Source organism: Nuphar pumila, chromosome 17, assembly GCF_984573655.1.
Source record: "Nuphar pumila chromosome 17, dmNupPumi1.hap1.1, whole genome shotgun sequence".
Classification (NCBI taxonomy): Eukaryota; Viridiplantae; Streptophyta; class Magnoliopsida; order Nymphaeales; family Nymphaeaceae; genus Nuphar; species Nuphar pumila.
In genome coordinates, this window is record NC_143265.1 from 17821047 (window position 1) to 17893135 (window position 72089).

Below are 72089 nucleotides of genomic sequence, written 5' to 3' on the forward strand. Positions count from 1 at the left end.
GTTACATGGGTCGACCCGTTTATTAAACGGGTTGGCTTAAGCCCAACCCGAACCCGCCTAAGAGGCGGGTTGGCGGGTCGTGTCAGAAATTGCCACCCCTAGTGAAAGTTACAGCCCACAATAGAATGAAAAAGTTGACAAAAGAGGCCACACAAACACAATAGAAAAATGAGATCATTGATTTTTTATTTTGTGAATTTCGGTAGAGAGGTCATTTTCTATGCAGTGGCGCTGCATGCTTAGCATTACAGATGACCGTCCATCTCAACATTTCTCAAGATAGACAAGGCACCCATCTCGAGAAATGCCAAGAAGGATGGTTGTCAGGCACATTGCTGCATGCCCACCCTGCATATAATGCGAAGTCAGCTTAAAAAAGTCATTCTTTGCAAGTTAATATTTTGATTCTTAAAATAACTAAATAAGTGGAATCATAATTTCAATCTTTCAAGATTTGAAAGTTATTTAAACAAGAGAGAGATGGGAGTGTTAAATGAAACAGGCTATTAGATATGTTATTGTTATATATATATATATGTGTGTGTGCTTGTTTTTATAGGAATTAGTTTTTGGATGCATGGATAGGTTTTTATAAGATTTCAAAAAATCAAAGGCTTATAATTTTTATAAATTTTTGAGATTTTAAATACCATTTTTATCTAAAATGCATGATCCAAGTATCGATTTCTAGTAAATCAATCATGCTGAACACATCTATGGGGTTGAAATTTTGAAAAAATAACAAAAATCTAATAGCATATTTCATTTAGCACCGGGCTCATTTAGCATGTTCCCATCTCTCTCTCTCTCTCTCTCTCTCTCTATATATATATATATATATATATATATATATATATATATATATATATATATATATATATATATATATATAATGGCATTGACATGTTCATGAGAAATTGAATTTTTATCTCCCTTATTTTTATTGGAAAATATAGGCAAAAATAAATAAATTAAAACATTAAGAACAAAATATGTAAAAAGAAATAGAGAGATAAAAACGTACAAATAATAAAATAAATGGTTCTTAAAAGAAAGCTTGTAAAAATGCAAGTTTCATAATTAAATCATGATATTTAAGTTAAAATGATAACAACTTGATATTTTGAAAACATCTTAATATTTTAGATGTTTGAAATTGTGGCCAATTTTTTTTTGTTATAATGTTTAAAGTACCACCCACGTGTTACTATGGTTGCCGATGGGTCTTAGGTGAGACATAAAATTGGACCCTCGTGATTTTCCTTTATTCATGCTACTGCACCTCAAAGTAGGACCCGCAAGAGCTCGCCCCTTTCCTAGCTAGTCCTAACTGGTTTATGGCACCCTAACATAGGATGACTATAGTTCAAAACCCACAGTGGGAGTCTCTTGCCACAAGGCTGGACTTGGTGTACTCTCCGGTGGGTGAACGTGGCCTGAAGAGTTTTACCAACTAGAGGTCTGCCAATACACGGTTCCTGATTTCACATGGAAGGGGGAGGGAAATCCAATTGGTTCCACTCATCCTCAAAGTCATCCCTATCTTCGTACCCCTCTTTGGGATTTCATTGATGCAAGTTATTTTGATAGAATAGGACTCCCTAGATGTGATCTACATCATTCATTTACTGATTATCAATATTTAAATCACCAACACCCACTTGTGTGCAGTTTTTTTTGGGGGGATCCAAGTATCAATAGACAAAAACAAAATCTTGTGAGTTAAAAAAATTCACATCTTTTTTAATTAAAAATATAGATCCAAGGGTCGACTCTGCCACAAGGGGGGTTGGCGTAGTGGGGTGGGTAGCATAGGCCCCGAGAAAAGAGTCTTAGCCTTGGTGTTTTATGAAAATGGTAGGTATGGCAGGCTGAGCCAGCGCAACCAGGTCTTAATGCCGGGTGCAGTTTCTTCGGGTTATAAATACAAAAAAAAAGTATAATCTTATTAAGTCGACCATGTTCAATCCAACTATAAAGTCAGATGTGATCAAAACAACTTGCATCATAAGATTTAAGAGGGGTATGAAAATAGGGCCCGGGATGACATTAGGCCGGAGATGAGTGGAACCCAACTTTTCTTTTTGAAAAGGGTGGGGAAAACCAAAAAAAAAAAGGTAGGACTAAGTTAAAGAAAAGGGACATACCCACTGTCGCTGAATTGAAGGTGGTGGAGCCATCCACGACGTTAAGGCTGCCTGTGATTATGGTAGCATCAATACCATCACCAACCAGCATTATGTTCTTCTTTGCCTTTGGTATGATCACTTGCTCAGTGTATGTCCCTGCCTTGATGTATATCACAAACCTCGTCGTGCTTTTAGAAGGTGCTGCATTCACAGCATCCGTCACAGTTGTATAATTTCCACTGCCATCCTTTGCCACCACCACATCTGCCTTCACTGCCTCATCCCAAGAACCTGCTAGAAGCTTCCTATCCATGGCCGTCACCCATGCCGGAAACTCCCAGATCTTGCCGGAGATCAGGTGAGTTGTAGGCTTCTGATTGAGCACAGCTAGTGAGGTGCTGAGAAGGGCCATAGAGGCCTTCACCTCAGCTTCCATTGCTGACTTGGCAGCACCATTGAGTCCATCCAAGCAAGTGAAGTAGTTGGTAAGTGCACCACCGAGCCAGGTCTGCACATCAGCACGGGACCGAGACATGGGCTGGACGACCGCGACGAGCGAGTCGAGTAATCGTGTACGTGTCTGGTCCATGAGGTCGAGGCAGTCGGCGATCGCCTGAGCTTCTTGCTTTCCATTGTGTGCCAATCCATGAGTCATGACAGCATGTTCATTTAGGCGTCGAATGGACTCCTTGAGGATGTGTCTAAGGACCGTTCCAGCAGTTGTAGGTGATGTTCCTATGGTGGCAAAGGTGCTAAAACATGAAACTGGGTCAAGTGTGGGTTCACAAATATGGGAAGATATTGGCTCAAGGAAGAGGGTGGTGGTTCTCTCATGGAGTGCAAGGTGAAGAGAAAGCCATAGTATGGCAGCCGAGGAGACACCAAGGAAGAGGATTTTGCATAGAGACTTGATCCTCTTGGGAGAACCAAGGAGGGGTTCATCAAGCCTGCTAGTGCTAGCCATTGTTACCTTGAATGTTTGGGAAAGCATAGTGGTATTTATAGGAATAAGTTGTTGCAATGAATACTGTTAAAAATCAATCTGAATCGAATCTGCCAAGTGCCGAAACTTATAGGTATCGGTTCGGCCCCTTCAACAATTCGGCTGACTTTTTGATTAATTGGTATAATGGACCCGAATCCGGCCCATTCTATACCCTAAATCGATTCACTTAAATGGGTTTTTTTTCTTTTAATATCTATAAAAAAACAAACAATTAATCTTTGAAATGATCTGATTCGAAAACCATCTTATCTGATCCGACACGCACTGAGCTCTTGGTTCTTTTGAGAAACCGATTCAATTAGCCGAACCATTTTAGCAACGTTGATTGCTACAGTAGACACTGAAAGTGAAAGACTTGTCCAGTGGGTAGACAATCTTAGGCATCATGTGGGGCACTCTATTTTTTTAAGATAGTGGAGTGGAAGTGGTTGAGGGCACTGCACTTAGGTCTGTCTTTTTTTTATAATTATATGGAGAAGCAATGCTTCTTAACATCCATTTCATTTCTTTTTCATTTGATGACATTTTGGTGAAGTAGTACATGAAAAAGAAGGGCCAAAGCATTGGATTTTGAGGTGTCTGATCCCTGAGATCATCCTTGCAATCCACCCAACTAAACGCTCTGCCTGATTTGAATCCATCAACTGAGAAATAAACTCAGTTCATGGCATCATGGCAAAATCATTAAAAGAGTTCAACACAAAGACAATCAGCTACGAGGTCTGTCTGCTCATCTGGTAAGGCCGACTCCGGAATCTCTCTGGCTGTAAGGTTGGAGCTGAGTGTACTCCTTGGTAGTTAAGGAGTATGAGAGTTTTTTACACTAATGAACTAGCAAGAGAGTGAGTGAGGTGGTTCCCTGAGGGCAAGGACAGCAGTACAGCAGGCAGAGCCAGCGCGGCTAGATCTCTGATCTTCTGTGCCGTTTCTCCATATCAATATCAAAAAAAGAAAAAAGGAGTGAGGTGGTTTTCCCTGGTTGGTTATAGAAAAAATTAAAACGCACAAAACCCCCCTAATCAATGAATTACCTTGTAGAGTTGGTAGAAATTAATTGTCGGTGGCACCTTGACCATAAGAAGAAGGCCCCACTACCGGACTATCATTTCCGGGGATAATTTTATATTATACATTTTGAATGCAAAATAGATTATCCTGAAGTTGGAAACTTTAATGTGAATGTGAAAATTTTTATTTAAAGTCCAAACTTTTGCTCTTAATTTTTAGAAATGGTCCTCACAAGAATTTCTTGAATATTGCCAAAAAAGACCAGTTAACCTCAACTTGGGAAACTTGATTCTTTTGAGTTTTTTATTTTGCCCTCTGAAAATGCTCAGCTACTCTAATAAAGAAGAGAAGGTTACGTGCTTTAATCATTGGATGGTATTATTGTCATTTGACTCAATTTAAATGCGATTTAACCTAAGTTAGTGGTCAATGGTAAGAGTAGGTAGGGCTGGATAAAGGGCCCGGCCGGGCCAGGCCGATCATGGGTCAGGCTTTGTCAAGCCTGACCTATTGACCAACTGAGTCGGGTCTAGGCTTGGTTTGGGTTGGATTTGAATCTAATACAAAATCCATGGCCCATACGTTAGGCCTATAGGCCTAATTTGGCATTTCTCATTTTGTTTCCTTAAATTCATAGCCTTAGCAAAATTTTAAAAAATGCAAAAACAATATATGGGATCCATGCTGAATCCATTTTTTAAATCACATGCTTGACTCAATTTGAATATCTATCTATCTATCCATCTCTCTCTCTCTCTCTCTTTATATATATATATATATATATATATAAAAGAACTGAACGTTCCATTTTTTCATTTTGTCCCATTTTGCCCAATAGATTTTAAGTATTTTATAATAGATCTGAACCATTAGATGTGTGTTTAGCACGATCAATTTAGTGAGAATCAACTCTTGGATCATGTTTTTTCGACAAAAATACATTTTTATGAGCCAAGAAAAACTGGTACCTTCATAGCTATTGATTTTGGATCACCAGAAAAACCTATATATAGGTTAGATTCCGAAGATCCAAAAGTCAGCTCCCACTAAACAAAACCTATAGATCACACCTACGGTGTTAGACGTGCAAAAAAATACCTAAAACTATGATTTTTGAAGAGGCCTAACGAAAAAGAGAGCCTAAAGTACATTTTACTTTATATGAGAACTGAATATATGTATGAAAGGGGTATCATCAAACCGCTACCCCCTTTCCATCGAACAAACGTTTGATGCTCAGAGAGAATTCAATTTTGCGCAAAAATATGATTTTGGTCTTTGACCACCGCTAAAGACCTGTTTTTTATCTAGGTCTTTAGAGTCAAGACCATCACTAAGTGTGTGTTTTGCGCATAAAAAAAGTGCAATGCTGATCATGCACGTGATCAACAATGCACATTTGTCTCAGTAATAGTTCAAAATCTACAACCAATGATGATCAAACAACTTTCCTTCTCTAATGCTTGAGCATCTTACCGATCGAACCTCATATATTTATTCTTTATAATTTATATAGTAAGAAATATGCTTTACAGGACGACTTTATGACATATATACATGTTCTTTTAAACATGAAAAATCAATGGCTCACAATGCATTTAGAACTTTACAATAAAAATATGGTGGGTCATTGAATTTTAGCGCTTTCAAAAACACATCTAAATGTCAAAAATTCATAATCCAAAACATGTCACACACTAAATGATTTTTTCATGAAATTAACCTTATAAAATGTGATCTACATGTTTTTCTTAGTGAGAATCAACTCTTAGATCAACCGATTACGATGTGTATATAATGTTTTTTCAAAGCTTTAAAAATCAACGGCTTATAATGTTTGGCACTTTTCCAAGTCATAAAATCGTGTTTTTCATCAAGAAAACATGTTTCAAAAGCCGACTCCTACTATTTTGGACATGCTGAATATATCTATAAGGTCTGATTGGATCAAAACAATTTGCACTATGCATATTCAGAGGCCTTTATACCTACAAACGTTTGTAATAAAAATTGTCCTTTAAAGTGTTTATTAAAACTATATATAGGGTTAATTTTTGCTACCCTCGTAGGTAAGAAAACCCTTTATAAAAAAGCTCCAATATTTTTTAGGAGTATATTTGAAGTTATTTAAAAAAGTTAAGAAATAAAAAATTCATGATATTTCTACAAGCGGTAGCATAGAGTTGTTACTTATTTTCAAGCGTGCAACTTAGCAAAGATAGCAATTTTCTTTCTTAGTATCCACAACATTACACATTTTACATGCGCTGGGCCTATATATTTGTTGCTTTTTGAACTTTTAGGTCTCATGTTATCTCTCTCTCTCTCTCTCTCTCTATATATATATATATATATATATATATATATATAAAGAGAGTGGATTGTGCTGCCCCTTTTTTCTGTTAGGACCCTCTAAAAAATCATAATTGTAGGTGTTTTATATTAGATCTGGACTGTTAGATGTGTTTTTCATTGTTTATTTATTGATAAGCATACTTTGTTTCAAATTAATTTGATGTAAAAATGTGAATATTTTATCTTCAAATTTTATTACAATATCAACCATTGATTTCGTTTCCTCTTTAAAATACACATCTGAGCAAAAAAATGCTTAATCGAAGACATGTTTTTTTACTAAATATCGGTTCAAATATATCATAAAACACCTTAAAGTACGGTTTTTAGAAGGTTCTAATGGTGACCTAAGGAAAAAGGATCAGCACAATCTCCATTCTCATATATATATATATATATATATTCTTTTCATATCAACTTATTTTAAACTTGTGCACCTGATTGAGTTGTTGTCTTTGCATATGACTTAGCCAATCAGTTTTTCCATATTAATGCTAGAAGGCTCTTAGAGGACTTTACTGGAAATTCCTCCAAAACTCACTTGTAACCAACTAGGGAGTGCAGCTGAAATTCAATTAACTCAATTTTCAGCACCTATGGGCATTTCAAGGATACCGTATTCTTAGCATCCTATTAATCCTGGCTCAGCTCTTCCATTATGAACTTGAAGTTTGGAAAAATATTTTTTCATGTACCACTTAACAAAGATGTTGGCATTATTGGGAATTATTTTGTTGTTGCACTGGTTTTAAACTCAAACTTGATGTTATTTCTTTTCAATTTAAAAATAAACATGGTGTTGTCATCATAGTAACAAATCCGGGGAGATTTATGAAAATCCTGTGAGAAATTACCCGAAAGTTAAAACAGTAATTTCTCATGAGTTTTTCATCAAAAACATAAATATCACATTTTAAAGGTGATATTTATATTTTTATCAGCTATTTATCATGAAAAAACCATGTGTTTTTTTATTTTTAAATAATTTTTATTTATATTTTCTTATAAAAAATATATTTTATATTTTAATTTATTTTTTATTGCCAAGATTTTGCCAAAAAGTGCAAGATTTTCAAATTCTTGTGAGTCTTTGGACGTCGATATTGGTCATTTTTTACTTTTGTCACCATATTCATGCAGGTTTGGAGCGGATATCTGACCCAAATCATGGAAGTCAGGATCATGTATTATCTGGCTGGGTAGACTTAGGGCTGGCAAACGATCGAGATGAGCTTGACTCACTTGGCACTGATCTTGACTTGGGCCACAAATACAATTTGTGCATAAACAAGGGATGTTCAGCATGGCCCTGCTCGTTAATTAGGACACACACATATGGTGAAAACAATAGGAATCAACTCTTGCATTGTATTTTTTCAATCTAAAAATACAATTTTATGAAGGTTGAAGATTTGGTACATTGTAAATTATTGATTTTTTTTAACTCGTACAAAATATTACATGCACATAATGCCAACAAAATATACAAAAAATATTGTCTTATTTTGGTCCAATTCTCACTATCTTTTATGGAACTAATAAGAGTGAAGGAGATGTACCTAAAAATTTGATGCACCTCTTTACACATAATAAGAAAAATTATGAAATTAACCATTTTCAATATGATATCATGGGCATGCAATAATTTTTTTTCGTATATATAATATGGAAAGAAATCATGAAACCTTTTCATAACATGGTTGCAAAGTTCTTGTCATATGGAAGAGGACATGTGAAAACAAAAATCGAGATGCAGGTAGGGATGGCAGTGGACCGTGGCGGGGGACAAGGTCTCCACCCCCACCCCGTTTCAAAATCTGAACCTTCATCCCCGCCTCCATCCTCGCATGTGAATGGATTTTAACCTCCACCCCCGCCTCCATCCCCGGTCCAAACGGGAGTGAGGCGGGGCGGGGCCCCATTTCCCCTCTACCTATAGTCATTCCTTAAAGGATTGGGGATGGGGTGTGGCAGAAAAAGGCAGGGATTGAGATGGGGACGGGGCAGGGAGGGGGAAAACGTAAGTCCATTCCCTCTCGGGAATAGATTTTAACCTTCATCCCTGCCCCCATCCCCGTTTCATGCCCTTCATCCCCGGTCCAAATGGGGCGAGGCGGGGCAGAGCCCCATTGTCCCCCGGTCCACTGCCATCCCTAGATGCAGGTGGCTCATGGAGGGGGATCAAAACACAAGTTTTTTTCATTCTTTAGTAAACAAGAACATCATGAGAAAGAATATCTCAGCCATTGTCAAGCAAGATGGGGGTAGAAGTAAAGATCCAGGAAGAGATCAAAAGAGAGGTGATCGCATATTTCAAAAATCTATTTAAAGGAGAGCCTCATTCCTCATAAACACTATAAGGACTAGCAGACCCAAAGTTACATAAGGGAAAAACATCACACTCAGAGTTTACAAAAAATAAAATCAAGCAAGCAATTTTTTATCTTGACCCTGTGCTCTGACCTCTGATGGTTTTTCTAGTATCTTCTTTAAAAAATACTAGTACATAGTGGGAGAGGATGTAAGCACAAGAGTTACTAATTTTTTCAAAAATTTAAAACAACTCAAAAGAGTTAATCAAACCAATATAGTTCTGATTTCTAAGGTAGAGGGAGCCAACAAATTCTCCCAATTCAGACCAATAAGCCTATGTAATTTCATCTATAAGGTGATGACAAAGATCATAATGAACAGGTAAGGGACCTTAGAGAAAATAATAAGTTAGAACCATAGGGTTTTTTTGAAAGGGAAGTCTATACATGATAACATCCTTCTTGCTCATGAGATGATAGACTCAATGGCATCAAGGAAACAAAAGAGTGTGCTATTCAAAACCAACCTAGCCAAAGCTTATGACAGAGTAGGGTAATCATTCATAGAAAATACCCTAAAACTTTTTGTGTTTGTAGAAAGCTGGATTGCACTTGTTATGAAGTGTGTTCAAACTCCATCTTTTATAGTTATCATTAATGGGGAGCCAAGCAAAGGGGAACTACGTCAAAGAGATCCCATGTCACCCAATTTATTTCTAATGGTTATGGAAAGATTATCTCATCTCATGAATCAATAGAAAACACAAGGAAGCATAACCCAAGTCTTGGTCAGAGGCTTCAAGTAACATTATAGTTTCTATGTCGATGATGCATTACTCTTCTTGCAGAACCGTAAGAACTCTATAAAGAATTTATTGACAATGATTAAAAAAATTTGAGTGTCAGGACTTCAGATAAGTAAAGAAAAAGTCATCCTTATCCCTTTCAATCTCTCCCACACAAGCACTAATCAAATCCACCAGTGGAGTGGGTGGCAAACCAAAACCCTCTCGGTGACATACTTGAAACTTCCATTATTTAAAGGAGCACTAAAGAAGACAATGTGCGACACACGACTAGCTAAATTCAGGGTCAAACTACAAATGTGAATATCTTGTCAATGGCGGTTAGACTAATCTTAATCAGGTCAATCCTACTTTTCATCCCTTTATACTTGATGTGTTGTTTTAGTCTTCCTAAAAATATCATTCAAGAAATAGACAGAATAATTAGTAAGTTATTATGGTATGAAGATGACACCTTCTAAACTGGAATCAAGTATACAAACCCAAGGTAGAGGGAGGCTTAGGCATTCATAGCACTAAAGAGACTAATATCACAACTCTTACTAAATTAGTATAGACACTATGCCAACAACAAGTTACTGCATGGACCTCATTAAAGGTTAAATATCTATTGAAGGAGTCCATGTAGGTAGCTAGGAAGAGCTAGATCACATGCTATAGATAGAAGGGAGTTCATACTGGAGCCTTGACATTGAAGGAGGGCATAAGATGGGTTGTTGGAGATGGGAGAACTATTAAATTTTGGTTTGATCCATGGATACCCCAAAGCCCTTTGATTTTATAAGTACCTTTCAACTCTTAGTAGGTATTATACCACACTCTAGGTAACTTCTAACTCATTGATGTCACAGACAAGGACTCTCACCCCAACATTCATCTAGTTGATGTGAGGGTAAATTTACCCATATAAACTATGAGAGAAATAGAGAGGCAACAATGGCAACCCCAGAAAAAAGATAAACTTCAATTGATGTTAGCAAAACAATACTCCATCAAATGTGCATGAGAATTCATTAAACAAAAATATCTACAAGATCAAGTATTCAAGAAAGTTTGGAACAACAAAGCCCCTCCAAGAGCAACAATTACTTTAGGATTTGCAATGGAAGGAAAATTGCTCACTCAACTAACTACAAAAGTTGGGTTTCAAAATGCCAAATAGTTGTAAACTATGCAAAAGGAAAGAAAAACCAGATAATCACCTATTCTTAACATGCCCTTGGATGACTTACATCCAACTTGTTTGGGAGGGTTTGAAACCCATGTGTTAATTTAAAGGATGACTTGATCAAGTAGACATGCAAGAAATTCAAGGACAACAAGATTCATGCAAGCTGGGACATAGCCTATCATGTGGTGATTTGGTTGATATGGAAAAAAAGAAATAAATCAATTTTTGAAGGGGTTGCCAAGACCTTGAAACAAGCAATGAAAGATGTGATTCATGGAGTGTGAGAACATGTGATGTGCACTCTCTATGCACTCTCAAGCACTACAAAGACCTGATTGCAGTTCGATGGAGGCACCTACGACATTGAAACCCCCGATCAAGGGGTGGGTAAAGGTTAATATCCAAAGTATCTTATGAGACAAATGGTATATGGGATATATGGTGCACACTCCAGCAGGTTGTATAATGAAAGTAGGGTATTTCTCTCATGATGAGAAATTGGAAGATAAGGAATGGTTAACATGGTCTATAATCTTAAACAATGTGTGAGTGAAAGGGAAAGACATGATAGAAACAAGCCGAATGGATGTTTACCATCGAATATCAAAAGCCTTAAAAGGAAGGGGCTCAACCGAAGAGTTACCTATACAATTGTTACATGCTTTGTACAATTTTGATAGGGTTAACATTAGCTATAGTTACTGTAAAGCACATTTTTTGGTTAAAAACCTAACACAATTAGTGAGAGGAAAAATGACTAAGACTTGGAGAGATCACCCCAGACTGACACCCATTAATAGAAGGGTAAATTTTTGTGTAAAAATCACAAGTATTGGATCAAGGAACAGGTAGGGGTCCGCCTAACACCACCTTGATTATCAAAAAAGGAAAAATCCCAGGTGTTTAGCTCACTTGGCACTATATGAATTTTGTATTTGGAAGGACCAACTACCGAATCAATATTTATGCATGTCCCAAAGTCGCATGTGACACACCTGCAATCAAACAACAAATGTGGCGGATGCATGTTGCATGTTCCACGCATCCCTGGGTACACCAAAATATCGTTACACCCCATGGAATGGTAGGAATAGGGACGATATTCACAATTTAAAAAAAATAAAAAACAATAAAGTTGGGGGGTATTACTCCCGATCCCCCATCATTCATCTCTTTCTTGCTCCTCACCCTTGTGCGGTGATAGTTCGGTGGTGACAGCCCAATGATGACTCTATGCTCTCTCTCTCTTCTTTCTTATCTCATTCTTCTCCCTCTTCTCCTTTCTTTCTCCCTTTCTTCCCCCTCTTCTTGGTCTCTCTCCCTCTCTCCTTCTTTCTTTCTCTCTTTCTTCCCCTTCATTGTTGCTCTAATTCTTTCTTCTTTTATTCTTTTCTCTCTCACGATGGCTTGTTAGGGTTTAATTGATTAGGGATTTTAAATTAGGGTTTGATTGATTAGGTCTTTTAAATTGGGGCTTTTGAATTAATGTTTGATTGATTAGGGTTTTACTCTATGATTTGATTGATTAGGGCTTTTGAATTAGCATTTGATTAATTTGGTTAGGGATTTTGAACTAGGGTTTGATTTGATTAGAACTTTTTTATATTTATTTTTTTTTAAGATTTTGTTGATAAATTATTTATTTTTTATTTCTTCAAAATGTTGCTGATAAAAACCTAAGAAAAATAAAAAAAGTTGAAAATCTTACAAGAAATCATTTTATGTGTTTGAACGTAGAATATGGTTTTTAATACACATTTTTTGAATTTCCATTTTATGTAAAATTACCCAATTTGAAGTTGTTCTGGTATTTGGATTTACTAGAGACCCATATTCGGGGCTAAAATACACAAATTTTTTACATATTTTCATAATTGTATCCAATATGAAATTCATTAAAGAATTTGTTGATAAAATTATGATTTTCTGTTTTGAATCCAATCCGAGATCCATATGTGGGGCTCAAATCCAATCTAAACATGTCCAACACTGAAATGATGGGACAGATAGGGTTGTAAGATCTAAAACGAAGCTATCTGACCTATTTTCTGTATGCGTCCAAACTGTCTGCGCAATGCAATTCAAATGCGAGACACAAAAAACACATGTTCTTGTCCAGTCAAAGTAAACGCTAGGCAAGTATAGTTGTTCCTGTTCTATACAGAGCACGTGTTCTGTTTGTGCTGGATTAGTGTTCTGTCCAAGCAATCAAACATAAGTGATCTTGAACTCTAACTTATATTTTGATCCGTGTTGGATTCTGTAGGGCCAAGGTACGGTAACAAAAGAAGGGTTCCCAATATAGGTTATTAAATGGGCTTGGTATGGTTACTAAGCTCGGATCCAACCTCAGTTTCAATTAAGATTCTCAAATTTTCAATGTAAAAAACTTAAAAATATTATTTTTCTGGGTATGAAACATGGTTTGGCGAATGTAATTTTTATCGGGTCCGAGTATGATTTTTATGAAAGATCCGATAGATCTTTCTCTCTCTCTCTCTCTCTCTCTCTCTCTGTGTGTGTGTGTACAGAGCCAGAGAGATGCCACATCCAGGACAAGGAGTTAGCAAAGGATGGAGAAGGCTACTACTATTTTTCCCTCTTCTCTTTCTGCCACTCCTCTTTTCAGGTACGTTTTCACACCCAACGCACATGTGATTCAAATTCTGCATCTCACGATTCTCTTCCCCATCCCCGCTTACAAATTCTCATGTTTGTTTGCATCTGAAATTACATGTATTTTTCCATCTCATGTGATTCAAAATTATATGATTCCAAATCGCAGGGTGGATAACGTGATTTGGAATCACATTAGAAGTGAGTAAAATGGCTTGAAATGCGATCTCGAATCTCACTGCCCCATTTTCTCACGTATGCTTGCATGTGAGAAATTAGGTAAACGAGAATCGTTCTCTCACCATTGTCAAAGAACAATTTTCATTTGGGCCCAAGCGCACGTGCATAAGATTCCACATTCTCCTGATTTCATTTTGATCGTTCCACACATCTTTCGCGAAATCAGTAATGCATGCAGGTGGAGGAATTCCATGATTCCAAGAACGTGAAAGAGCGCAGCAAGCATCCCATTAAGAAATTTGATCACCTCGTCTTTGGGCCTGCCGCAGGGCAGGGCTTGCCTGGGCGGGTTCAATGCGATGGTAATCCTTTTTCCTGAGATTCCAGTTTCGTTTTCGTTATGGGAGCTTCTTGATATATTCTTTTGTTGCTCTTCCATTTTCTTTTTCGTGTTTGGCCAGAAGGAGCTCAAATTCTGGTTGGGTTTTAACAATTACAGTCATTTCTAGATTGAAAACGTTAGATAATAGTTTTCTGTTGATCTTTCCCACCATTTTTTGTTGGGTATTCATGTTTTTTTTATCTTGTAATAAATGGTGTAGGTGTTAGTTGTTTGATTGTATGGGTGTACTGATGGTGGCAGCTTTGAACGCATTACGCTTTAAGAACCTTACAGTAAAGAACGTGTGATTTTGAAGTTCGATTTGCCATGAAATGTAGTTGTTTATCTGAATTTTACTGAGAAATAGTTATTCATGGCCATGCTTTTCAATTAAATCTTATGTGAATAAATTTCTTAATGGATTTTTTTCGGAAAACATTTAAGCATGTGTTTAAAAAGGAAGTGCAAACAGAATGCAACCACTTTCCTAACGGAGGCAATGACAACAAAGTACCTAGAAGAAGAACACTTCTATGTCTTGCACATAACACATAGAATAACTCCTTCCACCCAACTCCAAAATAAAACCCTTATCATCCAAGGGATACCATAAAAATATATATACTTTGATTCACAAGAGCAAGAGATAATAAAGAAAATAAAGAACACAATAAAAGAGGCACACACCAATTTTAACGTGAAAAACCCTCTCAAAATGAGAGGTAAAAACCACGGGGTTGAGAGCAACCCAACAACTCTACTATATGATATAAAGAATGGCTACAAAAGGGCATACACAATGCCTACCCACAATAAGCCTACAAATCACCACAATAGAGAAGCATCAAAGCAAATAAAGAGGTAAAAGTGGAAGAATATCACCTAATCAATAGTGATGACCTTCCCACAACAAAAGCCCTCTTTCTCTTGCCCTAATCTTTACAAAACAAGAAGGAAATAAAAGAAGATGAAGAACACCAACCAAAACTTTTCTTCTTACTTTCTCCTTCTCTCCCAGTCTCTTTAGTCTCTTTCTCACAATCTTGTGGAAGCCCCACACAAAACAAAAAGAAGAAACCCTCTTTCTTCTCTCTCTTTCTCTCTTTTCTTCAAAGAGCCAAAAAAACTCAAAGAGACTCTCCAAGCCAAAAAGCCATTGTGCCCTCTTTTACCTTTTTCTTTCTTTTTTTTTCACTTTTTCAATTTTAGTCCCTTTTTTCTTACTATTTTCCTCCTTTTTCAAGCCTTTTAAAAAACGTATGGTGAAGTGCCTCTTCACCTTCCTTGGACCGGGTCCTCCACATGGAGGGAACCCAAATCCAACATATCTCCCCCTCACCGACGATAGAGCAACATACTTCAAGCTTACCACGAGGCAACTCCTTAGTCATCATATCTGCACCATTATCATCTGTATGAATCTTCTCAAGTTCAAGTAACTTTGCATCTAACACATCACGTATCCAATGATACCTCACATCAATGTGCTTCGACCTTGCATGAAAAGTAGAATTCTTGCCAAGATGAATCACACTCTGACTGTCACAATACAAAACATACTTCTCTTGAGTAAAACCAAGTTCTTGCATAAATTTCTTCATCCACAGTAACTCTTTACTGGCCTCTGTCACTGCAATGAACTCTGCCTCTGTAGTCGACAGTGCCACACATTTCTGAAGTCTCGACTGCCAAGACACTGCACCACCAACTGAAGTAATCAAATATTCAGATATAGACTTTCTAGAATCAACATTACCTGCCATATCTGAATCTGTATAACCTACTAAAGTAGGTTTCTGCTCACCAAAACAAAGACACAAATTGCTTGTGCCTCGAAGATATGTCAAAATCCATTTTACAACATTCCAATGCTCTCTACCAGGATTTGAGAGAAATCTACTAACAACCCCAACTGCATGAGCTATATCTAGCCTCGTACACACCATTGCATACATTAAACTGCCAACTGCTGAAGCATAGGGAATCTTTTGCATATCCTCTTTCTCTTTATCTGTAGAAGGACTCTGCTTCACACTCAACTTGAACTGTACTCCAAGTGGGGTGTTCATTGCCTTTGCCTTGTCCATGTTGAATCTTTGAAGTACTTTCTCAATATACTTCTCTTGTGATAGCCATAACTTCTTTACCTTTCTATCACGAACAATCTTCATGCCCAAAATCTGACTTGTGGCTCCCAAGTCCTTCATGGCAAATAATTTACCCAACTCTTTCTTTAAGTTAGCAATTCTTGAAATGTTATTGCCCACAATGAGCATGTCATAAACATAGAGCAACAAAATGACAAAATCATCATTTGAAAATTTCTTCACAAAAACATAATGGTTAGTCTTCTTGTAGCCATGCTCCCCCATAAAAGATTCAAACTTTTTATACCACTGTCTAGGAGCTTGTTTCAAACCATACAAGTTCTTTCTCAATCTGCAGACATAGTCTTCCTTTCCTTTCTTTTCAAATCCTTCAGGTTGCACCATGTATATCTCTTCCTCAAGATCACCATGGAGAAAAGTTGTCTTCACATCCATCTGCTCAACTTCCAAATCAAGACTTGCTGCCAAGCTCAAAGCAACTCTGATAGAAGATATTTTAACAACTGGCGAGAAGATCTCTTCAAAGTCAACACCTTTTACAACCAACCTAGCTTTATATTGTGGGTGTGATGAGTTCTCATCTCGCTTCACTCTAAAAACCCAACGATTCTTCAAAGCCTTTTTACCTTTAGGCAATTGTACAAGCTCAAAAGTATGGTTATCATAAAGAGATTGCATCTCATCTTTCATTGCTTCAATCCACTTCTCTTTCTGCACATCTTGCATAGCTCTCAGGTTCTCCACCATCAGTCAACAAGACATACTCATGTACAGGATATCTAGTGGATGGTTGTCTCTCTCTAGTAGATCTACGAAGTGGCTCTACAGCTGAAGAAGAACCTGTCTCATGCTGCTCAACATCATCACCATCAGACATATCTGACCTGTCAATATTCTGTTGTGAATCTTCAACATCCTCATGTGTGTCATTTTCAACTGAATTTGGAAAAGATGACAAAGGAACAAGATCCATATCAATCAAGCTATCACTGCTCTGAGATTTTTCCTTCACCACTTTTTTAATGTCTTCAATGGTTTGGTCTTCAACAAAGACAACATCTCTGCTTCTGACAAACTTCTTTTCAATAGGATCATACAACCTGTATCCAAACTCATCCTGACCATATCCCAAGAATATACATTGTCGTGTCTTTGCTTCCAACTTTGTCCTTTCATTTTTAGGAACATGCACAAAAGCTTTGCACCCAAAAACACGCAAATGGTCATAAGAAACATTTTTTCTAAACCAAACTCTGTCAGGAACATCACCATCTAAAAGAACATAAGGAGACAAGTTAATAACATGAGCCACTGTGCATAATGCTTCACCCCAAAAAGGTCTTGACAACTTTTCCTCTGACAACAAACATCTAACTCTTTCAATAATAGTTCTATTCATTCTCTCAGCTACACCATTCAACTGAGGAGTCTTAGGAGGAGTCTTTTGATGCCTTATACCATGTATCTTACAATACTCATCAAATGGTCCCAAATATTCACCTCCATTGTCAGTTCGAATACACTTCAACTTCTTCTCTGTCTCTCTCTCAACAAGAGCATGAAATTGCTTGAATGCATCAAACACTTGGTCTTTTCTCTTCAAAGCATAAACCCACAACTTTCTTGAATGATCATCAATGAAAGTCACAAAATAAAGTGCACCTCCAAGTGAACTCTTATTCAAAGGACCATATACATCTGAGTGAACCAATTCTAAAATTTCATTCTTTCTTGATGGAGGATGACTCTTGAAAGATACTCTCCTTTGTTTTTTAACCAAACAATGAGTACATCTTTTTAGCTTCTCTTTCTTTACTCCAAGAAGTAGATTCTTCTTTATCAAACATTCAATGCCCTTTTCGCTCATATGACTCAACCTCTTGTGCCACAATTCAACTGACTTCTCATTTTCAGTCACATTCACGACATTCTTTGAAATCAATGCCTGCAAAACATACAAACTGTTGCACTTCTTTCCACAAGCCATAACCAATGAGCCTCTAGTGAGTTTCCATTGTCCATCATTGAATGTACTACAAAAGCCTTCATCATCAAGCTTTCTCGCTGAAATTAAATTCAAGCGAACATCTGGCACATGCCTAACATCTTTAAGCATCAATATAGTTTTATTGGTGGTTTGCAAATTTACATCACCAACACCAACAACTTTAGACAAACCATCATTGTCCATTCTCAACACTCCAAAGTCACATGGAGTATAAGTAGCAAAGAACTCTCTATTTGAAGTAACATGGAGAGATGCACCATTGTCTATCACCCAGCTAGTATCATGACTAGTCAAGTTCACCACATCATCATCATAGAAAACAACTAACTCAGTCGAAGTAGTCGCGGTGACACGATCACCATTCTCATTATTCTTCTTTTCTTGCTTTTCACAATTCTTGTTCTCTCTCTTCAACTGAAAACAATATTTCTTAATGTACCCTTTTTTTCCGCAATGATGACACTCTATATTCTTGTATCTTGATCTTGATTTGCTTCGGCTTTTATCTCTACCCTTCTCACCCTTAAATTTACTTCTCTCCCTATTCTCAGTGACAAATGCCTCTGACTGTGGTGAATATCCTTGAGATTTCCTTCTCATCTCTTCATTGAGGACACCGGCTTTAACAAGCTCCATAGAAACAACACCATTAAGAGCGGAGTTGGTGAGTGAGACCCTAAATGTCTCCCAAGAATCCGGTAGAGTAGCAAGCATCCAAAGCCCTACAACTTCATCTTCAAATTTAATACCCATGCCAGACAACTGATTAATAAGTCCTTGAAACTCATTCAAGTGGTCGGCTATAGAGCTCCCTTCTTTATGCTTGAGTTGCATCATCCGTCTAAGCAAATACAATTTGTTGTTGCCGGTCTTCGAAGCATACAAATTTTCAAGCTTAGTCCACAATGTCCTTACATGATTCTCATGTTGAATATGATTGTAGACATTCTCATCAACGAATTGCCGAATAAAACCACACACTTGCTCATGCTCAAATTCCCATTCTTCATCACTTTTAGATTCGGGTTTTTGAGTAGCAAACACAGGAAGATGCATAGCCTTAACAAACAAAAGATCTTTCATCTTGTTCTTCCACAAATTATAATTTGTGCCATTCAAATTAATCATCCGACTTGTGCTTATATCCATTCTTGAACCTGAGGCTCTGATACCACTGATGTTGAAAAAGGAAGCGCAAACCGAATGCAACCACTTTCCAAACGGAGGCAATGACAACAAAGTACCTAGAAGAAGAACACTTCTATGTCTTGCACATAACACATAGAATAACTCCTTCCACCCAACTCCAAAATAAAACCCTTATCATCCAAGGGATACCACAAAAATATATATATATATACTTTGATTCACAAGAGCAAGAGATAATAAAGAAAATAAAGAACACAATAAGAGAGACACACACACCAATTTTAACGTGGAAAACCCTCTCAAAATGAGAGGTAAAAACCACGGGGTTGAGAGCAACCCAACAACAACTCTACTATATGATATAAAGAATGGCTACAAAAGGGCATACACAATGTCTACCCACAATAAGCCCACAAATCACCACAATAGAGAAGCATCAAAGCAAATAAAGAAGTAAAAGTGGAAGAATATCACCTAATCAATAGTGATGACCTTCCCACAACAAAAGCCCTCTTTCTCTTGCCTTAATCTTTATAAAACAAGAAGGGAATAAAAGAAGATGAAGAACACCAACCAAAACTTTTCTTCTTACTTTCTCCTTCTCTCCCAGTCTCTTTCTCACAATCTTGTGGAAGCCCCACAAAAAACAAAAAGAAGAAACCCTCTTTCTTCTCTCTCTTTCTCTCTTTTCTTCAAAGAGCCAAAAAAACTCAAAGAGACTCTCCAAGCCAAGCCATCGTGCCCTCTTTTACCTTTTTCTTTCTTTCTTTTCACTTTTTTAATTTTAGTCCCTCTTTTCTTACTATTTTCCTCCTTTTTCAAGCCTTTTAAAAAATGTATGGTGAAGTGCCTCTTCACCTTCCTTGGACCGGGTCCTCCACATGGAGGGAACCCAAATCCAACAAATGGTTTGTGATTTATTTTTCAGATCGTGAACAATGGTGAAACATTTGAACATGATATTGTGATGCTGGAATTAAGTTGGTGAGTTGTAATTCTGTGACGGTGATGTTTTGCTTCTAATATTTGTTTGTGGTACAAATTTGGATGATGAGCTGTATTCTAGAATGACATAATCAGCCATTGCTAATTATGATTGAATGGGAAGTTCCAGTCACCATCCTCAATGGCATTATATTGCATGTGCCATAACAAAGCCGACAAGTCACTGATAGGAACGTGGTTAGCTATTATATACCTTCATAGACTGTCCTTGCTGAGGATAGCATGCATAGTTAAGTCGTAGGTGCAACTCCATCTTCCTGATTGTACCATCTTCATTCTGTTAAAGGTTATATGAATATGAAAAAAGTGTGGAAAAGGGATTCTTGTCAATCCACATGTCAAACATCCTCTATTGGTTAGGTTGAGTCAATCTCATGTTGTTGAATGTGGCAGCAAGGCTCTCGCACTAATTGAAGATCATAAATGGAGACTTTAACTAATGTCAAACATTAATGGAGACTTTAACTAAGTTGATCATAAATTTAGAGTAGTGTATTTTTAACTCATGGCTGTCGCACTAATTGTAGGAAGATCCTGATGGAACACGATGGCCAAAAAACATGATATTGAAAAATCGAGATCCCAAACCTAAAGGCACGCTCATAAGATCGCTATCTTTAGAACATCAATCGCCCCATTCGAGATTTCGGAAGATGTGAACTAGGATGTGTGATTGAGTCTCCAACCCAGGATACAACTAGGCTTGGACGTCAAGAGTGCCACTGCTTCTCAAGACTAGGTGACCTCTCCCACACACAAACTTGCAAGCCAAAAGGATAGAAAATAAGAAAAGTTTGAGAATAAGAAAAATCTGATGATAAACAAGTGGAGAATATAGTTTTTATAGGCTTAGGGTGACAAAACTATTTTGGGTGATAAATGAATTTAAATGATCATAAATCCAACATTTTAAAATTTAGATGAAAATGATCCTGAACTCGCCTTTGAATAACGACAAAGGACCTCCAAAATCAGCCAACAATCAAAAAGGCTCATAAAGACCTTTAAATGCTCTCAAACGGGTCAAAGAATGTGTAGAAACCAAAAGTCAAATGTTGGCTTGGTCAAAGATGGGCTTAGATCGGTTAAAACAAATCAAGGTGCCTTTGAGTGTTCCTTGCACTGTAGCAAGAGTGCGAAGTGCAAAGTGTGCATGGTCAGTGTGTTCATTCCTCCGCGTTGTGCAACAATGTCTACAAGACACCATTAGACACAAGGGTTTTTCAAACTATAAGTAAATAGAAAAAGTCTCTATTTAAACCCCCAAAATATTGTCTCCCTCTTAGATATGAGACTAAACTATTATTAAAGGAATTTGGAGGGATCAAAAGAAATAAATCATTAACTTATAACATGTGATTATGTGCTTTTCCAGCCTAGAAAATAGTCTATTTTTTAACCTTTTCCAACAATCCCTCACTAGTTTCAAAATATTGTTTGACTTTTCTAGAAAACCTATGCATAAGTGAGTGTTTTCCAGACTTAAACACCCACTTAGTGAAAGAAAATATAAATTAACCAATGTACTAAATAGACTCACCTTGAACTTAGCTGCTTATATTGTTAACTGAAGTTTCTATCATACATAGGTTTTCAAAGTTTGATTGTGTGGATTTCAAGTTGATATATTTAGAGCCTTGTGATTTCTTTGATTCATGAGTGGTTTAGAGAATTGCAATGCGACTCACACTTTTACACTTACATAGGTGAGTTTGTCTAGGTGTTTTATAACATACGGTTGCCTTAAGGCCTACAAATTCATTCAAAGTTATTAGCTCAACCCCCACACCTGTTACAACTCATGCGCACATATCAGGAATTGGTTCCCAAAAATGTGATCAGAGTACTTATCATTCATCAATTTGTTTCTCATTGAATCTACGCATGTGGGATCTCTAATGCTCTAGGTTGGATATCTTTGAATGATGACTTAATTGGCTTAATTCCATTGCCCTCGATATTTTGATAATGACATTTCTCAAAAACTTTATGTTAATTGGTTTGCCAAATTTTGACATAACCTCACAAATTTCAAAAATATAATATTGTCATCAATCATTTGTATGATAATACTGTCTCAAACTAATGTGTCTCACTACAAGAAAAATGTTAATTAGCGCCGAAAATTTATAACAGAAATAATCCGTCATAAATTTGTGACGGATTAGCTAGAGAAAACTAGTCGTTCCTAAAACTGGAATTAGTTGCGGAATTAGCGATGAAAAAATTCTGTCTCAAAATCCGTCGCTAATTCACGATGCATTAGAGACAGAAATGTTTCATCTCAAAATCCATCTCAACTTCACGACAGATGAGCGACAAATTTTTTTTGTCACTAATTTGCGATGGTGTTTGAGACAAAATATTTCTATCGCTAATCCGTCGCTAATCCTAATGCATTTCTTTCTTAAACACGTCATCAATCCGTGAAATTAATCCCTGTGCATATAAAATGCCATGCTCTGAGCCATCGATAACGGAAAGATCCGACAGTCAATAACCCATCGTTTCCTTTTCAAAAAATTTCAAAGCCCGCCATTCTCCCACCTTCAAATACCACCTCTTTGCGCCTTGTTCTACCACCTCTATGCTTTTTCACCCACCTCACTGCCTCTCCCTCTCTCTCTTTACAAAAATGGCTCGCACCAAGCAGACCGCCCAAAAGTCGACCGGAGAGAAGGCGCCGAGGAAGCAACTGGTGACGAAGGCTGCCCAAAAGTCAACCCCAGCAATTGGAGGCATCAAGAAGCCACACAGGTTTCGATCAGGAATGGTGGCACTGAGGGAGATCCACAAGTACCAGAAGAGCACGGAGCTGCTCATCCGCAAGCTTCCGTTCCAGCGCCTCATCCGCAAGATTGCCCAAGACTTCATGACCGATCTTAGGTTCCAGAGCACTACCATCGCCGCCCTCCAGAAGGCTGTAGAGGCCTACCTAGTTGGCCTCTTCGAGGACACCAACCTCTGCGCCATCCATGCCAAGAGGGTCACCATCATGCCCAAGGACATCTAGCTTGCCAAGAGGATCAGAGGCGAGCATGCTAAATCCTTTGGTAAAACCTAACCTCTAGTTGTATTCGACTTTGTTAATTTTAGCAGTGAAAGACCCTTGAATCATGTTTTTTGTTTATTATTAAAACATGCAAAAGCTTACTATCTTGCTTGTTTCCTCTTTAAGTACATCCAATGTTTTTTGGCACATTGGGGCAAATTGTTGTTTTACATGCAATTTCACATCTCCATTGTCATCTTCACGGAAAAACCCTCGACGGATATTTATCTGTCTTAAAAACCAAATCAACCGATGTTTTGCGATGGAATGTAATTTGTCGCTAATCCGTCGCTAAATTGGCGATAAAATTTAGAGACGGATAAGTATTCATCGTTAAATTTTTGTGATGGATTAGCGACAGATATGTATCTATCGCAAAAGCAAATCAATGCTTATTTAGTGTTGAACTCGCGATGGATCATGGCATTAGCTAGTCCGCCATGAATTAGCGACAAAAGTAGTGACAGATTAGTTCTGTTGCTAATTAGCGACCAAGGAATTGTGACGGATGCTATCCATCGCTAAGCCGTCGCCAATCCATCGCTAAACAGTTCAGTGATGAATTTGTGATAGATTAGCATCAGATAGCGTCCGTCGCTAATCTGCTGAATTCTTATAGTGTCTAGACTTCATATTTTAGATTACCTGCTTTATATATAGCTGATTAACTATCACAAAACATTGAAATAGCAGGTTTAGGCTTCTCACCTAGTGAGGATGTCCACTAGCACATTTTTAAGTCAGTTTGTCTACAAGGAGTTGCTAAAGCAATAAATTCATATTCCATTGTAGGATGAGTTATATAGGTTTGTTTCTTAGATCCCCACGCAACTGCATTTCCACCAAAGGTGAAAACCCAACAATTAGTTAATTTATAATATTCAAATTCAGTGTTCTAACTCACATCACTATATCCTTTAATTATAATAAAAAACTTGATATAGTGGATGTAAAACCCATGAAAAAAAAGTTCAGACCTGGGTCAGATCCGGATCTGACCTGGATCCGATAACCCATTAGGGTTATAACACTCGATGCAGGGGGCGAGGGTTTTTAAAACCCTCTTCCTTCCCCGCATCGCTCTCCCCTTCCCCCTTGACTGAAAAAGGAAACCCCTTTGGGGTTTCCCGAATCGCACCCCCCTTGTTTTAAAAACACAAGAGGGAAGAAGGGGGAGCCCTCACCGTGCGACCTCTCCTCTTCCCTCCCTACGCACTCCCCCTTCTCCTCTCCTCGTCTCTCACTTTCGACGTGCGACTGAAGCTCGGTGCCTCCTCCCTCTTGTCTCGATCAACATCGTCGTTGCCAACTTCGACGACCTCGAAGGTACGCCCTCCCTCTCTTTTCCTCTTCTTATTTTCTTTTACTTCTTCTTCTTCGTCTTCCTCTTTTTCGGGCTACTGGAGGGCCAACAACCCCCTACCTTGCCTTCCCCTTCTCCCCTTTCTCTGCATACGCCGGGAGGCTGACATGAGGATGACAACCCCCTACTGTGTCTCCCGGCTCTCTTTGCGTTCGACGGGAGGCCGATGCCCCCCCTGTTATACCTTTCACCTCCCGCTCCCTTTGTACCTACCGGTAGGTCGATAGGGGACCGATGCCCTTCTGTCGCACCTTCCCCCTCTTTTTGGTCTTGTCAAAAGGTTGGCAGGAGGCTGGCGGCTCCCTGCTGCACCTTCCCCTCCTCTTTTTCTCTACACTGTCGGAAGGTTGGCAGGAGGCCGACGACCCTTTGCCATGCTCTTCCTCTCTCTATCTTTTTCGTCTTCTTCAATTCCTCCCATTCGGCAGGGGCCTGGACCCCTGTCGATTGAGATTCTTGTGTGACAGGGGGTCTTGCCCTTGCCACTCAAATTCACCGTAGGCAGAGCGAGGCCCTGCCTCTGTCTGTCTGCCACCTGAGCCTTCCGGCAGGGAAGGCGAAACCCTGCCTCCCTCTCCCTCAGTGCTCTCCGTATGCAATGATAGGACCGAACCCCCTCCCTGCACCCCCTGTTCGCAGGGGAGGGCCCGAGCCCCCTCCCTGCGCCCCACTCTCTCTCAGTTACCTGTCAGAGGGCCAATAGGGGGTCGTCGGCCCCCTGCTGCACCCTCCCTCCCTCTGAGATTCCAGCAGAGGCTTGGCCTCTGCCTTGTCTCTCTTTTGTTTGTCAGGCAAGGGCCAAGCCCCTACCACAATGGCCTATTGACAGATAGGGGAAGAGCCCTTGCCTGCGCTGGACCTTCGGAAGGCAGGGGCGCAGTCCCCTACCTCTATTTTTTTTTTTCAGAAAGCAGGGGCGCAACCTCTGCCTCTGTTTGACCTATCAACGAACAGGGTTTCAACCCCCTGCCACCTTCCTTTTTAGCTGGTGGGGCAGGACCGTTACCCCCTCCCCTTTTGATGACTGTAGGTCGGCAGGGGCACGCTGCCCCTGCCCTTGCCCCTACTTCTGCTATCGATAGGACAGCGAGCAGGGGCAGTGTCTTTGCTCCCTTTCTTTTTGGGTTACCATCAGAGTAGCGAGCAGGGGTTGCGTCCCTGCCTCTTTGCCATGCGGATAGGCATGCAGGGGTTGCGTCCCTGCCTCTTTGCCATGAGGATAGGCATGCAGGGGTTGAACACTTGCCCCTTTTCGATCATTATTATGGCTATGACATTCTAAGTATTCTTACCTTATGTAGTTCATGCGATGAATCTTGCTCGTGCCCCGTGGCCCGACGCCTACAACACCTACACGCGTAGGCGTACGCAGCGATGCAACCTTTCGATGTAGGGGAAAGTCGCACAAGGACTTTGGATGGATCAAGTAATGTAGTTGAACCCTGAGATAAAAATAATTGATATTTTCATGCATGCGTTCATATAGATGAATATGACTTATGATTGCTTGTTCTTTACTTGCCTTTATTTCTCTGAAATTACATGTTTTCTTATAGTTGCCAGGTTTTAAATGCATAGTTTAGTTTTGCAGTTAGTCTTCTGCCATTATTTTCCTTTACTTGCTTCTTGTTGTCGTCATACTGCACATGCTTAGATTTGCTAGTATTAGTTCTAGCTTGTGTTCCATCTGTGCGTTGCTAGATGCATCTAATTATACTCTGAGTTGATTACTCAGAAGGAATGATTGAATCCATGACGGTCCCAAAACTTGTTTGAGATTTCCTATTTCGTAGTGATTGAGCATGTCAAGTATATTACTGCTTTTAAGTCATACGAAACATTGTGTGAGGTTATCCTTCAAGAAACCCATGACCTACTATCATAGTTGAACCTTTTTGATAGGCACGGTATGTTCACTACAATGAGTAGTATGAGAGGTCATTGAGCACCTCGAGCTGTGTAATAAGCACTCTATTGAAATAAATAAAAATAATGTTGTTTGTCTCTACTAGAAAAATGCTCAAAGAGCAATGCATGCCAAGTTTGAATTAAATGAATTGCAACATATTAAATGTTACCCTTTTATCGTAGTCATACCTTTGGATAGGTACGATTGTACCTTTGAACAAGTATATCTGATTTGTGTTACGATGATTGGATGATGAGGTTGTGACAACCTCAAAACGTGCAAATAACATAATATTGAGATCACATAAATGGTGGTGATTCACCTTTACAAGCAAGATGCTTGAGTTGGTTGAAAGACCAGAGCATGCAGAATGGGTCTTCACTTAACTAACACCTGACGTACCCATTCGAACCGCTAACTCTCGTCAAAAGAAAGGATGTGAATGTACAAAAACTCTGATGGATAGGCCATTAATGACAGTTACGGGCCAAAGACTCAGCTTTTCCAGTCATCAGAGTTAAGGGAAAGAGGCTACAAAAGTTAGATAAACACTTCTGCAGAAGTTGGATGCATCCTTTGGAACAAGTGGCCTTTGGAAAATTCTCTCTCGGACACTGACTGTTCCCTTAGGAGCAAACTCAACTAGCTATTCGGGGTACTGAAAATACATGGCATAATAGACCCCCAAACTAGTCTCAGTTGTTTTTATAATTCGTGCCTTGTGCGTACCCACAAGGCCAGCTAATATCGAAACATAAAGTAACCTATTCTCATTGCTAGTTGAATTATTCATGTCTTTTGTGGCATTACACTTGTTAGTTAAACTACTTATGTAGTTCTTTACTTGTAATAATTAGCTACCCGTGCTAGTTAACTGCACATAATGTTGTTTACATCTTGTGGTGTCTCTTTGCTTCAGTTTAGATGTTCTTTGCATATGTTGCTCAGATTTAATTTCTCGCAATTACAAATGCTATTACTGCTTTTAATAAAATAAACTGCTTATCTTGTGATGACCTACTTTATTTATTCTGCATTGTCTATTTGTGCACATAACAGTTTGTTATGAAACTGCCCTATTTCATGGGCAGGTGGCAAGTAGAACTTTACAGACAACCAATGGCGCAATGCAACATGGCTCAAGATCACCCTCTTTCTGCTGGCGTCCTGGATATTTTTTGTGAATTGTCAACTTGTTTTCCTTTCTAAAAAGAAATTGTTTTCGCTGACGTCTTTAAAACAAACCCTAAAATTTGAAAGGTTTTCTCTAAATGTTTTCAAAATTTAAAAGTTAAAATTTTTGGGGCGTTACAGTAGATCTCATACTCTAAAGTATGCTTAAGATATCTAAGAATCATGTGCACAACATTCTAATGTTGATGTTCAGAATTATTAGTATATCTACACACCTTGCTTATTTTATAGACTATTTTAGACCTTGTGCAACTCATTGCATACATAAGACTACCTACCACACTAACATATTTTAATTGTTGGACACTTACACCATTACACCATCATTATGAGTCAGTTTTGTGTTTGTATCATATGGAGTGCATGCAGTTGAACAATCACAATATGTAACGACCCCAACTGACCCTCGTAAAAATAATAGATTTTTTTTTTAAAAACAATTGCGGAAACACACCCAAGGATTTGGGGCATCACAGATTTAATATACCAAACCATAACCACACCATGCATTGAATCAACAAAAGAATGAAAACAAACTTTATTAATTTAATAAAAATGTCAAATAGCCTAAAACATGAAAATCACCTATATCAACTCGAGCCACCCTATCAGAAACCAGAAACCAGTCACACAGCTCATAGTCTCCAACTAGCTAGTCAGGACATCACTGGGCATCCGTGCCTTTAATACATTTTTAAGAAAATTGGTAAGAACTAAAGTCCTTTATTTGAATTCATCTAAAAATCCAAACAGTAAGAAAATATCATAATCAAATTCATGCATAAATTTTAGAGAAATATCACAATTAAAAACTTACCACCGTCAACTTACCATTCAAGCATTTAAACAAAATATCATGCAGAATCAAATATTATGCAAAGCTAAATATGCATAAATGCATGAACTAATGTTGAACAGTAAATATGTATGATTCAATACACATGCATGAATAATTTATTAAGTTATTTATCAGAGTTGCTTTTGCATGCATGTCCCCAGTAACTGCACACAAATTTAATTTTCACTTTTCTTTTAAACCAGAAATACTCAAAACGAGTACAAATTTCTTAAGTTCAAGTTAGGTTTTCAGTTGTAGCTTAACACACAATTTGTATTTTATTATTGGGTTTCACACTTGTTCCTCGATTGATATCTGAAATCAACACAATCTATCAGAATATTAGAAATCAACATTTCATGCCAGAACACCAGGAAAATCAACATCCACCGACGCCACTTTCTTGATATACTAATAACTACAACTGAGTCAACAATACCACTCCCAGGTAAAGTGGATGAATCTCTCTAAAATCGTGGCCGGGAGGTGAACCACCATATCTGGTTGAGGGGCACAATCGCACACGGAGTTTTAGTATCTTCACAGTCTCCCAAGACCACCATCCAAGATTTTCACAATATGGAAGAGACATAAAAGAAAAGATTAATTACATTGTTTGGTCTCTTTTACCATTTCAACTAAATTTCAAGTTCTTTATACAAGATCCGTTTTGCAAATCAACATGCAAAACTAATTTAAGGCCCTGTCCCTCATAGTTTAACAATGCAATTAATTTTGAAAAATCATTAAATTTACAGAAATAAATTTTGAAATGCGTAAATAAAGTCAACAACAATTGGAGCAACACATGCTCCTGGCTTACACGGCCTGTTGGGGTTCAAATCTGACAACCCACATCTCAAAAGTAATTTATACATCTTTGCAAAATTTTAGTAAACATGTAACACACATTATTTCTAAACATGTTCATAATGTACATTCAAACACAAAAAATGAATGCACATGAAGCCAATGCATACGCATGTGAATAGATGCTTGCAGAACACATTATCATAATTAACTCCATGCATAAAGAACCAAACATGCATATGATCACAATTTTGCAAACATCAAATAAATTTTAGATTCATGCATATGATATGCATAATAACAAGTTGATCAAATCAAAATTAGGTTTATATATCATCTAAAAAAATACATATATCAACCTTACACATGTACATAACCCATTTCATCTATTCAAACAACTATGCAGACATTTTTATAAATCCAACAAATAGGGCTGAACCATGTACAAAATATATGTTTTCAACATGCTGGCTTAACCGTGCACATGATTAAAATCATTTACATAGGTGGACCAAACCCAAAACTATGCTCATAACAGCCTGTACCATGTGCCAGCTGATCCATATACATGATTAAGTTCATATACATGGGTCAGCCAGACCATCAAGCTTACATATATTAACCTGCACAACATGCTGGCTGCATATATACATCAATAATACTAAAACCTATGATAATATGCAGATCCATGAGCATGTAGTTCAAAACATTGCATTCTGATGCATGAGCATGTGGTTTAGCTAATAAAAATTAAAACATTACATTCATATGCATGAGCATATAATCAACTAAATTTGAATCAAGACAAAAAATATTCAGATGTATAGACATGTAGCTGGACAGGTCTGAAAAAAACTGAAAAGAGATGTACTCGACAGATTTGGATCCAAACAAAAGAAAATGTGCATGGCATATCTGAATTAGATTTGTATGTACATATGCTCAGCAGATCTAATCCAGCCAAAAGAGCAAGTACACGATAGATTTGGACCAGATCTGCCTCTACAATTACTTAGCAGATCTAAATTTATAATATCGTGTATTTTTTCATGATTTTTAAATTATTTTTTTTAATTATAAATTAAAGTGATAAAATCATGGGAAAATAGTTTATTTTATAGGTGACATCAACTGGGTTTGGGCATGGCCTAGATCCCACTGACAAAATCGAGTTGAGCTAACTATGATTTGAGAATTTTTTTCATTTTTTCACCTTTAAATTCATGCAAAAATCGAGTGAAATTCAGGTTAAATTCATAAGAAAATTGGGTATGTACACCGTTAAATGCTCATCAGAATACTGATTGCCTTGACGACTTGTTTTTCTGAATTCGGATTACGGTTGGCCCGAAAATCATGTTTTTAAAAAATAAGCCACCTCTATTTTTGACTTTTTCTAGATCGAATAAGACTGGATCCACTTTGTTTGATCCAAGTTAATATAGATCTGGACCTAGTTCAAGATTCATATTGATTAGTATCTGATCCAAGTAGGATTCATATGGATTTAGATATTGGATCCAAATCTAGATTTAAGATCCATCCATGGCCAATTTAAAACTTTAAAATAAAGTTAAAATTTAAATTTGATGAGGTAGAGTTCTGCCTGGGGTAGAACTCTACCTTATAGAGACTTCCAGATGGGGGTGACACTTTCTGGAATATTATTAGGATATTAAATTAAATACAATAATTAATTAATTAATTAATTAAGAGGATAATCTAGGAGGTAATGTAGAGTTCTATATGGTGTAGAACTCTACTTAATTAAGAGCTCTAGAGGGGATGTCACCCCTTCTAGATAAAGATAAGTCAAGTTAAATAAAAAGAAGAAGAAATAATATAAAAGAGGTAGATCTCTCCCTCTCTCTAGAACTCGTGTTCTAGAGAGAGAGAGTTAGAGAGTGAGTAAGAAAAAAAAGGAAAACCCCAAAATCGTGTGGGGAGAGAGAGAAAGAAAAAGAGAAAAGAAATAAAGAGAGAAAAGACAAGGAAGAAAGAAAAGAGGGAGGAGAAGAAGAAAAATTAGTTTTTCTCCATATATCCATCATTTTTTGTCCTTTTTTACACTATGATCAATGTACGGGCTTTAGATGAAAAAGGTATAAATATGATTTTATATATAAGTTTTAGATGAAAAAGGAAAATCTGATTCAAAAGAATATATATACATACATAAAGTTACAATTTCATATATAGATATATATACATATATATAATTATTTCTTGATATTATCGATTTCCCTAGAGTATCAAATCTTGAAAATATCTATATTTTTTATTTACGTAGATGTTGATTTTCTTGATTTGATGTGAGCATGCTATATGTAGGGATGGCAGTAGACCGGGGGAAAGCGGGGCCCCGCCCCGCCTCGCCTCGTTTGGACCGGGGATGAAGGGTATGAAACGGGGATGGAGGCGAGGACGAAGGTTAAAATCCATCCCCGTCTGGGGGTGGAGGTGGGGATGGACGTGCACTTTTCCCCACCCCGCCCCGCCCCACCCCTTCCCCGCCCTGATCCCCGCCTCATCCCCACCTCATCCCCGCCCCGACCACTTTTCCCCGCAATATCCCCGCCCCGCCTCATCTCTGTTTGAATCGGGGATGGAGGACATGAAACGGGGATGGAGGACATGAAACGGGGATGAAGGCGGGGATGGAGGATAAAATCCATTCCCCACTGGGAATGGAGGCGGGGTGGAGGATAAAATCTTGAGGCGGGGCGGGGGTGGAGACCTTGTTCCCCGCCCCGCCCCGCCCCACTGCCATCCCTAGCTATATGGGTCAACAGTTTTTCCCTATTATATATATATAGGGGCGTTGAGCTTTCTTACTCACGTAAGTTGAATATATATACATATATGTATATTTTTATAACTTACTTCTGATGGTATTCAATTGATCGAGCTCACACGCATACTGCTGATCATGTTTTATTATGTTAATTTTTTTTTGCTTATTCATGCTGCTAAAAGTATTTCCTTATTTAAGAATATGCTATATTTGATTTGTGTCCAATCTGATCAGACTTGTTGATTTCTACATGTCAGCAAATTTGATCAGATTTACATATGTTTTACCTGTAAACAAATCTGATCAGACTTGCCGATTTTTTTATGTGTAAGTAAATCTGATCAGACTTGCCGAGTTTTGCATGTGTGCAAATCTGATCAAACTTGCCAAGTTTTGTTTGTGTGCTAAAATTCTTAGTATGTTCTGAAAATGCTTCTTGGATCCATTTCAATTTGTGTGTGTGCAAATCTGATCAGATTTGCTGAGTTTCATAAATCAACAAATCTAATTAGACTTGTCGAGTGTACAAGTGTGCAAATTTGATCAGACTTGCTGAGTTTTAGTAGTCATCAAATCTGATTAGACTTGTCGAGTGCACAAGTGTGCAAATCTAATCAGACTTGCTGAGTTTCAAAAATCAGCAAATCTGATCAAACTTACCGAGTTGCACAAGTGTGCAAATCTGATCAGACTTGCTGAGTTTTAGTAGTCAGCAAAGCTGATCAAACTTGCCGATTATTATTGTGTGCAAATCCGATCAGACTTGCCAATTTTTATAGTGTGCAAATCTGATCAGACTGACTACGTTTAATCTGTATGCAAATTTGATCAAATTTGCCTAGTTTCTTTTATATGTAAAACTGAGTAGACTTGTCGAGTTTCTTCTGCATGCAAATCTTATCAGGCTTGCTTAGCTTTATATGCATGCGAATCTGATCAGACTTGCCTAGTTCTATATATGCAAATCTGGTTCAGATTTGTCGAGTTCCATGGGTACGTAGATCTGATCAGTTTTGCCAAGTTTAGGTGAACTATTATGGATCAGATCTGCCGAGTGTATGCATTAGGTAGATCTGGTCTAGATCTACCGAGTAGATGATTGTTTGATTGTGAATTCAGATCTGCCCCATTGTTGACTCGATAAGAATGTTCTGCATAGCTGAATTAGTACATGAACTTGACCGTGTTCAAGATTGATGTATGCATTTTTTCTAAAATGATACATAAACAGGAGTTTTGTAACATCTGTGATTTCTTTGATTGTCTTGAAATTCTTGATTTTCTTGATGTTCTTGATTTTCTTGATTTCAGGTTATTATGAAATTAAGACTTAAGTTATAAAGAATATTATAAAAATAATCATACAATTTACAAATATGTGGCTTAAACAAGTGAATAAATGATTTTGTGTATACATTTATATTATGGATCTTGGATTGAATTAGGTTCAGATCCTAACCTGAGTTGGATCCAATGTTGTTTTAGATTTGGTGTTTGAATATGATTCTTTATGGTTTTATTCATGTATTAACCTGTATTAAGTTTGATCAAACAAAAAATAATCTGATTCTAAAGGTTTTATAATCTTAAAAAGGGTTTTTACAAGATCATTTTCTGAAAAACCTAAAGCTGTGATGATTGATATATTTTTTTTGACTAATTTTGGAAATAAATTAATAACTATATGAATATCGGTCTGAAAAATCTAAATCAAATCACTACAATCATCTACATATCTTGATCTTAAATTTAGAATCTTGTTTTGCTTATTTTGGATCGGTATTGATGCATATATGCCTATTTTAACATAGCCCCAATTTCTGGCCTTGTTTATAGGATGATTCCGATTCATCTTTGATAAACACTATAAATGCCTATTAAAAATGACTTCAAATATTTTATAAAAATTTTGGGTGAATTTTAATACCTAATATCGGACTGTGTAAAAAGGGTTTTGTCAAAAACGTTTTACAAAAATTTCAAGAAGTACTTTAATCAGATTAAAATATTATAGATTACAGATTCTGCATCAAAACTTTGTCAGGATAGGGTTTTAAAAATGATTTTTAATTATTTTTATATTCATTATTTTTTCAAACAGTCTATTAGATTGTATTCTTGATAGGTATAAATAACCACGGTTAAAATCTCATGATTTTATAAGCATTATGCTATTCTTGACAGATTTTATAAAATAGTCACCAAGAATCTAAATTTGCCCTGTAAACTTATACTTGTTTTTAATTACTTAATTAAAAAAATTAGCTAAAATAAACTTGGATTAAGACTCTTAGAGATCAGCCCTAGAGAGTACCATGTGAATAAAACCCTAAGTATGGGGAAGCCCCTCCCCTTAGTGAATTTTTATTATATATAAAAAAAAGAGAGTTCTCTCTTATTCTTATTTCTAAATCTTTTCTTTTTCTTCTTCTTCCTCTTTCTTAGACCTTTTCCAGCATCTATTGGAGCTCTACCAAAGTTCTAAGATGGGAGACGACGGCCGATCTACGGTTAGAAACTCGATTAAGGTAGGTACATAAATCGCATAAACATCAATTTTTCTAAACACATGAAATATGCGTTGGACAATTTTTAGATCTGAACCAATGGTGGATCAGACCTTGAAACACCTCTCTAAGGTTGATTTTTAATCTAGAGAATATGTTTTTATGGATCTATGTTATTAAAGAATAGAAAAAAGAAAAGTGGTTTTTGAAACAGGACGATTTACGGGCTTGTAAAGAAAAAAAATGATTTATGGATAGGTTCTTTAATGTTTTTATTAGATCTTATTGTTTTAGCATGATTAATATGTTAATCTTAGTTTATATTGATGAAATATAGGTTTTATATGATCTAAAAATTTATTTTATCAATTTTTTACTAAAATATGTCTAGATAAAAAATGTGGGCAGAAAATTGAGATCCAAAATCTTACAATATCCATTAAGAAAGAATAAGATTTAAGTTAAAGATCCATACAATCATGACTTTTTTATGATTTAATCATGTTTATATCATCATATAATAATTATTTGTTCAAATTCATGCTAATCTTGCTAAAATAAATAACATACATCATCCATGAATCGTAAAAAACATCACGAAATAGCTCGAATAAGGTCTTATTTATGTAAGAATGATAATAAACCATAATCAATTATGAAAACATGGATTGTTAAGACATTAACATGAAGTTTAATTACGCTAAACATGAAATAATCCATCATACATGCTTAGATCAAGTTTCTTTATAAAAAATAATAAAGCCCTAAAAATGATTTTGCCAAAACCTTCATTAAAATGATCTTTCACATACTTGGAGCTGTATTGAGGCCGAAATGTCCTTCATAATAGAGAACTAGTTTTCTGTCTTATTTGCAAGACTATTCTGACTCATGATTTTATTGATTTTAAATACCCAATAAAAACTCATCAAAATAAATTAGGAAAAATCTGAGAGAAAGGTAATAAGTAAAATAAGATCTTGTAACAAGAGTTTTCTAAAAAGCTTTTTCTGTAGGTCTGGAGAAATTCTCTAAACCGGGATAAATTTTTGCAGATGACAGGATCTGGTTTATATTTTTTCTGAATAGGATTTAGTCCAAGAATTTTCGTGATTTTTTTACAATGAATTTTTAGATTATGTTTATTGGAATGTTTCCATAAGATATAAGGGCATTATTAGTAAAATTGAGAAAGTATAATTCAATATTTAGATATTTCGGTGGGTTTTCCAAAAATAGGTTGGCAAGGACCCAAATTTACACATGAGGCTATGTATGATTGCTTAAACGTATTCTACATTATGCAACATGGTTATAGATGTTATCTTGAAATTTGAACTAATATGCATACAAACTGAATGTATTCCATGTTACCCTTGTTTTATAATCATTCATATGGCATGTATGTTAATGAACATTGAATATTATAAGGCATGATTAGTGTAAACAAAATTGTTATACATGTTGATTGTTTAAGCATGATCATAAATTGCATGTAGTTGCAACCTTTATTTATGCATGTGAGCATATGACATGGTGATAATGATGTATGATATGAGCATGTGTGTAGGGCTCGGTGTGAGTCTAGGTTCGGTGAAACCTATGGGTGTCTGTGGTATACGAAAGACAGAAAAAAATATTCATGCACATAATCACATAATTGCCTTATAAAGGTCAGGCTTATAATGTAAACTGTGAGATCTGGTTGGGTCAAAAACATACTTGCTTATGAAATCTCCAGTGGAGAGATTGAGCTGGTGAGTCCGGGTGTGTGTGGTGAGCACATGTAATTTAATTTATGAGCCTAATAATTAAATAACACCCATGACTCGTTCGAAAAAAGTCCTTTGGATTGGGGTCCACTTTAGAGAAAGTAGGGGTACACACGATCGGATGACCATTGTTTTTGTTTTAGAGAATGGGGGCGTCTCTTGGTCCCCTGTCTCTGATCGTAGGGGGGGCAGACTACCATGCATCCTAGGTGGTAGGTCCAAAACCTTTGCAGAGTAGGAATTAATTTTGTGTTGCACCACTGAGAGTTCTCTTGGTTATAGACCGCTCCAGTGGGAACTCAAGGTGAGGTTGCATGTTCTTTCTATTCAATGAGGTTAATAAAATACATGGCATAATATACCCTTATTGGATTGAATGAATTGAAGTTAAAAACCTGAAAGTGTACCTTTGGGCGTGAGAAAAAGTGACACATAAGAAATCAGAATGGAATCATTATAATATTCATTTTGTGCATAAATTATTATTTCATTGGCATGAAGCATTGTAGTATGTTTATTTCTGAAATATGAATGCAGGCATGATTAGTTGTGTAGTTATAAATTATGCTTAATTATGATATTGTGATATTGCATGATTTAAATGATATCTGAAAATGTGCCAATGCCTATTTATATGATTGGAGTATTTGTGTTCACATGTTTGATGATTACCTACTGAGGTTGTGTACTTATGCCTCTAATTTTTAATATTTCAGGTGATGAATAGGCTGATGGGTGATGACCGTAGGCACGGGATAGCGCCAAGAGGGTCACAATTCTTTACAATTTTGAGATGACTTAATATTTTGATATTTGTTTATTTGATTAAGTCCTGTTAACTCTGATAAAGTTTGAGACTAGTATTTGAATTATTAAATGCATGATTCAATTATTCTAGTTTCATACGTGTGTGTTGTGTCTGTAACCCACCCAAGGCTTGAACCGTATTTAAAAAGAGTTTCTACTATATTTCTTAAAAAGTAATAATTTAAGGATTTTGTCATTTAGATGCTTTAATTTCAAACTTGGTTCTACGGAGCTATTAAACACCGGTGCATGTGTAGGCTGACTATCTAGAGCTAAATTCGGTTAAGGGAAGGCCAATGATGAAATACTGGTTTTAAAGAATTTCTTATATGTAATGGTTCAATCAGATTCGTTGATGGTAGTTTTGTACTGGACCTAATACTAGGAGACTAAGACACGCTCGCGCTTGCTCTCAGGCGGACCATCTATTACTTGGTACAGTTGAAACAAGTCTATTGATGAGACCATTGCATTAAAGAAAAAAAAATCCTTAAAATTTCGGTTTCAAAAATTGGGGCGTTACAGTCTTGGTTTAAGAGCTAAGTTAAAGAATTTGTGACTCTTGGTCCATCGAGCATTCAGTCATCACTGTAAGTATGGTCCAATTTAAATTTTTGGTTGTTTGATTTATGTTGTTGAAACTGTATAGTATAATGTGAGAACCTAGAAACATGATAGAGACCTCATATGACAAACCTAATTGTAGGTCTTGATACTTAAATAAACATTTATTTTTTGAGAGGGATAAATATTAATCTTTGGGGGTAAATATTTTATCAGAGTGCGCAGTGAAAGCTTGATGAACTATATTTTTGTGGTTCTTTTGTTTAATGTTTATATCAAATTTCGTGAACAAAATTTCTTTAAGGGGGGTAAAATGTAACACTTGTGATTTTGATGTAGTTTAACTTTTAAATTCAAGTTAAATTTACAAAAACTATCCTTACCTATTTGAGTAAGTACAAATTTTACAGACGAGTGTGGGCTTTGGGCTACGCTCAAACCCAGTTGACGTCACCTATAAATTAATATATTTTTCTATAATTTTATCAATTTTAAATAAATATATAATTTAAAATTTATATTTTTTGATTTAAAAATCATGAACAAATATAAAATATTATAAAATATTATGAAATATTCATCTTTTTTAATAATTTTCTCAATGTAATGTGATTGACATAATGCAATGACATTGTTATTTCTCTCAATTTTAATTCTTAAGATGACATCTACAACTCCCAAGTCTTTCATACAAAACATGAAAGATAAATTTTTTTTGTTTGGTTCACACATTTAGTATTAGAACCCAAAATATAGATGTTGTTAATATATAAATAAATTATAATAATGGAATTAGGATCTACTTTACTATAAATATAGTTATTAACATCATGAATTTTAAAACGATGATTTACCAGAGCAGTATCAAATTTTGTATGTCATTGCTTAGGGGCCTATTTTAATCTGGATAAGGATTTTTCAAGTTTGCAAACTTTTCTTTCTTGCCACTGTATTACAAAGCCTTCAGACTACTCTATGTTGACCACATGATCATCACTGGTGGCGACAAACAGGGAGTTAGTTTTATTAAAAATATTTTAAAACAAAGCTTTGAAATGACTGATTTAGGCTTTCTTAGATATTTTTTAGGGATTGTGGTTGCATATTCCTCTCGTGTCTATTTTCTAACTCAATCAAAGTTTGCTTCTAACATCATAAATAGGCCTGACATTACAAATGAGAAATTAGTGGACACTTCTGAAGTAATAAATGCAAAAATGATGATAGATGATGGCACATCACTGGATGGTCTTACTCCTTACCACCAAATAATTGTGGCCCTCACATACTTGACAATTGTCATTCCTGATATCTCACATGTAGTCCATATTGTTAGCCAATTTCAGCATTTCCTTACCACTATGCACATGACTGCCGTCATGCATATCATTAGATATTTACAAAATTCTGTTTATAAGGAGATTGTTTTGTCTTCCTCATCTTCACTCAAATTAATTGCTTATACTGATTCTGATTGCAGAGGAGATCCTAATGATAGACGCTCAACTACAGGTTTTTGTGTGTTTGTAGGTGACTCATTGGTGTCTTGGAAATGCAAGAAGAAACATGTATTATTTTCATCCACTAAAGGGGTGCATATGCTCTCACCCTTAAGGTTATGCCATGACAATAAAAGTGCCATCTACGTAGCCAACAATCACATGTTTCATGAATGCACCAAATATATTAAAATTGATTGCTACTATGTTCATTGAAGAGTATTTGGACACCATTATCCTGCCTTATATAGCATCAGAATTTCAATTGGTCGACTTCTTTACGAAAGCTTTTCTCCCAAATTTCATTTTTTGCTTGACAAACTTTCGGTGATTACATCGTAAGTTTAAGGGAGAGTGTTAAAGTGTATATATATATATATACATGTATATAAACACATTAATATGTATATATATATATATATATATGTAATACGTGAAACCCCTTGGGGGTATTTTGGTCATTATATATTATATAATTAGTGGTGTTCCTAGAGGAAACTTTAGGGTTTTCTTTTTTAATGTATTTTATTCTTTTCTTTAAGGGTATTATAGTCCTTATAATGCCCTTGAAATAGAGTTGCTGGAAAGTGCTCCCAACAACTATATTTCTAGCTTTTGGGAGCACTTTCCAATGGATCTTCTTTGCTTTCTTTTGTGTATAAATAGGGGGTGTAACCCCTCTTGTATGTTAAGCTTGTTCACAAGCATTCTCTTGATAATATTTCTGTATTTTTTACTTGTTTTTAACCTCCTAAGTGCCTTGTGTGGTTGTGCCCTTGTATTGATCCAAAGTGGTCTTGATTGTGTGTGTTCTTGTGTTCTTATATGCCCATAAGAGGCACCCACTTATACATTTTTTGTATTTTCATTACACACCTATAGTTTACATAAGGCAATTTAGTGATACCTGATCATGCATAATATTTGCATTTTATTAATCATTATTTATGCATGATCTATGTTAAAATCGCTCTAGAAACCCATTTTTATTGTTAGTTCTGAGAAATCGCATTGAATTAAATCTTATCAGAAAATCAAGTTTTCAAAGCGTTCCCTACGGTTTTAGTATTTTTATTAGATATAGATTTTCTTAATGGTAGATTAGTTAGCTTATGTTTGTATTAGCTAATTTATAATTTTTAATTAGTTTAGGAAGTTTTCTTTTTAGACAATAAAACAGGTTTTACTAAAGTGGGTCTTTTTGAAAATTATTGAAAATATTGGACTTGTGTTGAAAAATTTGCTTTAACCTAATATTATATTATAAATAAGATACTAAAGCAAAGGAGAGGCGTTTTTTCCCTGGTTGGAGTTCACGCCTCTCTCTCTCTCTCTCTCAAAACTGGCTTCCTTTCTTCTTCCTCTCCTTCTTCTTCCACTTCTTCTGTTTCCTTGTCTTCTTGCTATTAACTGCTTCATCGCTGGCTACCTCATCATCTTCAACAGAGAAGTGCAGCTGCAGCCCAGGGATCAACCGTTCTTCTCTCAACTCTTCTAGCGAATCACTCGGTAACCCTATTCGTCTCTCCCATCTTTGTGGATTTGAGCTTCATCACATGGATATTTCTTTACGTTTTGCATGAGCATTCCATAGAGTATATTTTGTATTCTTTTGTTGTCATTACAGCTAATTAGACTATTTGTTTTCAACCTTTGCAAAAAGAAAAAAAAAATCAGAAAAAAAAATAAAAGCATATCGTTTTTAACATAGTAAAGTTTCATATGTTATGCGTAGACATCTTCGTTGATGCTTGTGTAGTTTTTTTTTTTTGGTGTGTTTGTGTTTCTCGGTTAAGCATAGATTAATGACAGGTTAGATCTAGATTAGAGTCAGTTTAAACCAGGTTCGTTTAAGATTTTGTAGTAGATTTGTCTTCTTCTTCTTTTGATTTAGCATAGTCGTTGTGAAGTTTTTGTTTGTTTGATGATAAATAGACCTGCAGCACTATGTTTACAATTCATGCTGAATATGTAATCCACTGGTAAACATAGATGACTAAATATTCATTGAATATCAGACTCGTGTGTGGTATTGCTGCTTAGAGTAGCATTTTTTTATCGCTTCACGTTGTTTTTTTTTCTTTGTTTTGTTGTTATCTGTTAGTGTTGTTATTTCACATATCTTTCTTGGTCCAGCGTCATGTCTTATATAGTTAATTAGTATAGGGGTTAATGTTGTGGGTCATAAAGTTTTATTCTTCCCTTTTAGTCTTTTGCACACAGTAGTTAAGTTTCCTTAGCAGTCAACGTTTAATCTGTGTCTTGCTTAATTGGTTTATGCTTTAATTATTTAGATTTACATCATCTTTCTTAGAGTTACAGGCATAGCAGCCTTTTGTTTAAAATTAGCTAATCTTAGTTACGTAATGAATATTGTTCATTAAGCGTTTTTTTGTGTGCATTTTTGGTTCAGCCGTGTGAGCAATTTTCAGTGTGCTTGTTTTTCTTTAGACCGATTAGTTATTCTATTAGTCAGCGTGTTCTGTTTATTAGATGCATAGGTAATTAGTTTATAGAAGCCTACTCTAAATTCTCAATTGCTGGATTTATTAGCATTAGATTTTAACATTCTTAGTTATTAATTGTTTAATTCATTTAGACGTGATTCCATTTAGCATTGTTTTAGTTTGTATTCTTCTTTTGGTAGCATCATTAGTGTTGAATTTGTTAGTAGTTAGGAATTTGTGTTGCTATCTTATTGATTAGTGTAATTGTTCATGTTAGTTAATTTATGTTTTTGTGACTTTTCATCACATTTTCTATTGATTTTTTTGTAGGATCTTTGTTTCTGCAGCTTGTTTCTTGTTTTTTTTATGTTGCAGGGAAGCATTGGAATGTTTAATAGAGCCCTTTTTGTTTCCTCAAAGTACTCTCTGAGGTTTTCTCAAGCCCTCAGAAGGCTCTTAATCAAACCATACGAAAGGGTCCAACCACAAGTGATATGCAAATAAGAAAAGCGGAAGAAGGGAGCACAAGGAGACAAAGACTCAATCACTAAAGACACTTTTGCTTTTAGATTAGGTTTTTTATTTTTTTTATTCAATTCAATTATTGGGTCTGTAATAAAACCATTTATTTATTTTGTTTAAGCCCTCTGCGTAGGGCCGTACTCTCGTAGTTAGTTAATTATTTAATCAATTCTTTTCATTTTGGCAATAAAGAGTAGTTTAAATTGTGTGTTCGAATACGAAGTATCTCTCGTTCCTTGAGTTCGACCCAGACTCCACCACTCGTGCGAGCCAGTTTTTATATTTTTGGTGTCTGGCTTTCACTGGATTTTCATTAAAAATATTATTTTAAAAAAAAGGGTTTTCATAAAACTCACACCAAATTTTGGCGCCGTTGCCGGGGAACGGCGAAATACTAGTATTCACTTTATTGCCTTGTGTTTGTTCTCGTATTTATAGGTTGTTAGTTTAATTCAGTTCTTTAATTAGGATTGTTTAGTTTGTTTTTCGCATTTAGGCTTAGAACCACGTGTGTGCATACCGTAGAGACAAGCTTACTTTTCTGCACAGCTCACCCATTAGAATCCCCTTAGAAGTGACTGTGTACGATTGGTACCGTGCACATAGATTTCATTTTCGTAAATTCTCTATTGAGTGCAACTGCGTGGCGCTTGTTATTTCTTGTTTTCAGTAATTGTTTTTGTTACTCGTTTTGTGGTTTGTGTGGTTTGGCCGCTAGCGCGTTAGTTAGGTAGAAAACCCCAATTTAGGACGGTTGCTGCACCAGTCTACCCTTTGGTGCATGCACGGGCGACGTTCGCTTGAACCTGAGCTTGCCGAATTTGTTGAGGATCCCGAATCTTTCTTTAGGAGAGCCCATCAATCCAACCCCATGGCTGAAGATTAGCAGTTGATCCGTCCTCTTAGGGAGTACTTCATGCCCAACACATACACTCCTGCCTTCTGCATCACAAGACCTGATGTGGGAGCGAACCATTTTGAAATCAAGGCCAGTGTCATCCAGATGTTACCTTCTTTTTATGGCCTTAGCAACGAAGACCCATACCGTCATCTCGACGAATTTCTCGAGATCTGCTCTACGGTGCAGATCAACAATTTTGGAGATGACGCATTAAGGTTGACGTTATTCCCCTTATCCCTTAAGGATAAAGCCAAGCATTGGCTGAAGGCTCTCAATACAGTTCAAATTACCACTTGGGAACATATGCAAAGAGAGTTTTTAAAGAAATACTTCCCAATTGGTAAGACGAACCAGTATCGAAAAGCCATCACCAGCTTTTCACAGATCGAGGGGGAAATGTTTCATGAAACGTGGGAGAGGATGAAAGATCTTCTCCGCAAGTGTCCCCACCACCAGATGCCCCGCTGGCAACTGGTGCAATATTTTTATGATGGTCTCACTGAGAAGAACCGTCAAATGGTTGACGCTGCCTGTGGGGGCACTTTTATGCTCAAAAGTGAAGATGAAGCATGGTCCCTTTTGAGACCTTGAGCGAGAACTCCATGCACCATGCTTCTACTTCACGATCTGAGAGGGCCACACCTGTGCAAGATGGCGCGAAGAAGGCTGGTATATTCGAGATAGGGATGCACCTTTAGTTGAAAAACAAGGTCGACCAACTGTCCCAGAAATTGGATCAGTTGTTGTCAGGTCCCTCTCCAGTCCTACAGGTGTGTGCGTTGTGTGCTAGCCCTGCACACCATGATGCTGATTGCCCCATTGCGCCACAGTACCCTGAGTTTGTCCAGGAGCAAGCTCAGATGGCGCAGAGTTTCGCTAGGCCCGCACCCAATCCATATTCCAGTACATATAACCCGGGATGGCGGAACCATCCCAATTTTTCATGGAGAAATCCACAAGCCCAACCTCCCAACCCGTCCCAAAGCCAACCCAGGCAAGGCGGTTATGCACCTGGATTTCAGAGAACTAGCTACCCTTCAGCTCAGCCTACTTATAATCAACCTCAGTCTCAGGAGACTTCATCCAGCCAGTCCTTTGAGGACAAGATGCTGCAAGCCTTCTCGGATATCAAGGCAAATCTGAGCTCCCATACACATTCTATTGCGAAGCTTGAGACGCAAATGGGACAACTCGCCGAGGCGCTTAGCAGGCGGAGAGAGGGGGCTTTACCTAGCCAACCGGTGGTGAACCCTAGGGGTAAGGAGCCGATGCATGGCCTGCACATGACAGATGTCCATCAAGAGCAGGCTCAAGCGGTAATCACCCTTAGGAATGGGAAGCAATACCAGGCGAGGGAGGCTGCAGAAGAAAGAGAGAGAACGAGTGAGAAGCAGCTTGTCCCTACCGTCCCACCTCAGGAAAGCGAGAGGGCTCTACCATCTGAGCTTTCAAAGTCCTATATTCCCAAAGCCTCCTTTCCTGAGGCGTTAGAGAGGCCGAAGTCATTAGGCAAACATGAAGTGAATATACAGGAGATGCTTGAGATATTTAAGCACGTCCAGATAAACCTCCCCTTGCTTGATGCCATTCAGCAAGTCCCTGCATACACAAAGTTTCTAAATGAGCTTTGTACGCAGAAAAGAAAGTTAAAGTCACAAGTGCCGAAGAAGATATACTTGACTGAGCAGGTGAGTGCGGTGTTGCAGCATCAAACCCCGCCAAAGCTTAAGGACCCAGGGACTCCAATTATTTCATGTGTCATAGGAGACATTACTGTCGAGCGTGCATTGCTCGACCTTGAGGCAAGTGTCAATATCTTGCCGGGTTTCTTTTATGACAAATTTGGATTAAAGAAGATGAAGCCAACACTTATGACCCTGCAGCTTGCAGATAGATCAATCAAGGTCCCCCGAGGGATTCTGGAAGATGTTCTAGTCAAGGTAGAGGACTTATACTTCCCTGTCGACTTCATCATTTTAGATATGGAGGGAGTTAATGATATGCGACAGACCCCCATCATTCTTGGACGCCCCTTTCTGGCCACTGCCAATGCATGCATTAATTGTCGCACAGGCGCGATGGATGTCTCATTTGGCAACAGGAAGATGAGGCTGAATATTTTTCATGCGGCGATGGGACCTGCCGGCGATGAGGCTTTTTTCGAGGTCGACTTCATTCAGGACCTGGTAGAAGCAGAGCACACCTGATTATTGAGTGATCCACCTCAAGAGGAGGTTGATGAATCACTCAAAGAAGATTGTCATGGGTCGATAGAGAGTCAGACAGGTGATCTGAGTTGGACCTGGCACTTTGAGCCGCTTCCTGAATTGGCAGAAAAGTCGGCCCGACCATCCATAGAGAGTCCGCTTGAGCTTGAGTTGAAGCCCTTACCGGGCTCACTCAAGTATGCCTTCCTAGGCAAGGATCAGACTCTCCCTGTCATTATTTCCGCAGACCTGACTAACACACAGAAGTGTCAGCTGTTACAGGTCTTGCACGAGCATAAAGAGGCGATTGGATGGTCGGTGGCAGATCTGAAGGGGATAGACCCCTCCTTTTACATGCATCGGATTATCATGGATGAGGGGGCTAAACCCTCAAGAGAGGCACAAAGGAGACTAAATCCCCATATGAAGGAGGTGGTAAAGAAGGAGGTAGTCAAATGGTTGGATGTTGGGATCATTTATCCCATCTCCGACAGTCAGTGGGTGAGCCCTACCCAGGTTGTCCCTAAGAAGTCTGGGCTCACTGTAGAGATGAATGAAAAAGGAGAAAGTGTCCCTATGAGGACTACCACGGGATGGCGAGTATGCATAGATTATAGAAAGTTGAACAATGCAACTAGGAAGGATCACTTCCCTCTGCCGTTCATCGACCAGATCTTGGAGAAACTCGCGGGCCAGCAGTATTTTTGTTTCCTGGATGGTTATTTAGAATACAACCAGGTGGCCGTTCATCCTAAGGACCAGGAGAAAACGACGTTCACCTGTCCATATGGCACTTTTGCTTATAGGAAAATGTCATTTGGGCTCTGTAATGCCCCGACAACATTTCAGCGGTGCATGATGGCGATCTTCTCGCATATGATGGATGATGTCCTGGAGATTTTCATGGATGATTTTTCAGTCTATGGCTCTTCATTTGACGATTGTCTCCAAAAGTTATCTTGTGTGCTTCAGCGTTGTAGGGAGACAAATCTGGTCCTTAGTTGGGAAAATAGTCATTTCATGGTGAGATAGGGGATTGTTCTTGGACATATTGTGTCTGAGAAAGGAATCGAGGTTGATAAGGCCAAAGTGGAGACCATTGCTAGATTAGCTCCACCGACCTCTGTGCGGCAGGTGCGATCATTTCTAGGGCACGCAGGTTTTTATAGAAGGTTCATTAAGGACTTTAGCCAAATTTCTCGACCATTTTGCAACCTGCTAACGAAAGATCAACCCTTTTTGTTTGATGATGCCTGTCTGAAGGCATTCTTGGCCCTGAAGGAGGCTCTGACTATTGCTCCTATTCTTCGATCTCCTGAGTGGTCAGTGCCATTTGAGATTATGTGTGACGCGTCAGATTACACGGTTGGAGCGATTCTCGGTCAGAAGATTGAGCGACGATCTCATGTGATTTATTATGCTAGTAGGAACCTCTCTGAAGCGCAAATGCATTATACCACCACAGAGAAGGAATTACTAGCCATAGTTTTTGCTCTTGAGAAGTTTCGCTCATATTTGTTAGGCGTGAAGGTCATCATTTACTCAGATCATGCAGCATTGCGATATTTGATGAGTAAAAAGGATGCCAAACCGCGTCTCATTCGATGAATCCTTCTGTTACAAGAATTTGATCTCAAGATTTGAGATAAGAGTGGATGTGAGAATCTTGTAGTAGATCATTTATCCAGACTGACAGTGGAGACATCCACTGATCAGAGGCAGATTGATGATTCATTTTCGGATGAGCAGCTCTTTCATGTCAAGCATCTGCCTTGGTTTGCGCATATAATCAACTTTTTGGTGACTGGAGAATACCCTGCGCACTGGAACCACAATGAGAGAGATCGATTTTTCTCGCAGGTAAAGCACTATTTTTGGGAGGAACCAGAGTTGTTTCGATTATGCTCAGATCAGATGATTCGGAGGTGTGTTCCTGAGGAGGAGTATGACTCCATTCTATCATTTTGTCATTCCTTGGCTTGTGGAGGCCATTTTTCTAGTCGAAAGACCGCCGCGAAGGTCCTCCAGTCAGGATTTTGGTGGCCGACACTGCATAGAGATGCCCATGATTTTTGTAGGAGGTGCTTGCGCTGTCAGCAGACAGGACGCATCGCCAAGCGTGATATGATGCCCCTCCTTCCTATTTTGATTGTTGAGATTTTTGATGTATGGGGTATTGATTTTATGGGTCCTTTCCCGCCTTCGTTCGGATTTATTTATATTCTAGTGGCAGTTGATTATGTCTCCAAATGGGTCGAGGCTGTGGCCACCCGAACCAATGATCATAAGAAGGTGCTCCGATTTATCAAGCACAACATTTTTAGTCGGTTCGGAGTCCCTAGAGCGATCATTAGTGATGGTGGTACGCACTTTTGTAATATACAAGTAGCTTCTTTACTTAGGAAATACTCGGTACATCATCGGATTGCCATACCGTACCACCCACAGACTAGTGGCCAAGTCGAGGTCTCCAATAGGGAGATCAAGCGAATTCTTGAAAAAACAGTTCGGCCAGACTGCAAGGACTGGTCTCAGCGCCTTGATGATGCCCTTTAGGCCTATAGGATTGCTTTCAAGACTCTGATTGGCATGTCCCCATACCGATTGGTTTTTGGGAAACCATGCCACCTTCCTGTTGAATTGGAGCATAGGGCATATTGGGCTATCAAGAAGTTCAATTTTGATATGGTCCAAGCTGGAGCTGAGAGGAAGTTGCAGTTGAGTGAGCTTGAGGAGTTGCGCAACGAAGCCTACGAGAGTGCCAAAATATACAAGGCTCGAACCAAGCATTTTCATGATCAACATATTGTGAGGAAGCAGTTCGAGCCTGGTCAAAAAGTGTGGCTTTATCATTCACGTCTCCATCTTTTTCCAGGGAAGCTGAAGTCCAGATGGGATGGACCATTCATAGTCCATAGATTTTTTCCACATGGAGCGGTAGATCTTTTGGACCCTCAAACGGGTAGCATTTTCAAAGCTAATGGGCAGCGACTGAAGCCCTACATTTCTGATATGGTGGTGCAGCAAGACATTGAGGCTATTAACCTCATGGATGCATGAGGGGGAGCACAGGTTTGTATGTTGTATTTTTAGTAGGATCTAGTAAATATCATAGATGGTTTTTCGTTATTTTGCTTTGCTTTCTAGTATCTCATGAGTATATTGTTAGATCAGGTATCCATTCTTGTGCATTTGTAGGACATGCATTTACATGTCAGGTGACTTCTACTCTTTTCTCCCGATTATCTTGTTCTCATATGCAGTCCCTTAGTTTCATATAAGCATGGGGGGGTGCCACTGAGGACAGTGTCATTCAAGCATGGGGGAGGGTGTAGTTTGCACACCTAAACTTTTCATGTCTTTGTACTTACATTTTTTATGTCAACTCATTAAAATTAGGCTTTTAGGGAATGAGTTTGAACTTATATGACTGCTTTGCAACATCTAACATTTTTAGAGAATTTTTAAGCCCCACGAAAAACTTTTTCTAACACAAATCTAGAAAACCATGGTTATTTATGTGGATTTCAAAGAAATAATTATAGATGCATGTTAGAGTTTATTTTGAATCAGAAGTATGGATATGCACAGTTTTATTTTTTATTTTTTATTTTTTTTGAAAAACTAAGCAAATGAACAATATTGCATTTAAGAGCTCAAAAAGTGAAACGAGCATACGTTTAGTTGTTTGATATCTTCGTACTCCCTAGTAGCTGGGTTTAGACACAAGTTGAAGTGTTCGAGTTCCATGTTGAAAAGGATAACGAAGGAAGTCAATTCTTTGTCTACGTTGATATCTGTGGCCTATTTTGTTCGAGCAAGTAGAGTCTGAGGGGTGTTTACACCTGGTGCCCTAAAGCCATCTGGTTTGGGAGCCATCGGTTCGAAAGCCCGTTACATGGACTTTATAGAGAGCCTAATAGATATTGACATTGCACATGACAGAGAAGTAGACTATACGTTAACTATAAAAAATTGAAGGTCTAGTGACTCGAGCAATTAAGTCTGAGGGATACTTTGTATCTAGTGCCCTAAGGTCGTCTGGCCTGGGAGTCACTGACCCAAAGCTCGTTACACGGGTCACAAAAACTGGAAATTGGGTATAGTGCTCAGAGAAAAAAATTTGAAAAATGTGGAAAATTGAAAATCAAGAAAGAGAAAAGAGCGTAAAAGAGAAAAGTTCATTGCTTAAAAGCAAATATTGAGAAAACTTGTGCAGAACACATACGAGTGAGGATAAGTAAATAATGATATGTATGTATTTGAATTTCTGAGGATGAAACATAAATGATTATGCTATTTAGAAAAGTGAAAGAAAATATTTTATTCTGTGGTGGCAAGTAGAAGACTCTAATCATGTTTTGATGATGCAATAACATGAAATATTTGTGGAAACGAACTCCTTAACTGCCTAATGCTTTGTGTTTCAAAATTCTTATGCATACTTGACACAGATGTTTGTGGGTAGCATCACTGCAAACCCTCACGAGACCTTACTCGTCCACTGGGGTAACTCAGGGGTTGAAAGGGCTTGTTGCATATGCTAAATGCAACCGTGATTCCTACGAAAGTGAGTTAGGTTTTTATTGTGTCTAGTTTAGTATTTTTGCTTTTGCTTCAGTTGCTTGAGGACTAGCAAACGATAAGCATGGGGGTATTTGATCATGCATAATATTTGCATTTTATTAATCATTATTTATGCATGATCTATGTTAAAATCGCTCTAGAAACCCATTTTTATTGTTAGTTCTGAGAAATCGCATTGAATTAAATCTTATCAGAAAATCAAGTTTTCAAAGCGTTCCCTACGGTTTTAGTATTTTTATTAGATATAGATTTTCTTAATGGTAGATTAGTTAGCTTATGTTTGTATTAGCTAATTTATAATTTTTAATTAGTTTAGGAAGTTTTCTTTTTAGACAATAAAACAGGTTTTACTAAAGTGGGTCTTTTTGAAAATTATTGAAAATATTGGACTTGTGTTGAAAAATTTGCTTTAACCTAATATTATATTATAAATAAGATACTAAAGCAAAGGAGAGGCGTTTTTTCCCTGGTTGGAGTTCACGCCTCTCTCTCTCTCTCTCTCAAAACTGGCTTCCTTTCTTCTTCCTCTCCTTCTTCTTCCACTTCTTCTGTTTCCTTGTCTTCTTGCTATTAACTGCTTCATCGCTGGCTACCTCATCATCTTCAACAGAGAAGTGCAGCTGCAGCCCAGGGATCAACCGTTCTTCTCTCAACTCTTCTAGCGAATCACTCGGTAACCCTATTCGTCTCTCCCATCTTTGTGGATTTGAGCTTCATCACATGGATATTTCTTTACGTTTTGCATGAGCATTCCATAGAGTATATTTTGTATTCTTTTGTTGTCATTACAGCTAATTAGACTATTTGTTTTCAACCTTTGCAAAAAGAAAAAAAAAATCAGAAAAAAAAATAAAAGCATATCGTTTTTAACATAGTAAAGTTTCATATGTTATGCGTAGACATCTTCGTTGATGCTTGTGTAGTTTTTTTTTTTTGGTGTGTTTGTGTTTCTCGGTTAAGCATAGATTAATGACAGGTTAGATCTAGATTAGAGTCAGTTTAAACCAGGTTCGTTTAAGATTTTGTAGTAGATTTGTCTTCTTCTTCTTTTGATTTAGCATAGTCGTTGTGAAGTTTTTGTTTGTTTGATGATAAATAGACCTGCAGCACTATGTTTACAATTCATGCTGAATATGTAATCCACTGGTAAACATAGATGACTAAATATTCATTGAATATCAGACTCGTGTGTGGTATTGCTGCTTAGAGTAGCATTTTTTTATCGCTTCACGTTGTTTTTTTTTCTTTGTTTTGTTGTTATCTGTTAGTGTTGTTATTTCACATATCTTTCTTGGTCCAGCGTCATGTCTTATATAGTTAATTAGTATAGGGGTTAATGTTGTGGGTCATAAAGTTTTATTCTTCCCTTTTAGTCTTTTGCACACAGTAGTTAAGTTTCCTTAGCAGTCAACGTTTAATCTGTGTCTTGCTTAATTGGTTTATGCTTTAATTATTTAGATTTACATCATCTTTCTTAGAGTTACAGGCATAGCAGCCTTTTGTTTAAAATTAGCTAATCTTAGTTACGTAATGAATATTGTTCATTAAGCGTTTTTTTGTGTGCATTTTTGGTTCAGCCGTGTGAGCAATTTTCAGTGTGCTTGTTTTTCTTTAGACCGATTAGTTATTCTATTAGTCAGCGTGTTCTGTTTATTAGATGCATAGGTAATTAGTTTATAGAAGCCTACTCTAAATTCTCAATTGCTGGATTTATTAGCATTAGATTTTCACATTCTTAGTTATTAATTGTTTAATTCATTTAGACGTGATTCCATTTAGCATTGTTTTAGTTTGTATTCTTCTTTTGGTAGCATCATTAGTGTTGAATTTGTTAGTAGTTAGGAATTTGTGTTGCTATCTTATTGATTAGTGTAATTGTTCATGTTAGTTAATTTATGTTTTTGTGACTTTTCATCACATTTTCTATTGATTTTTTTGTAGGATCTTTGTTTCTGCAGCTTGTTTCTTGTTTTTTTTATGTTGCAGGGAAGCATTGGAATGTTTAATAGAGCCCTTTTTGTTTCCTCAAAGTACTCTCTGAGGTTTTCTCAAGCCCTCAGAAGGCTCTTAATCAAACCATACGAAAGGGTCCAACCACAAGTGATATGCAAATAAGAAAAGCGGAAGAAGGGAGCACAAGGAGACAAAGACTCAATCACTAAAGACACTTTTGCTTTTAGATTAGGTTTTTTATTTTTTTTATTCAATTCAATTATTGGGTCTGTAATAAAACCATTTATTTATTTTGTTTAAGCCCTCTGCGTAGGGCCGTACTCTCGTAGTTAGTTAATTATTTAATCAATTCTTTTCATTTTGGCATAAAGAGTAGTTTAAATTGTGTGTTTGAATACGAAGTATCTCTCGTTCCTTGAGTTCGACCCGGACTCCACCACTCGTGCGAGCCGGTTTTTATATTTTTGGTGTCTAGCTTTCACTGGATTTTCATTAAAAATATTGTTTTAAAAAAAATGGTTTTCATAAAACTCACACCAATACCTAACGTAGTAAGACCATGATAGTGGATTTACACCAAAAAAAAATGCACACACACACATGTTAGCAGCAGCAAATTGAAAGCATACAATTTGCATGGTAAAAGGAAAGACTAGATATGATTCGAATCCAAACACAAATTTGATAGCAAGAGGTTGAACAAATTCAAAATTGATCTGAGTACATAGTTAGACACTACTATGAAAAGTTGAAAACAATGGTTCACCTTTGGCGCATGTGAGCAAACTATGAAGATACTCCATGCCCAACCCGTTAGCTATGCTTCGCTGGAAGAAGTCGACACTTTACAGCCCCTCCTCGAAGGACCATCTGGTTGCCGAAGGACCAGCTCACCTCTGCTGAAAACTGCTCCTCTCTCTTGGCCTTCTTTGCTATGTTGCAAGGGTCATGTTTGCTTGTGGTCATGTTGCTCTGCTCAACAGACCACTCGCAGGTGTCAAATACTCACTCTGCTAGGAGGACTGGACCACCTCTAACTCAAAAATTTCATGACAACTTTTCTATGCTGCATATCTTCATTGGTAACGATTCCCACACTACAGTGTGGCCTTTCCCTATCAAGAACTTCATGGCAGCTTCAGTCTCTCAATATGTAAAGCATCGACGAGGACGTTGATTTGTTCTAGTGGGAGAGAATGTGCCATGTCGTTGCATTGATTGTGTCACATTTGCTCGTGGTCGCATTGCACTCCTTAACGGACCAACTTGGGTGTCAAACACCCGCTTTGCTTAGGAGGACGGGACAACCTCCAACTTTGAAACTCTCAGGCAACTGCTACACCATGTATCTTAGTGCGGTGATGACTCCCACATTGTGCTTCATTGGTGGCTCCCAAATACCACACACTTAGGGACTGACACTGAGCTCCATCTTAGAACCTGACTCTGCTCTATTGCCTTGTGCACAGTCTCTCAAAGGTTGCTTGCTCTACTCCAGCTTCTGTGGTTCGGCTTCAGTCTCCTCACAATTGGAGAAGTATCGATGCGGACATCAATTTGTTCTAGTGTGAGAGAATGTGATGAACTTTATTCATCACCGGCCGAAAGCGACATACATGTGTGTGCAGTGCAGTGGGGCCTATGGTGACACTTGAGTTGCTAAGTAGAAAGCCCATGCCTTGGCTATGGCATATGGCGATGGTACAAGCCAATGCCAAATTGCTCGTAAGCAACTCAATAAGAAATCCTAAGTGTGCACACTACTTTTTAAATGCATATGCTCAGCTCCATGCTCCATGCCACTGGGGTCTCTCTGACCACCCAAGGCCATGTGCTATGCTTTGAGGGTGCTATGCCACCCGCGATCCATCTCAACTTCAAGCCCGCAAATGGAAGCCTTCCATGCGGAATTCATGTGCCATGATCAAGTATTCTCCCACACAATCATATGTGGGGAACATGTCCGTGAACTCAGAACACTAAAAGGAGCAACTTCATCCAAAGGTGTCATGCCAGTGCCCACACAGGCCTGCCCAAACTTTAGGGCCGTGCATATCCTTGCACATTGAGAATTACCATGTCAAGATCGAAATCTCACCAACACATTCATATATGATGAAGACCATGGTGCGATCGTTTCAGCGAAATATGAAGTCTACATTCAAGAACTTCATTTGAAACAAAAGTAGTGCGTTTTCAACACGTTTGTGAAGTCAAAACACTAAAAAGAACAACTTCATCTGAAGGTGCCAGGCCAATAACCACGCGGGCCTACCTAAACTTTGAGGCCGCACATCTCTTTGGACGTTGAGAATTACTGAGCCAAGATCGAAGTCTCATCGACACATTCATATGTGACGAAGACCCTACTGTAGTCGTTTCAACAAAATATGAAGTCTACATTTGGAAACTCCATTAGAAACAAAAGTGATGCATTTTTAAGGGATATTAGGGTTTCTCCTATTGGCAGGGGGGGGGGGGGGGGTCAGTGCCCATAACACCTATATATGGGACCTTCCTCTTGACTTGCATTGGTGCACCACCGTGTGGTCTGGAGTAGGCAACCCTTATATCTCGTGAGTAGCAGATCAGAGTGCACATGGGTGCTTATGAGTATGCAAATTCTCCATGGGCATTAGCAGGCATGCATGGGGCCAACTTTTGTCGTCTGCCTTACTGCCCAACAACTTGGGGCAACTCTGAGACTAATTTGATGAGCTCTTATACCAATATGGTATGCTTTGATATAACTCTGATACCAGTTGAAAATTACTGAACTAAGGTCAAAATCTTGCTCACACATTCATATGTGACGAAGACCTTGGTGAAGTCACTTCAGAAAAATATGAAGTCTACATTCAAGAACTCTATTGGAAATAAAAATGATGCATTTCCAAGGGATATTAAGGTTTTTCCCATTGGACCTATATAGGGGATCTTCCTCTTGACTTGCATTGGTGCACCACCATGAGGTCCAGAGTGGGCAAGCCCTATATCTCGTGAATATCAGATCAGAGTGTACGGTGCTCACGAGTATGCAAATTTCCCATGGCCATCAACAGGCATGCACAGGGCCTACTCTTGTCACCCGCCTTGCTGCCCAACCTCCCACCCTTTCGAGGTGCTCGACGAGTGCATGTCCAGTGACAATGATTCCTCTTGGCTATGGAGCTTCACTACATCAAACTTGCAACTAGCTTAGACTAGGGGCTGAAAAGTCTTCTCCATCACAATGAGAGGTTACCCGTGGGGTGCGTGTTGCGCTCTATAGGTGCTGAAATACAATATGCCCTCCGTTCGGTGCAACTCGAGAACTTGATGCTCACTCAAATATTCGAGTTCACAAAACATAAAAGTAATGATGCGTATCACACTGTATTGTATAATACGTACAACCATGATTTGACTATTTCTTAGTTTCTTTATTTAAATATGCATGTATTTAACATTTTTAAATTTTAATTGTAATGTAGTCAAGTATCATCCAAATTTTTGGATGTAAACCTAGAGGAGTGTGACTTAGAAGGGGAACATGATTTCAACACTATAAACATGGACTTATTTGAGCCTATTCTTCCTTCTTATGATGAATTTGATGATAAAGCAAAAAATTATTAAGGTCATCACCTCATTGTCATATACATTATGTGAAATATACTTTTGTCTTGCAATTATGCATTGTTTGTTTCTTTTATTAGCTATGTAGTTAAAAGCTCTCACTAGTCTGCCTAGTCGGTCAGGTATAAGTAAAATGTGTAGGCTTCACAATTTCTAGGTGGGTGCCTTAAAAGGTACTAATTTTGCTGATTAGGTACTGCCTAAGGTGCCTAGTCGGCGACTAAGCTACCACCGCTTAAGCACGAGGGCAGTTTAGCCATTTATTATTTTTATATATATTGTTATTTTTTGTATATATATATATATATATATGTGTGTGTGTGTGTGTGTGTGTGTGTGTGTGATTTGTTCTGTGTGATCATAAAAACATGCTTAGTTATTATATATATGTGTACGTGTGCTACTTTGTTTTTGAGATTTTTTCTGTGAAACATTGAAATCATGCACAATTAATTTTAATTTATTATATTTTTTTATATATGTGTGTGTTTGTTTCGGATGAATTTTTCTATAAAATCCTGAAAGCATGATTAGTATTATGAATTATGTAATATGCTATTTATATATGTATGTGTTATTGTTCTACAGTGTAAGGTTGAAAGCATATTTTGTTGATTATATTGAATATGTAATGAATAATTGAAATATATATATATATATATATGTGCATGTACAATTATATATATGTATATTTTGGTTATGAATATTAATATATTTTGTGAAAGCATGTGTAATTTTGTACTTGCGTAATGAAAACATCTTATTATTAAAAGAATTAAACATATTTTTATGTATATTTTGTGTACTTTTTTATATTTTAATTGGGGTAACGACTAGTCCTTCTAATCCCACTTAATCCTGAACTAGTCTTTTTAAGGGTTTATCGACTAGGCACCACCTAGCGCTTTTGCCTACATAGTTTATTAATATAATTTATTTCTTTTCTGCTTGGCTTGTTTGATTGTTTTCTATTTTCTAAATTCACTTAGCATAGCCATAATATATTTAGGTTGATTTAATTATAGTTTTATTTTTAATTGATGAAGAATAGCAATTGTAGATTGTTAATTTGATTTATTGCATGAATTGATGCATGATGAATTGATGAAATGATAATTGTTTTTATTTCATTAGTGTTAACTATTAAAAATTATATATATACCCTCTTGCACCCCTACACCCTAGTTTTTTTAAAGTGCCGTATTGCCGCATCTGCGCCCGCACCTATGTGACAGTTGATAATTTTGACTACACATTGATGGGTAGCCGAAAGCCATTCAATGAAACTTCTAGTGGTAGGCACCGAAATGCGTGGTTTTCAAAAATGATATTTTGATATTGCCGCTTTCTTTTCTTTTTCCCCTTTTTTGAGAGTTTTTTTTCTGTGGGTCTCTTCTCTCCATCCATTTCATGGATGCCTTACCTATCTCTCACCTTTTTGGATCTATCCATGTGGCAAGAAAATGGTGGTGGATGTGCTGCTGCACATGGTGGCATTGACTATTTGAAACCCGAACATTTTCCCTAGGCGCATTACAGCGGGCAGGGTATATGTTCCCCCCAGGAACATGCACTGTAGTGCGTGTTCCTGGGTCCCCACTGAGCGCCGCGTGGCGCTCAGTGGGGTGGAGGGGGATCCGTACACCGCCGTACATCCTGCAGTCTGATGTACGGCAGTGTACGGCTCCCCCGTACACCCTGGGACCCGGAACATGCACTGTAGCTACAGTGCGTGTTCCGGGGGTGCACACGCAACACCCTCTCCTCATTACATATAGGTCATTAACATTTTGGTTGTGTAAACTATCCAAAGCACATTTAACGGCAAGGAAGCCTTATTGGTCAGTAATCCCAAATTGCATTCATGCGAAAAAAACTGGCACATGGTATTATTGACTGTTTGAAACCAAGACATTTTCCTTAGGAGCATTACATATAGGTCATGAACATTTTGGTTGTGTAAGCTATCCAAAGCACCACATTCAACTGCTATGAAGCTTTATGTGGTCAGTAATCCCAAAGTGTATTTATGCAAAAGAAACTAACATATTAGGATCTAAAATGCATCTACATTTTTAGAAGTCGTTCAAGTGATGTGTTTGTTCCATTCGATAACTGATGATATAGAGAAGTACTTCCAATTGATATTCGATCACTAACAGTGTATATGTATTACAGGAGCAGTGTTCAATTTGATGTGCAGTGAAAAGGACACGAAGGTCATGGAAGATATAGAGAAGTACTTCCAGCATCACATAGCTGAGGTGATTTTCCTGTGCCTTTTAGTTTTATGAATTCACTATGCTTGAACTTCACTGATTACTTGATTTCATAATGCTCTGTGGTGCAGATACCATCTTGGCAAAGCGAAGAAGGATTTGAAACTGCTTCTGGTTTAATTTAATGCGGTTGACATACCTTAGCAGAGTATAAGCACAACTTACCGGAAGTCCAAAAGCTTACCTTGACGCTGCTCTCAACCGCTGTCTGAAGTTATCAAGTTATCGTTGGTCATGTTGTGATTACCAACGTGAAGAGCTTGTGGTATTTATGGTCATCCTCAAAAGCAGAAATAAACTCGTTCAAGACAGTTGTTACATGAGACTTATGTGTTTCAAAAGTGAAGTCACTGTATGAGAAAGAAACCAGGGTTTCTACTGGTTTGGTTCTGCTGTAGAGCTGTCCTGTGGTTGGCTGTCTAGTGCACCGGCTCATGCTATAAAAAGTGTACCATGAAATAGGGCTTGAGACAAAGGAACCAGTCATTAGAACTGCAATTGTTTTTATCTTACATCTACCCTTTTTTGTCATTGGGTATGTGGATTTGGGTAATCTTGCAAAGATTATGTCCTGTTAAACATTGTTAGTCCATCGCTTGTAAGGATATTATTTGCTTCCAGGTTGGTGTTATGATAGTTTCTTGATAGGGGATCTGCTTTGCAATGGACCTATGAGTGGATCCTGTAAAACGCTGGGTGGGATTTGCAATCTCACCCAGCGTTTACAACCACCAAACCCACCTCACTGTACTGTAGCTCAGTACAAGTGGGACCCACAGAGGGGTGGGTTTTGTGGTTGTAAATGCCGGGTGAGATTGCTATTCTCACCCAGCGTTTTACAGGATCCTCTCTCTGGACCTATTGTCATGTGCTGAGGCTCGACCAGGCCTGGCTATAGTCAAGAGTTGGGTTTATGGTTCAAAGTTTGATTGAATATGCAGCCTAGATCTTTCTAGGAGCTCAAGGCCGGAGTTTAAAAAGCTGCAATTAGGGTTTGGCCTGATTTGCAGATGGACACTATAAAAAGAAACTATACCCAGAACTATCATCCTTACATGAACCAGACCTAGATCATACCTGCTTAAAACAATATCTTTTATCCTTTTTACACTGAAAAATTGCGAACTCAAGTGGGGCATGAGTCTGGCATGAAATTTTAAGAACCATACTTGGCTCCATATATTAATCAGACCCTTTGAGTCTAACCCAAATTTTAATCAGACCTCGTTTGTCGCCAAAGCTTGATCGAATAGGGTCTGATATGAGTCGGGTTCAGGTCAAAACTGACCCATTGACACAACTAACTTTTTTTTTATAGGCAAGCTGGGGTTAGGCAGACCTTACCAGTTATACAACTATACCATTGGGTTTTGAACCTGCCAAGTCCCAACACAACTATGTTGCGACCAAGAAACAAATAACAGTCTAAACGTCTATGCATGCAGAGCCAGTTTGTATGAGATGGACAAAAAGACCCAATGAAGTATTTGGGTGCAGGCTTTGCAGGGGGATTGGATCAGGTGACTGACCATCTTCAATCTATCCAGTCAAATTTCTTAAACTTTTTTAGTTAATCAGACCCTATATATGTATGTTTTTAAGACTTTTAAAAATCAATGGCTCACAATGTATCAAAATTTCATGGCTTAAAAAATCCTACTTTATGTCAAAAAAACATGAACAAAACATAAACCAAAGCATGATTCCAATCAAATCAACTATGTTGAGTACATCCATAAGGTTTAATTGATAAGACAACCTACAGCCATGATTTGTAGTATGTGGGAGTAGGTACTCCCGGAGCACAGTAGCATCTCTCTTAATTATTTAGTAACGGTGCTCCAGGAGTACCTACTCCCACCTAATAGAAGCTTTAGACTGTCAAATTTCTTAATCTTTTTTAGTTGATCAGACCCTATAGATATGATCTATAAGCATTATTTAGTAGAAAACAACTTTTGGATCATGCGATTATATCATATATGTATATTTTTTAAGACCTTTAAAAATCAACGGCTCACAATGTATCAAAATTTCATGACTTAAAAATCCTACTTTAGGTCCAAAAAATATGAACCAAAGCATGATTTCTATCAAATAAACTATGTTAAGTACATCCATAAGGTTTAATTGAGAAGTTACAACTTACAACCATGATTTCTATTACTCCCGGAGCACGGTAGCATCTCTCTCAGTTATTTGAGTCATATTCAGTTTTAAGTAGATTAAGAAAAATAGCTAACTGGATCCACTTCTTGTGAAGTCATTCTCTGTCCTCTTTCGGATAGGAATAGGCTAACACCTTATTATATGTTCCACCTAAATCTAACAAGAGTCCGACCTGTTTGTACTCTAAGGGTGTGTTTGATGGCTTGTCATGCAGGACGTTGCACCCATCAAACGTTGGATGCACTCCCCTGTTACGATGAGAACGAGATTGGGGGAACTCCACTTAAAAAGAAATCAGGTGAAGGGGGTCTAACCTCTCCGTCTCTCTCTCATGTAGCAGCCGGGCAAGAGGTCGACAACGGGGCAAGAGGCTTCTCTCTCTCTTTTCTTCTTTCTTCCCTTCTTCTCTTCTTCGTTCCTCTTTCTCTCTCTCTCTCCTTCTTCTTCTTTCCCAATTAAGTTTTTTTTTCTTTGTTTTCTTTTTATTAGAGTTTCTTTTTAAATTTTCATTGATTAGTTTTATTAATTTTATTTTCATTGATTAAGATTTTTTTCTTTGATTTTCATTGATTAGGATTTTCTCTTGAATTTTATTGATTAGGGTTTTGAATCCAATATATTTAACTAGGCATTTGTTATTTAATTTTATTAGGGCTTTCCTTTGATTTGATTAAGGCTTTTTTTCTTTGATTTAGGGCTTTGGTCAAATATCTTTATTTAGGGTTTTTGGAAATTTAATTTAATTAAGTTTTTTTTTGTGATTTTTTATTAGGATTTTGAATCAAATTACTTTAATTAGGACTTCTTAATAAAGGTTTACTTGTATTTGATTAGGTTATTTTATCTTCTTTCAATAATGTTTGAATTAGGGCTTTTTATATTTTATTTATGGTTTCTTTGATTTTATGGTTTCTTTGTAGTTTAGGATTTTTTGGTTTATTTATGATTTATTTTCTTGCATTTTAGGATTTATTTATGTTTTTTGCATTTATATATAAAAAATATGAAATCTTATTTTTTCTCCAATTGCCTAAACTTTAAACATTTTTCGTACTTGGATCCAATTTGAGATACATATTTGGGGCTAAAATCCATAATTTTTTGATAAACATTCATAATTAGATCCAATATGACACTGGTTAAAGCATTATATAAAAAAATTTCAATTCTTAAATTTCTTAAATTACTCAAAATTTAAACATTTTTAAATTTTTAAATCCAATTTGAGAACAATATCTAAATTTAAAATCCATAATAAACTTGTTAGAGCACTCATATGGTTGAGGAGATCAAGTCATATGATCCAAAATGAAGTTATCCAACCCATTATCCATATGTGTCCAAGCTGCACAATGTAAAAATCAAACGTTGGACACAAGAAGCACAACTTCTTGTCCAATCGAATTAAATGTTGGACGCAGTGCAATTGTAACAGAATAAATAGAACATACATTATGTCTGTCAAATTCTGTTGTTTCATCTAATCTTGAGCGTGCCATCAAATACACCTTAGGAGTTTGCATTCTATTAGGAACTACTTAGATTGCAGAGAAACATGAGTTTCTTATCATTTTCCAACTTAATTTAAAGTTCTAGTGTATAATATTATGTATTTTTTTATGTTTTTTAATTTTAAAAAATATGTTTTTTAATTTAATATTTAATTAAATTAATAAAAAAAATATTTAAATATAGGTGATGTCAGTTGGGTCTGGGCATGGCCCAGATCCCACTGACAAGACCTAGATGAGCCAATTAAAGTTTAAGAAAATTTTTATTTTTAACCTTTAAATTTGAGCGAGAATCAAGCAAAATTCAGGTTAAATTCAGAAGTGAAAATCAGGTATGTATATCGTTAGATGCGTCTCACAATTCTAATCATGTTGGTGTCCTGCGTTTTTAAAATTGAGTTACGATTCACACAAAAATCACGTTTTTCAAAAATAACCCACCTCTATTTTTGCCATTTTTTAGATTGGAGTGGACTGGATCTGCTCAGTTTGATCTAAGTTAATATGGATCTAGACATAGTCCAGGGCCCATATTAACTAGGATCTGGTACAGGCAGGATCCATATGAATTTTGGATATAAATTTGGATCTTTGATCCAAATCTGGATCTGAAATTCATATATGGCCAATTTAAAACTTTAAAATCAATTTAAAATTTAAATGGGGTAGGTAGAGTTCTATCTGGAGTAGAACTCTACTTTAGGAAGACTTCTAAAGGATGCAACACCATCTAGAATAGTCTTAGAATACAATATTTAATAGTTAAATATTAAATTAATTAATTAATTAAAAAGAAAGGATAATGTAGAGTTTTACATGCTGCAGAACTCTACTTATGCTAAGAGCTCTCTAGTGAGGATGTCACCCTCTAGATAAGCCCAATAAAAAAAACAAAATAAATAAAAAGAAAATAAAACTAAGAAGATAAACTAATATAAGAGGGGTTGGTCTCCTCTCTCTCTAAAAATCATGATTCTAGAGAGAGAGGGAGAGAGTTAGAGAGAGTGAGTTAGAAAAAAAAAGAGGATACCCAAACTCGTGTGGGAGAGAGAGAAAAAAAAAGAGGGAAAAGAAAGAAAAGAGAAAAAAGAAAGAAAGAGAGAAAGGGAAAGAAAGAAGAAAACTCACTTTTCTCACCATACATCCATTGATTTTTTGATTTTTCTATGCTTCGATCAAGGTATGGGTTTCTCTGTAAGTTTGTATGGGAAAAAATATATATAAACTAATTTTATGTGTAATTTTAGATAAAAAAGAAAAATATGATTCAAAATTATATATATACATGTATAGGGTGACATTTTCATGCATATATACATATATATGATTATTTCTTGAGATTTTGATTTCTCTAGAATATTAAATTCTGAAATATTATAGTTCTTGGTATTCATAGATATCGATTTTACTTGGTTTGATATGAGCATGGCATCAATTTTTTCCTGCTTAAGCATGTGGCCAATTTTTGTTGATTTTTGATATGCATAGATACATGGTGTTGATTTTTTTTTTAAGCCAAGCATGTTGAATATATATATATATATATATATATATATATATATATATATATATATATATATATATATATATATATATTGATGAAATCAATTTTTTTATCTGGTTAGAATTGTCAATTTTAGCATATGAGTAGTCTGATCAGATCTCTCGATTTGTATTTGTGTGGAGTCTGATAAGATTTATCGATTTATATCAGTGACCAGTCTGATCAGATCAGCCATTATGTGATATGTGGACAGTCTGATCGGACTTGCTTACACGTTGCATGTGTACAGTCAGATAAGACTTGCCTATATGTTATTTTTTATGTTGTTTAGACTTGTATATATATATGTTAGTTTGTTGACTATTATCAGATTCGACTATATGTTATTTTGATAACTATTATCAAATTTGATTATATATTATTTTTATGACTGTTATTAGACTTGACTATATATTATTTTGTTGACTGCTATTAGATTTGACTATATATTATTTTTTAATGACTGTTATCATATTTGCCTATATGTTATCTTTGATGACTGTTATTTGATTTGCCTGCATGTTATTTTTGATGTTGTGGCCAGATCTGCCACTGTGTGTGTGCAAGTGAAATCTGATCAGATTTACATAATGTTGCGTGTCTGCAATCTGATCAGATTTGTCACCATGTTGAGTGTGTGTAATCTGATCAGATTTGCTAGAGTTTATACATGTGCAATCTGATCAGACTGTTGATGAGTATGCATGTGCAATATGATCAAATTTGATATGGTTTGTACATGTACAGTTTGATTAGACTGTCAATGTGTATGTAGGTGCAATCTGATAAGACTGTATATTTGTGTGCTTGTATATTCTAATCAGATTGACCAATGTCTTGTGTTTGTGCAATCTGATCAGATTTGGCAATGTGAGAACTTGTGCATTCTGATAAGATTTGCCAAAGTTTTATACTTATACAATCTGATCAGATTTAACAGTTTGTGTGCATGTGCAATCTAGTCAGGCTGTCGATGGGTGTGTAAATATGCAATCTGATGAGACTACTGATATGTGAGGTTTGAGTAATATAATCAGATTTGCCGATATGTGTTGATGTGCAATCTGATCAGATTTGTTATGGTGTCGTATATGTTAAATCTTAACAGTTTTGCCATGTTCAGATCCACATTCATGTTGACTGCAGGATTATGTATCTGATTATATATTTTAATTTGGTTATATGTGCCTATGCATTCGAATTTCATGTTGCAAATGGGCATATCATACACATAAAATTTGAAGTTTATTTTGATGTTTATATAGATATAATCATATGCATGTTTGAGTGTTTATGCATGAAATTGATCATGATAATGTGTGTTGCAAGCATCTATTTGCATGTGTCTGTGGTTCTCTTTATGTGCATTCATGTTGTGTCTTTGAATGTGTATGGTGAACAACTTTTGAAATAAAATGTGTATTGCATGCTTACTTAAATTTTGCAAAAGATGCATAAATCACTTTTGAGATGAGTTAGTGGTCAAATGTGAATCACTGCGGGCTGTGTAGGCCAGAAACACGTGTTGCTCCATATGTTATTGATTTTATTTATGCATTGTAAAATTTATTTATGAAAATTTAATAGTTTTCTAAAATTAATTGCATTGTTAAATTGTGTGGGCTATGGCCTGAAATTGGTTTTGTATGTTGATTTGCAAAACGATTCTTATATAAAGAACTTGAAATTGTTTAAAAGGTAAAATAGACTAAACAATGTAATTAATCTCTTTCTAAATGTCCTTTCCACTGTATGAGAATCTTGAATGGCGATCTTGGGAGACCGTGAGGATACTAAAACTCGGTATGTGATTGTACTCCTTAACCCGATATGGTGGTTAACCTCCCGACTATGGTTTTAAGAAGATTTAATCACTTTATTTCGAGGTGGTGTTGACTCAACTGTAGTTATTGGTATACCAAGAAAGTGGTGTCAGTAGATGTTGATTTTTTTGATGTCCCAGCATTAAATGTTGATTTATAATAATTTGATGGATGATGTTGAATCTTGATATTGGTCGAGGAACAAGTATGAAACCCAGTAAAAAAATATAAATTGTGTGTTAAGTTACAATTGAGAACCTAACTTGGACTTTGAAAATTTAAGTCTTTTTTGAGTATCCGCGTGTTTAAGAAAAAGTAGAAACTAAATTTGTATATATTTAATAGGGACATGCATGCAAAAATAACTTTGATAAATAACTTAATAAGTTATTCATGCATGTGCATTGAATCATGCATCTTTACTATTCAATATTAGTTCATGCATTAATGCTTATTTTGTTTCGCATGATATTTGTTTAAACGCTTGAATGAAAAGTTGATTGTAGTAAATTATTGATTTGATATTCCTCTGAAATTTATGCATGAATTTGGTTTATGATATTTTCTTACTATTTATTTTTTTTTGAGAAATTCGTACAAAGGACTTTTGTTCTTACCCATTTTCATCAAACTGTTTTATAGGTCTGGATGCTCGCTGATGTCTACTAGTTGACGAGAGACTGTGCGCCTTATGTGACTAGTTTTGTGTTCTCTGATAGAGTGACTCATATGTGATAGATGATTTTTTATTTTAGACTAATTAACATTTATTCATTGATTAATAATGTTTGATTTATCCTTCTTCGATTAAATGCACAGTCAGTTTGTGGTTTGAAATATTAAATCTGTGAGACCCCGAATCTTTGAGTTTATTTTCGCAATTGTTTTAAAAAAGATCACTATTTTTTACAAGGATTAGTTGGAGTCATTTTTTTTTAATTAAAGAGGATTTTATTAAATTAAGAGCTCAACTTTGGAGTCAGACATAAAAAAGCCATTTAACATCCCTTCTCTTACTCGATGTCTTAGCAAGAATAAAAGAAGAGATGTCACAATTTTTGAGAAAGAGTTCGTACACACGGTGACCAAGAACAAGATTTTGGAAAATCGAGATTCCAAGCCTAAAGACATGTTCTAGAACTTCAATCGTCCCGACTTTGAGATTTTTTAAAATGCAAATTGGATTTATTCAACTAGGCTTAGAACTCAAGAGCATCACCTTACACGCGAACTTGCAAGCCAAGCCAAAGTAAAAAAAGTTGGAAAAATAGAAAAGCTGATGATCCAAAAAGACTAAAATAAAGAGTTTTTTTTAGACTTGTGAGGGACAACGCCCAATAAATGAGATTAAATGGCCATATATAAATTCAACATTCAAAAAATTTGATGAAAATAACGCTGAACGTAACTGACCTATCACCAACATGCAAGAAGATGACACAGAAAGAAGGCACTGGTCCAAAGAAGGCTGGCCAACTAAGGGACCAAGCAGTCGGGTTTTCCAGAAGCAAGACCAAGACCCACCCACAGCTTTCACCAACTAAACATGCACCAACATCCACGAAGATGGGTTGTGAGAAGCAAGACAAAGATTCACAGCCTTCACCAACTACAACTTCCCTAGAGACCTCAGCAGTTGCACCAATTGAACATGGACCAACATGCAAGAAGATGAAGAAGAACAAGAGGAAGAAGCGTACGTGCTGATCAACGGTTGGATGAAGGTGGTGGATAAGTGTGGCCTCAAGGCGCACACCCATCATATTGCTGTGTGGTGTCTGAGGATGGAGGACACCTGCAAGCTCTCACTGCCACAAATTAATTAGATTATCACCAACTACTGCATCATCTTTTTTCTTTGTATGAGCCTTTTTTTTAATTCTTGATGACTAGGAACCCTCGCTAAGAATTGAATCAGGCGCATGCCCTATAAGAATTCCAAGTATGCTCCCGTACCCTGTATTGTGCTATGGTTTTCATGACAACCCATAAAATTAAAATTGGTTTTGCTATATTTGTATCTCTGTTTTTATATATATATATATATATATAGAGAGAGAGAGAGAGAGAGGAGTTACCCTATCTGCAGTATATATATATATATATATATATATATATATATATATATATATATATATATATATATATATATATATATATATATAGAGAGAGAGAGAGAGAGAGAGAGAGAGGAGTTACCCTATCTGCAGTAGGCCTTTGGGTGGTCGATAGCAATGGTGCAGCAAAGAGCTGGGAGGGTTATGTCACAGATGTTAATGTTCGCAGAAAGAGTAGGACTCGAAGGATGTCAATAGCCGCATCAGCAAGAGCAGAGAGGACTTGAAATATATCAATGCCCACCGTAACAAGAGCAGTTATACTTTGATAACCATCATTCCCTAAATAGTTCTTTAATATACTTTGAACTTTAGCTTCTTAGATCATGAGGCAGATTTTTGTGTTTTAGTTTGATTAGTTTTGGTTTGCGCCTTTCTTGGCCCTGTTTGGATGCCTACTATGATATCGTAAGGTTGGGGTTTTATTTAAAAAATATATATGGAAATTGTTGTCTGAGTTTATCATAAGAACTTTCTTTTTCAATCATGGGATCAGTGATACTTTTGTCTTCTTTTTGTGGATGTTTTGCTTTGATGTCTGGCATGGATTTTGCTTCAGATACTCTAGGCATCTATGTATATAAAGTTACAAAAATATTCAGAAATTTTTAAAGTGGATTCATAGCCGGATCCTAGTTTTCTTGGCTCTTTTTTTCTTATTTTTCTTTCTTCTCATCTCATTTAATTTGTTTTTTCAATGAGGAACTCTTGCCCAGAACCAGGTCAGTTAACAGGCCTCCCCCCCAGCCCAGATGAGGTCACCCACACCCAATCCATTACAGAGCCCACCAATTAAAGGCACCCACATACTGGGTAGGAGTCAAACCTGAGACTGAGTCAGCACCTAGCTTCACAGGTCCGCTGACACTCGGGCGATCGGTCAGGTGTTCTATCTTCTTCTTTCAACTTGGGATTGAGTTGCTCCAGGTTTGGATCCAAGTGTAGATTCCTCGGCCACATTCAGTTTTAGATTTCATCGATCGGAGCTGATATAGCTGAATCCAGGTTTTGGTCCAAATCTTATCCAACGTCACCCATGTCTAATTTATTTTGGGTAGCCACACAAGGATTTCATTGATAAAACCACACTAGTCTGGTTACGGACAGGAACAATTTCTACCTGAATGCTAGACCCGCTTTAACTGATCTTGAATGGACCCAGAACGAGGACAGACGTATATGAATCTAAGAGGTGACGTACTTGAATCCGAACACAAATTCAATTCAAATCAATTTAGTTTAGGCTTCAAATTTTCAGGCCATTTTCAAATGTAGATGTCAAGACCCAAGCAATTTGTAACCGGCCTTGAAATCAGTTGTTTAGATAGATTAATTCACCAAAAAATGACCCTACTGTCCTGGTAAAATGGCATGTTTCTGGAAATGTCCCACAATTTGTGAATACCACCACATGTCCAAAATCATGAAATCGAAAATGCCCAACTTTTTAAGGATAATTTTACCCTTCAAATTAGTAAACCTCTTGGTTCGTGCAATATACAGGTAGGTATGATGTAGAAAGCTGACAACCTCTCACTAAAAAATAGAGCTGCACCATAATTTTGCCCGCCTCATGAATTTTGCATAACCAAATTTGTGAAGTTGGTTACTTTTCATCTCAACAAAGGAGAATTGTGCATCAAACGTGTGCATCTTCTCTATTTTGCAATCTCATGTTAACTGCTCTGATTGAAATATTCTTCTCCTAGCACTACAAGAAAAATATGGATTAGCGACGGATGCTATCCGTCGCCATAGAGTTTAGCGATGGATTAGCGATGGCTAACTTTCATCACAAATTTTTAGTTGCTAAAATGCGACAGAATTTATCTGTCGCTACTTTCGTCGCTAATATACGACAGATTAGTGACGAACATGATCCGTCGCTAAATAAGCACGGATATAGTTTTGCGATGAATTATATTTCGTCTCTAATCCGTCGCTAAATTAGAGACAACATTAGCGGCGGAATATAATCCGTCGCAAAACATCAAAAAATTATCACTGAATATTAGCGACGGATATTATCCGTCGCTAATCCATCGCAAAATTAAAAAAAAAATAAAAAAAAAAAAGAACCTTGAGGAGTGTGCCTCATACGCCTTGAGGCGCACTCCTCGAGGCGAGACGCGCCTCAAGTCGAGGCGTATAGGCCTAGAATTTGTTAGTCAAATGAGGGTCAAAGTCCTCATTTGACCAAAAAATAAGGTTTTTTTACACAGTTTTAACTAAGCTGCTAGTAAAAAATCGGGTATGATCCATAAGAAATCGCGTCGGGGGAACCCCCGAACCCCTCTTCTGTAAGGAAAAAAACTCTAAATCAAGCTCCACAACTCATCACGTGTCTCCTAATGGGCATAACTTTGATCGAGTCTATATATATATATATAATTCAGTTGGTTAACTATAGGTGAAAGAAAAGAAGGAGAACAAACCTCTATCTTCTCTTTGCTCTTTGATGATACTGACCTTGCTTTGAGTAGAGTTATTGGTCGATTTTAAAGTTTGTAGCTCAGCAAGTATCATAAAAGCTAGACAATCAATCAATGTTGTGCTTTGGAAACTAATAAAGCAAAGGAACAAAGAATATTTTAGATCAAAAGAGTAGGGAAACTAATAATGCAAACCAAATTTGGTAGATGAACAAAAGTGCTGGTGACCTTCAAATCAGGTTGAGTATTAAAGAGACGAAGCATTGAAGTTCAGCTGATACAGTTTTCCCACCTTCAGTAGGAGCTCCTAATAAAACATTGTTATCTGTGTGGTACAATACATGGAAAACCTGTAGGTTATAGACCAAAACTTATTAGCAGCTTCATAAATGGTTAGACTTGTACAGATAGCATAACAAGCCTTACAAAACCTGCAGTGAAAGATAAATATAAAGCATTGCAAGTACATCTGTGTTTGGATGGGGTTAAAATGTGAGAATCTGAACAATTCTTCATAAATCTCATTTCCAACGGCTGTTACAGGTAGAGGTTTCAAATCCAGGAGTTCTGTATGTGCAGTGTATGTCTGCAATAACCATGAAGTACTTTTAGAAAGAATGACTGGCACTATAAAAAACTCTTAGCTACTGGCAATAGTAAAGATGGAATAAGCTAGCTAACTAAATACATTTTATTCAACGGTACACTATCGCATATCACCTCAGGCAAGGTTAGATTTATGAAGGAAATAGCATGAACAACCTCTGCATGCAACCAAGAATCTGAAACGGCACGGATGTAATATTGTGCTGGATGTGGTTCAAAAATTGGTACAGTAAAAGAAAGCTTCTGAGACTCTCCTCTTGCCATCCGCTTGGTCATGGTGAAGAGCTCAGAATGATAAATTTGGTCATTCTCAGAGTCCTGCAGAAAGAAAAGAGAAGAATCAACAATAACACATAAAAAGTGCATATGCACACAAGCAACTACTGAACCTAAATCCCACTCATATACGCAGACAAACAATGCGCATGTTCAAGGTTGACTGATGCCCATATATCCACTTATTTTATGGGCAACTCAGTCCAAGATCCCCTCCTAACAGTCTAAAGGTTAAAATCCAAAACAGTTTGACATCAAGTCCAAAACCTTGCAACCCAACTGGCAAAAACAATTATAAATGCACTTATTTTTTCATTATAGAAAAAAAAGATAGGTGTTTTATGTTCAAAATGAAGATAAAAGCCACACTTTCCTGTTGTATGAATCATGTTAGATCGCATTTAATCTTTGGTGCATTATATCAATCAAATGTGTAAAACACTCCCAATGAACAGATACATATTTGAAGTAGTCTTGCATGTCAAATCTATCAAGATAGCCATAATGCTGAATTGTGGAACAAAAAAAGGAACAGACCTCAACAAGAATCAACCATCGTTCAGCAGCACCATGAAAACGATCCTTCCATATGAAGTCAGGTGCTATGAGCAAATCAACCTGTCAAAAGAGTTTGATGAATACTCATAAATCTAAACTTTAAACAGGCAAATAAAAACAAACTATGAAACATAAAGTTCCACTTTTAAAACTGTCCTCGTTATTGGACTAACAGTAGTAGACAACTACATCCATGGGGAGTATCCAAGATATCACTTAATCACCTTCCCGTGTAGAAGACAAATATATTAGCAACACAACCAAACGTCACAATCATCCCCGTCACACTTGTGATACAACATAGGTCTAGGAAGGGGACCAACAAAAGGGATTAGCCTAATCTCATCCGGATCAACAAATTGAATCACAACAGAAAACAAATACAGATAATCGAGAGAGAGGAAGAGAGAACGAAGGAAGGAAGAAAAAAAGAAAGGCAGTACCTGCAGTGGCGTGGCAAGGGAAAGAAAGGGCCATTGGCTCGCGAAGACGATGGTGTGGGCGAGCGATTGGGCAGTCGGGCAAATGTCAGCATCGGCTGTAGCCGCGGACGCCGGTGATACACCAAAACAAGAAACGACCACGAAACCCACAACGAGGGCGACGTAAGCCACCGACGGAGATGCTCGCAAAAATCATGCATCTTTGTCACCATCTCGTCTCACATACGCATCCATTTCACTATCATATCCTGTAAACCCTAACCCACCAACACTACGTGAGGGAAGGGAGAAGGCGAACACCCAGGAATCCGAAGCCTCGCAGAAAAGGGTACTCCACCTCTTCGTATCTTCGATCAATTGCTGACGTCAATGCAGAGAACATCAACGGCGATGTCATCACCTCCATCCCTTCCCTCGCCCTCTCCGCCATCGACCTAACCCTACTGTGAAAGGGGGCGACTGCGTACAGTGAAAGGGGGGAAAGTACGAAGGGGGTGAAAAAAGTTTGTGCCCTAGATGAGTAATAAATCAAAAATTAGTGATGGAAAGAATCTGTGGCAAATTCGTCGCTAATTAGAGACGAATTTACGACGGAAAAATTCTGTCGCTCATCCGCCGCTAAGTTGCGAGAGAGTTTGTGATGAATATTTTTCATCGCAAATCCGTCGCTAATTAACGTTTTCTTGTATTGGGATTTGGCGACAAAAATATTCCATCGCAAATTAGCGTAGGATTCGCGACGAATTTTTTTTC

At 37.2% G+C, this 72089-nt stretch overlaps 1 protein-coding gene and 1 pseudogene across 1 annotated transcript in view; one reads left to right on the forward strand and one right to left on the reverse strand.

The window, feature by feature from the left end:
- Positions 1 to 3096, reverse strand: part of LOC149811740 (pectinesterase-like) — a 5107-nt gene extending 2011 nt beyond the window's left edge. The window contains exon 1 of the mRNA XM_089992619.1: positions 2148 to 3096. Within this exon, the coding sequence (XP_089848745.1) occupies positions 2148 to 3093 (946 nt within the window). The 5' untranslated portion in view covers positions 3094 to 3096. The remainder of the gene's footprint in view (positions 1 to 2147) is intronic.
- A 19774-nt stretch (positions 3097 to 22870) lies between these two features.
- On the forward strand, positions 22871 to 57983 carry LOC149811741 (histone H3.2-like; annotated as a pseudogene).
- The last annotated feature ends 14106 nt before the right edge of the window (positions 57984 to 72089 follow it).